General features: G+C 44.6%; 1 protein-coding gene across 1 annotated transcript; it reads left to right on the top strand.

Moving 5' to 3' along the window:
* Positions 1–6,191: 6,191 nt before the first annotated feature.
* SLC9A6 (solute carrier family 9 member A6) lies at positions 6,192–47,815 on the top strand. The gene is made up of 16 exons (XM_060270617.2): positions 6,192–6,506; positions 9,574–9,773; positions 11,510–11,587; positions 12,358–12,434; positions 14,173–14,285; positions 17,806–17,911; positions 18,578–18,719; positions 20,629–20,734; positions 25,160–25,248; positions 27,729–27,842; positions 29,004–29,115; positions 31,025–31,178; positions 39,485–39,515; positions 40,266–40,345; positions 43,424–43,529; positions 44,665–47,815. Exons 1-16 carry the CDS (start codon positions 6,239–6,241, stop codon positions 44,935–44,937), a joined length of 2,049 nt encoding a protein of 682 aa, XP_060126600.1. The 5' UTR covers positions 6,192–6,238; the 3' UTR covers positions 44,938–47,815.
* The last annotated feature ends 17,861 nt before the right edge of the window (positions 47,816–65,676 follow it).

The following is a 65,676-nucleotide window of genomic DNA, read 5'->3' as shown; positions in this document are numbered from 1 at the left end:
GAACAGCTCTGACTGTCAGGAAGGTCTTCCTCATCTTGAGGTGGAATCTTCTTTCATAGAATCCTAGAGTTGGAAGATACCACAAGGGCCATCCAGTCCAACCCCCTGCCAAGCAGGAAGCACCATCAAAGCATTCCTGACATATGCCTGTCAAGCCTCTGCTTAAAGACCTCCAAAGGAGGAGACTCACTCAGCCCCATTCCTTGGCAGCCAACCCCACTGCCGAACAGCTCTGACTGTCAGGAAATTATTCCCCATGTTGACGTGGAATCTTCTTTCTCGTAGCTTGGACCCATTGCTCTGAAAACAGAGGCCTGACGAGGAGCCCAAGATGGCAGACACAGCAAGAGCAAACCTTTCAACCAACTTCAAGCGGTGGTTCAGGGTGAGGGGAGAGGCTGTCTTTGTAAAAAGGGAACCTTGGGTCTTCCTGGGACCCACTAGAATGGAAGAATTGAAAAATGGCAGCTGCTCTTTCCTGCAAAGCCGACACAGTATTAATGACGTCCAGAAATTTTACCAAGCCAAGGTCTAATGTATTTATCATTAGTCATTTAATATTATGGATGGTCTGGGATCGTTATGATTTAACTTGTCATGATCAAGGTTGAAATCCCCATTGAACTCAATGGGTCCTTATATCTGAGTAGACATGCGTAGGATTGCATTGCAACACTCTCATATTCTTTCTTTCCTTCTTGCTTTATTAGAATCATCGAATCCTAGAGTTGGAAGATACCCCAAGGGCCATCCAGTCCAACCCCCTGCCAAGCAGAAAACACCATCAAAGCATTCTTGACATATGCCTGTCAAGCCTCTGCTTAAAAACCTCCAAAGAAGGAGACTCCGCCACACACCTTGGCAGCAAATCCCACTGCCGAACAGCTCTTACTGTCAAGAAGTTCTTCCTAATGTTGAGGTAGAAGCTTCTTGTCGTTTGAATCCATTGCTCTGTGTCCGCTTCTCTGGAGCAGCAGAAAACAACCTTTCACCCTCCTCTATATGACATCCTTTGATATATTTGAACATGGCTATCATATCATAGAATCATAGAATCACAGAGTTGGAAGAGACTCCAAGGGCCATCCAGTCCAACCCCCTGCCGAGCTGTCAAGCTTCTGCTTAAAGACCTCAAAAGAAGGAGACTCCGCCCCACTCCTTGGCAGCAAATTCCACTGCCGAACAGCTCTTACTGTCAGGAGGTTCTTCCTAATGTTTAGATGGAAGCTTCTTTCTTGTAGTGGTCGTTGTTTTCTTGGAAAAGCCCTGTACCTTCTGTACCCCAGATCTCTAACCCCTATAGATAAATTGTTCTTCCTGCTATTGGCTTGCAAAACACCTGGCTGGCAGTCCCGCTTTATGCTAAAGTCTGCAAAGCCACTGACCAGTTCTGAGCACATCCGATGCGGGGCAAGCCAGTGGGTGTCTCCTGGAACAGTTTTGCAGCCAGGTCACTTCTTTGCGGGTTGCTAAAAGAACAACCTCTCTTGCATTGCAGCCTGGGGTGGCAATATTTCGTTTCGACACGTTTTCATAGAAAACTGTTGAACAGCTCTTACTTTCAGGAAGTTCTTCCTAATGTTGAGGTGGAATCTTCTTTCTTGTAGTTTGAATCCATTGCTCCATGTCCGATTCTCTGGAGCAGCAGAAAACAACCTTTCTCCCTCCTCTATATGACATCCTTTGATATATGGCTCCTCTATATGACATCCTTTTATATATTTGAACATGGCTATCATATCACCCTGTTATAAGAATTTTGAGGTCATATATATATATATAATAATTGTTCATAAAACATGTACATGAATGTACAGAAACATGTCTGAAGCAGCACAGGAAAACAGGCCTGACTGACACCATTTTGACTCTCTCTGACCAGGTGTTCCTCTGCAAGGAAGAAGGGGGGTGGGGGGAACCTTCTCATTGTCTCAGGAATTAAAGTGATAATCCCTGGCATCCTGATACCTGACTGCCAGACAAAAGGGTGTGATTAACTTGGCTGGGAAACAGGGAAATGTAAATATCTCTCAATTTTGTTGATTAGGTTCTGGGGGCAGGGGGCAGGGTCCAGGGTGCTCAGATTACTGCCACCAGACCTCCCCGTTCATGATGTACCTATGATGAATCTAGGGAGGGGGGGTCTTGGGCTACACCCCTTCTGTGACATATGGATGATGCTTCTGGGGGGTGGGCTGAAACCAATTTCAAATCTCTTTTTAAGGGCAAGACATCTTTGTTTGGGGTTCCTTCCTTGTTCTCCTGTGTGAGAGGAAGGACCCTGTTGCAACAGCAAAAATAAAAGTGCCTTGCTTCGCACGTCCTGGTTTGGTCTCTGTTATTTGGTGGGCAGGAGACGCTTAAACTTTGTCTGCTTGCCAGGATACCTGGACTCTTCCTGGGTCAAGGATCCACTTAATTCTAGGGCCGTGTAGCTCTGCAAAATTTTTACAACAACCCCTTAACCTTCTCTTCTCCAGGCTAAACATACCCAGCTCCCTAAGCCGTTCCTCATAAGGCATCGTTTCCAGGCCTTTGACCATTTTGGTTGGCCTCTTCTGGACACGTTCCAGCTTGTCAGTATCCTTCTTGAACTGTGGTGCCCAGAACTGGACACAGTACTCCAGGTGAGCTCTGACCAGAGCAGAATACAGTTGCCCTATTAATTCCCTTGATCTAGACGCTATACTCTTCTTGATACAGCTCAGAATTGCATGGGCTTTTTGAGCTGCTGCATCAACTTGCTTTATTAACTTGCTTTATTTCTTGTTTGCTTTATTAATATATGATTAATAAACTTTTTTTAAAAAAAAGCTAGGGATGGGGTGTTAGACAATCTTCATGTAATCATTTTCAGATCACAGGTGTCCCCAATACTGATCAATGTTTGCATTTGATTTAGGCTTCCATCAAGGTATACAGCTTTTAATATTTTGAGATGTTTGGATTCATAAATGATGTTGTACACTGCCCTGGGCGCTCCCTTGTGGGAAAGGCAGAACAACAACAACAACAACAACAACAACAATGGAGCGGATATGGAGCAATGGATTCAAACTTCAAGAAAGAAGATTCCACCTAAACTGTAGGAATAACTTCCTGACAGTAAGAGCTGTTCGACAGTGGAATTTGCTGCCAAGGAGTGTGGTGGAATCTCCTTCTTTGGAGGTCTTTAAGCAGAGGCTTGACAGCCACATGTCAAGAATGCTTTGATGGTGTTTCCTGCTTGGCAGGGGGTTGGACTGGATGGCCCTTGTGGTCTCTTCCACCTCTAGGATTCTATGATTAACAACAAGATGCCCTTACCACAGAACTGTGGGACTTCTTAGTGAATGAATTTTCCATGCTAAGGACGAGGAAGCAGTTTTGTCATTTTGTTGTTGTTTTTTAAAGCCATTTATTCGATTTTCTAATTCTTTTTTTTTAATATATTTTTATTAATTTTCCAATTAAAACCAATTATACCACATTCATTATTTCAAATTATACACATATATATCAATCAAACCGAATGTTACGCCAAATCATCTAGAAAAATTTTTTGGGTTCCCATGCTTCAAGAAATTGGGGATTCCTCGCAACCGTCCACTGCCGTCTTTTTTCTAAAGTTCAAATCGTCTCTCCAAGTTCATAATAATCCAGATCTTTCCCTTACAGTCACATAGATGTTTTCCACTTTCAACCGATTGTTTCCCATTGAAACAAAAACAAACCACACATACAACCACAAACAAAACAACACGTAATAAATATCATAAACACAAAAATTTCTCTTCTTAACATCTTATCAATCCTTACCATTTTCTTTGCTCTGCCGAGCTTCGACTTCCCCCCTTCCCCCCATTCGGTTTTCTTATTCACTCCTATCACGCAGTTCCTTTATTTCATCTACTTAAAGTGAATTCGTAGGATTTATTTCAGTCCTGCAAGTGTCTTTAAACTTCTACAGTTCTTCTCCATATAATCCACAGTTCTTCTCCATATAATCCACAAATTTACTCCAGTCCTTTTGGTACCTTGCCTATCCCTGGTTTCGGATCCTGCTAATTCCGCATAGTCCATCATTTTTGTCTGCCACTCTTCAATCGTCGGTAACTCCTGAGTTTTTCCATTTTTGGGGTAGCAAAGTCCTAGCCGCGGTTGTCGGTTACATAAATAATACTTGATCTCCCTTCATTATCTCTTGTCCAATAATTCCTAATAAAAAAGCTTCCGTTTTTTTGGGAAAGGTATATTTAAAAATCTTTTTCGTTCCATTATATATCGTTTCCCCAAATCTTTTAATTTTGTCGCATGTCCACCACATATGATAAAATTCACCCTCCTTTTCTTTCCATTTCCAGCATGTTTTGCTACTCATCCTAAACATCTTAGGCAATTTTACTGGTGTTAAATACCATCTATACATCATCATAGAATCATAGAGTTGGATGAGACCCCGGAGCGGACACGGAGCAATGGATTCAAACTACAATAAAGAAGCTTCCACCTCAACATTAGGAAGAACTTCCTGACAATAAGAGCTGTTTGACAGTGGAATTTGCTGCCAAGGAGCGTGGTGGAGTCTCCTTCTTTGGGGGTCTTTAAGCAGAGGCTAGACAGGCATATGTCAGGAATGCTTTGATGGCGTTTCCTGCTTGGCAGGGGGGGTTGACTGGATGACCCTTGGGGACTCTTCCAACTCTGTGATTCTATGATTCTATGATATGATAGCCATGTTCAAATATATCAAAGGATGTCATATAGAGGAGGGTGAAGGCTTGTTTTCTGCTGCTCCAGAGAAGCGGACACGGAGCAATGGATTCCAAGGACAAGAAAGAAGCTTCCACCTCAACATTAGGAAGAACTTCCTGACAGTACGAGCTGTTCGGCAGTGGGACTTGCTGCCAAGGAGTGTGGGGGAGTGAGTCTCCTTCTTAGAAGGTCTTTAAGCAGAGTCAGGAATGCTTGGATGGTTTTTCCTGCTTGGCAGGGGGGGTTGGACTGGATGGCCCTTGTGGTCTCTTCCAACTCTATGATTCTATGATTCTTTAGCCTCTCTCCTCCTTATATATCCAGTTGTGACACAGGCAGCGGAAAGAATCCACAAAGCCAAAAGTGAAGCTGGATCTTAGCCGAGTAACAATCGCAGCTTTGAATGAAGGGACCCAGAAGGGCTCAGTCGGAAGACCTCTTAAGTCATAAACAACTTAAGATTCTCCTCCTTTTAGATGCCAACACATTCCCTATATTCCCCTTACAAAGGGGAAGCACACACTTTCAACTACAGTATTGTTGTGGAACTGTTGAAAATGAAATGGTTTTAAGTGTGTGTTTACCATATTCTTCCATGTACACACGACCCCTATTTTGGGGGGCACACATTTATGAAAATGGGGGGGGGGAGATGACCGCATGTATAAGACAACCCCCGTTTTTAAACATTATTTTAGGCAGTGGTGTGCAAGCTTTTTTCAAGGAGGGCCGGATTTGATGAAGCGAAGGGCCGTTGGGGGTGACCAAAGGGCCATCCAAACTTGTTGACCTTTTGAAGTTGTTCGGCTTTCTTGAGGATTTTACCCCAAAATCAATACCCCCCCTCCCCACGCTCACAATTCAAAGGCCATAGATTTGGGTGCCCAAACTTTTTTTAAAGTTGAGCTTCTTTTAGGGTTGAAGTTAAGTGTGGTGGAGTTCTCCTTCTTTGGAGGTCTTTAAGCAGAGGCTTGACAGCCATATGTCAAGAATGCTTTGATGGTGTTTCCTGCTTGGCAGGGGGTTGGACTGGATGGCCCTTGGGGTCTCTTCCAACTCTAGGATTCGATATATATGAAAGGATGTCATATGGAGGAGGGAGAAAGATTGTTTTCTGCTGCTCCAGAGAAGCGGACACGGAGCAATAGATTCAAGCTACAAGAAAGAAGCTTCCACCTCAACATTAGGAAGAACTTCCTGACAGTAAGAGCTGTTCGGCAGTGGAATTTGCTACCAAGGAATGTGGTGGAGTCTCCTTCTTTGGAGGTCTTGAAGCAGAGGCTTGACAGCCATATGTCAAGAATGCTTGGATGGCGTTTCCTGCTTTGCAGGGGGGTTGGACTGGATGGCCTTTGGGGGTCCCTCCCAACTCTGTGATTCTCGGATTCTTCCACGCTGGGATCGGTTGCTCCTCTCGCGCCCCTGCCGGCCTGCTTGCAGCGTTGCTTCCTGCTCCCGGCAGGGAAGAAGCGGATCGGGAAGCGGAGGAGGAGGAGGAGGAGCCATGGCCGCCCTGGCCCAGCTGCCGCGCAGGCTGGGAGACGACCCTGGCCGGCTGCTGCTGCTGCTGGGCCTGATCCTGGCTCGGCCGGCCTCCGGAGCGCTGGAGGAAGAGATCGTGTCGGAGGCGGCGGCTGAAGCCAGCCACCGGCAGGACAGCGCTAACCTGCTGATCTTCATCCTCCTCCTCACCCTCACCATCCTCACCATTTGGCTCTTTAAGCACCGCCGGGCGCGATTCCTCCACGAGACCGGCTTGGCCATGATCTACGGTCGGTGTCTAACTCTTAGGAGCTGGGTGTCTAGGAGAAGCCATCGCTTAGAGCCCCCCCACCAAACGGAAAGGGGGGGGCAATCCTGGATCCGCATGGGGATCAAAACTAGGGGGGAGGGTAGGCAAACAAACGATGACGTGATCCACCTCAACTTCCTGACAGTAAGAGCTGTTCGGCAGTGGGATTTGCTGCCAAGGAGTATGGTGGAGTGAGTTGTGAAAGGTTGTGTTTCTTAGCCCTCTGGGTATCATGAGACCATTTGTTTTTCCATGTGCAGATGTGCTCCGTGAGCATAAACAACAGGTAAGATTACAGGTGTTGGTCTGAGTCGAAACAAAATGAAAAAAATTCTTTCTGTAGCACCTTAAAGACCAACGAAGTTTTTATTTTGGTATGAGCTTTCGTGTGCATGCGCCTTGCACCTTTTTCTGCCTTGCACACCCTTTCGCAGACACAAAAACGCACGCCTGTCTTTGTACGTAGCTGCCGTTCTGCTCACAGTGCAGAATCCATCCACCTGCCACGCTCTCGCTCTGGACCTGCCCCCCTGTGGGCAGTTTGGGCAGCAAGTTTGGGCTGGCCTTTGGGCAGCAAGGTTAATAAACAAATCCATGCTTGAGGGCATCCTGAGCAAGTTTGCAGATACCACCAAATTGGGAGGGGTGGCTAATACCCCAGAGGACAGGATCACACTTCAAAATGACCTTAACAGATTAGACAACTGGGCCAAAGCAAACAAGATGAATTTTAACAAGGAGAAATGTAAAGTACTACACTTGGGCAAAAAAAGGGAAAGGCACAAATTCAGGATGGGAGACACCTGGCTTGAGAGCAGTACATGTGAAAAGGACCTAGGAGTCCTGGTAGACCACAGACTTGACATGAGTCAACAGTGTGATGCAGCAGCTCAAAAAGCCAATGCAATTCTGGGCTGCATCAATAGGAGTATAGCGTCTAGATCAAGGGAAGTAACCATCAGCTCTGGAAGTTATATGTGTACAAGCATTACCGGCCCTGCCAAAGTTAAGGGATTCCTATGTTTGAAACAGAAAACTTGTTAGCAGTCCGGATCAAATACTAGATTTGGGGAACTCTCAGTTCAAATGCCTGTTTGGCCGCAAACTGACTAGATAGCCTTCGGAAGGTCCAAATCTCTCACCCTCACGTGTAAACAGGCTGGATAAAAATCAATGATTTTTTTAAAAAATGAAAAAATAGGGTTTTTTTAATTTAAATAGGATTCTTTTGATTTAAATTGGATTTTTAAAATTTTGGGAGGAAAAATCTTTTATTTAAGTTACATTCTAGTCCAAAGGCTATTCATTAGGAAATAAGGGTTCGTTTTAAGTTTTTCATGTGTGCTAAAACTCAGTCTAAGGGTTTTGTTTTTTTAAAAAAATGTTTAACTACATCAGTTAACAAACATGGATACATATGCTATAATGTTATTGTTTTTGTTAAATAAATTGTTTAAATAGTTATTAAGGAAATGATTATTTTTCTCCTTCCAATCAAGTACAGCAGAAAAGTTGTCCAAATATAAACAGTTAACTTTTTACACCCCAGCATAATTTCATAATTATCTGTCTATGCATTTCCAAATCAGTAATTTCTACAGAACTGTCAAAATGACTCTGAAAATTTAATATTCTAAAAATGAAACCTTCATCTGGTTGTAAATATTAAGATTTTACCAGCAAGAATGAGTCTTTCTGTTTTTTTTAAAAAAAGATTTAAATCAAGTCTTACTGACTTGAGTCAACAGTGTGATGCAGCAGCTCAAAAAGCCAATGCAATCCTGGGCTGCATCAATAGGAGTATAGCGTCTAGATCTAGGGAAGTAATAGTACCACTGTATTCTGCTCTGGTCAGACCTCACCTGGAGTACTGTGTCCAGTTCTGGGCACCACAGTTCAAGAAGGATACTGACAAGCTGGAACGTGTCCAGAAGAGGGCAACCAAAATGGTCAAAGGCCTGGAAACGATGCCTTATGAGGAACGGCTTAGGGAGCTGGGTATGTTTAGCCTGGAGAAGAGAAGGTTAAGGGGTGATATGATAGCCATGTTCAAATATATGAAAGGATGTCATATGGAGGAGGGAGAAAGATTGTTTTCTGCTGCTCCAGAGAAGCAGACACGGAGCAATGGATTCAAACTTCAAGAAAGAAGATTCCACCTAAACATTAGGAAGAACTTCCTGACAGTAAGAGCTGTTCGGCAGTGGAATTTGCTACCAAGGCGTGTGGTGGAGTCTCCTTCTTTGGAGGTCTTTAAGCAGAGGCATATGTCAAGAATGCTTTGATGGTGTTTCCTGCTTGGCAGGGGGTTGGACTGGATGGCCCTTGGGGTCTCTTCCAACTCTATGATTCTATGATTCTATGAGTTTGGGACTCCTGAGGACCCCACTATAGCTGTGAGATGGCGATTTGGTTGCCTCACTCTGACCGCATCTTATAGACGGATTCATAGTCACAACGTTTTTTATAATCTGCTCCTGTTAAGAGCTGACATTGGGGGGGGGAGTCCCGCTGGGATCACAAAGTGCCGCTTCCCTAGTATTCATGCGCAGGATTACAGCCCAGAAACATAAGAAGAGCCTGCTGGATCAGACCAAAGGCCACAAGGGATTTATCATGGCAAGAGTTTTGTTTGGGGTTTTTGCTCCGATTCTAGGGCGGATGGCGGTGGCCATCCAAAATATCGGGCGGGTTTGATCTCGAAACGGTTTGATCTCATAGAATCATCATAGAATCATCATAGAATCATCATAGAATCCTAGAGTTGGAAGAGACTCCAAGGGCCATCCAGTCCAACCCCCTGCCAAGCAGGAAACACCATCAAAACATTCTTGACATATGCCTGTCAAGCCTCTTGATGCTTAAAGACCTCCAAAGAAGGAGACTCCACCACACTCCTTGGCAGCAAATCCCACTGCCGAACAGCTCTTACTGTAAGGAAGTTCTTCAGCGTTCCCTTCATCTCAAACCAAGCGCAACCGCACAACAGCAGAGCAAAACCATGCATAGAAGGCAACCTGAAAGAGCCCCGAATTTCCTCTCCGCAGGTGTCCTGGCCGGTGCCGTCCTTCGCTACGGCATCCACATCCCCAGCGATATCAACAACGTGACCTTAAGCTGCCCAGTGCAAACCAGTCCGGCGACTCTGTTGGTCAACCTCAGCGGGAAGTTCTACGAATATACCCTGAAAGGGGAAATCAGTTCGCACGAGCCTAATAATGTCCAGGACAACGAGATGCTCAGAAAGGTAAGCCGGCTTCCTGTTTTATCCCTTCTCTTCTTTGACCCTCCGCTCTAGAAAGGGTTTGCCAGTTCCAACTCTGGGATCTCATGATTCCATGATTATGTACTAAGATTTCATGAAATCAGCATGATTTCATGGATATATGGAATCACGATATCACAAATCACAAAATCATGATATCTTGTTCTCACGCTGCTTTCAGGAAATCAGCGTGAAAACAAGATATCATGATTTTATGATTTGTGATATCATGATTCCATGATTGTGAGAGATATCATGACATCCTGGAGCAATAATCTTTATTTAGTTTACAAATTTACTACCAAATATTTACAAATTTACTACCAAATATTCAAACTACAAGAAAGAAGATTCCACCTCAACATGAGGAAGAACTTCCTGACAGTAACAGCTTTTCGGCAGTGGAATTTGCTGCCAAGGAGTATGGTGGAGTCTCCTTCTTTGGAGGTCTTGAAGCAGAGGCTTGACAGCCATATGTCAGGAATGCTTTGATGGTATTTCCTGCTTGGCAGGGGGTTGGACTGGATGGCCCTTGGGGTCTCTTCCAACTCTATGATTCTACGTCATTTCACTTACCTCAAATTTACTTCCACTTTTTTCATACGAGCAGGAGCTCCAAAAGAAAAGGTAATAAAAAGAATAAAGAAGAAAAAGGTAAAACAAAAAAGCAAAAGAGACTACAGTAAACGTTGAACTAATATTAATACAAATATTGAAATATGACTTCCCCTCTACCTTCAATTGCCTTTTTAAAGACTGTCTTTAAATTGGCGCAGATTGTCATTCTTTATGTTTAAGGTCATAGATCCACGGTTGTCAATTTCTTCATAATTGTACAGAATTTCCTTATCATGCTTATGTCATTCCAACTGATATGCTTCGTATACTTGTCCAATGGTCTTGTAAGACATTGTATTTGTTATTTCTATCTGAATTGCCAATAAAGAAGTTTAAGCCATAGTTATGAGATTACGATCATTTTGCTGGTTCTGTTTACAGCGCTAACACCCTATCCATATATTTCACAAATTTTCCCCATTCTCTTGCATACGTTTCGTTATCTTGCTGTCTTATTTTTCATAGAATCATAGATTCTATGATATGATAGCCATGTTCAAATATATAAAAGGATGTCATATAGAGGAGGGAGAAAGATTGTTTTCTGTTGCTCCAGAGAAGCGGACATGGAGCAATGGATTCAAACTACAAGAAAGAAGATTCCACCTCAACATGAGGAAGAACTTCCTGACAGTAAGAGCTGTTCGGCAGTGGGATTTGCTGCCAAGGAGTGTGGCAGAGTCTCCTTCTTTGGAGGTCTTTAAGCAGAGGCTTGACAGGCATATGTCAAGAATGCTTTGATGGTGTTTCCTGCTTGGCAGGGGGTTGGACTGGATGGCCCTTGTGGTCTCTTCCAACTCTAGGATTCTATGATTCTATGAAATCACATTTCTGCATTACCTAAAAATTTCCACTTCCAGGTATGGCGAAGAAGGGTGTTCCTGTTTCGATGAATGGGAGCTTTTTCTTGTGAAATTAGACCTTGTTCCCAGGTTGTAAAAGCAAAACATTTGACTCCCTGAAGCGGTTGTGTTTGGTAATGTTCTTAATCTTGATTTAAAGTGCACTTAATTAAGCTTTATATACAGCCTTATGTAAAACTTTCCTTACCTCGATTTTTATTCCTTCTTCTTCTTCTTCTTCTTTTAAAACCTCTACAGGTGACATTCGATCCAGAAGTATTCTTCAACATTTTGCTCCCTCCAATTATATTTTATGCAGGATACAGCCTGAAAAGGGTATGTCCTTCCTCGTTGAAACCGATGCTTTAAGATGTTGAAATAAATTCTACTGCCTTGACAGATGCATAGGCGTCAACTTCTGGATTCCGGAAAAGAAGGGAAAATAATGGATCAGCGGTGGTGCGGCACCGGAAGTCGCTTCAGACAGTAGCCGTCCGTGTCTGCATGTCTGGGCACCCGAAATCACTTCCCAAGCCCATAGCTGCCAAGTACCCCGTTTTCCCCGGGAAACCCCCGTTTTCCCTTACCTTTTCCTGGGGGTCCCCCGTATCACTTCGTCTCCCATTTTTCTCCGTTATTTTCTCCTGTCGGCGGCCGTTTTTTTCCTTTCCGATTTGCCCTTCTATGGGCACCAAAAATGGCCGCCGCCGGCTTCAAAAGTCGCATCCACGCATGTCCGGAAGTGCATAGACGCGACTTCCGGTGTCAGCAGCGGCCATTTTTGGTGCCCATAGATGGGCGGAGCGACACCGGAAGTTGCGTTGACACACTTCCTGACATGCGTAGAAGCGACTCAAAGCCGCCGGCGGCCATTTTGGGTGCCCATAGAAGGGCAAAGCAAGACCGGAAGTTACGTCGACGCAACTTCCGGTGTCACACGGCTGCCGGTCCCGGATCCTGCAGTCCGGGACTTGGAAGGTAAGCCTGAGCTGAGGGAGAAATTGCGCATTTTGGAGCAAGTAATCAGGAATCCACCTGGAGCAGTATCTGACCATGGGCTCTGAAGCCATTGAATTTAATAGAAGACTCTCTCTCTTGCCTCGTAGCGGCATTTCTTTCGAAACCTGGGATCGATCCTGGCTTATGCTTTCCTCGGAACGGCCATTTCCTGCTTGGTGATAGGGTGAGTGTTTGTCCCTCTGGACGTCTTGAAAATGGAAGGGGAGTGGATCAGGATGAGTGCAGGAATCCTGAAGGGGGTGAGCAGCTGTTTAGTATCCACCAGATGTAGAAAGCCTTCTTCTTTCTCTGTGATTCTTTTTGTTTTTAAGCTTCGGAATCGGAAGGTGCTAAATGTTGTTTAAAACCAGTGTTCTCGTACAGTGTTGCCTCGCTAGACGAATTTAATTCGTTCCACGGGTCTTTTCTTATAACGAAAAATTAATCTAGCGAATCCCATAGGAGTGCTTTGAATTTATTTATTTTTGCCCATAGGAACGCGTTAATTGAATTTCAACGCATCCCTACGGGAAACCGCGATACGTTAGACGGATTTTTCATAAAACGAATTCGTCTAGCGAGGCAACCTCTGCTAGAAAAATCCTTTCGTTAAGCGGGAATTTCGTTAAGCAGGGCATTCGTTACGCGAGGCAGCACTGTACTTGAGATTATCACATTAATATTCAGTGCCCTGGACCAGCACTGAACAAAACGCTGAGTTAGTGCATTTTGCAATGTTACAAGCTATGTGACTTTGCTGCTACCCTGTTTCTCCGAAAATAAGACACCGTCTTATATTCATTTTTCCTCAAAACAACAACAACGGTGGCTTATTTCCAGGGGATGTCTTATTTTTCAATTACGTGTCCAGCCTCGCCTCTTCCTTGGCGCCCTCCAGAACTGTGCCTATCACTATGTCTTATTTTCGGGGTATGGCTTATATTGCGCAAATGCTTAGAAATCCTGCTATGGCTTCAGATTCCACCTCAACATTAGGGAGAACTTCCGGACAGTAAGAGGTGTTCGGCAGTGGGATTTGCTGCCAAGGAGTGGGGTGGAGTCTCCTTCTTTGGAGGTCTTTAAGCAGAGGCTTGACAGGCATATGTCAAGAATGCTTTGATGGTGTTTCCTGCTTGGCAGGGGGTTGGACTGGATGGCCCTTGGGGTCTCTTCCAACTCTAGGATTCTATGATTCCATGATAGCCATGTTCAAATATATGAAAGTATGTCATATAGAGGAGGGAGAAAGGTTGCTTTCTGCTGCTCCAGAGAAGCGGACACGGAGCAATGGATTCAAACTACAAGAAAGAAGATTCTACCTCAACGTTAGGAAGAACTTCCTGACAGTAAGAGCTGTTCGACAGTGGAATTTGCTGCCAAGGAGTGTGGCGGAGTTCTCCTTCTTTGGAGGTCTTTAAGCAGAGGCTTGACAGGCATATGTCAAGAATGCTTTGATGGTCTTTCCTGCTTGGCAGGGGGTTGGACTGGATGGCCCTTGTGGTCTCTTCCAACTCTAGGATTCTAGGATTCTATTTTATGGGTATGTCTTTATTTTTGGAGAAACAGGGTAGTTTTTTTAAAGGGCTGTGGTATTTTTTTTATTGTGACTTTTGCTGTTCTAATCATTAATCATAGTCTAGTAATGAGTTGCAATGGTTGGGAAGGATTTTCTGTGCAATTACAATGTTGAGAGTTGTTTTTATCCTGTAATATCAGAAGCAAAATGTTGACTATTACCTTACTTTATTTAAGTTTATTTTAATAGCCATCTTTTTTTTGTTGAAACTTAATTGTCATGGACCGTATTGATTTAGTAGGATGTGTGGCCTTTAGGCTGCCTAGCGATATTGTAAGGCAGTAGACAAATTAAATGAGAAATGAGAAAATGTGATTACCTGTCCACGTTCCTGTTGAATCAACAGGTCAATCATGTATGGCTGTGTTGCTCTGATGAAGGCGATGGGACAACTCGGAGGAGATTTCTACTTTACCGACTGCCTCTTGTTCGGCGCCATTGCCTCCGCTACGGATCCAGGTGTGTTGCAGAGTTGGGCCAGATGTTCCACGGAAGATCTTCCTTGCATCCCGGCTGTTCTTGGGTTTTTCTGTCTTGCTACTGTAGCCCCCCCTATATTAGGGATATGGGGGGCTAAGCCATACAATCAGAATTATACTACAGGATCAGATTTAGCTCAATAACACAATTGGCAAACCTCTGCCTTCACTACAAGAGTGGAGATCACTTTTTGTTTTGTTTTGTTTTGTTTAATGATTTCTATTGAAAGATCGATCTTTTTTAAAAAACATAATTACAACTAACTAGATAAACACCAAATAAACGATCGATTAACCCCCTCCCCACGACTTCCCCCCAACTTCCCTTCCTGGTTTCTTACACATTCATTTCTCCTGCTTATTATATATTTTTTGTTTTTTTGTTTTTTTAAAAAACAGACATTTTATTAAATTTCCCAATTAAACACATTCAAACAATAACAAAACAAACAACAACAAACATAATTTATTTTGTTCTGTTTTTTTTTAAAAAGAGACATTTTATTAAATTTCCCAATTAAACACATTCAAACAATAACAGAACAAACAACAACAAACATCACATAAACATAACAAACACAGAATTTCTCTTCTAACCATCTTATCAATTATAGAATCATAGAATCCTAGAGTTGGAAGAGACCCCAAGGGCCATCCAGTCCAACCCCCTGCCGAGCAGGAAACACCATCAAAGCATTCTTGACATATGCCTGTCAAGCCTCTGTTTAAAAGACCTCCAAAGAAGGAGACTCCACCACACTCCTTGGCAGCAAATCCCACTGTCATAGAGCTCTTACTGTCAGGAAGTTCTTCCTAATGTTTAGGTGGTTATACTATTAGAATGATAGAATCATAGTTGGAAGAGACCACAAGGGCCATCCAGACCAACACCCTGCCAAACAGGAAACACCATCAAAGCATTCTTGACATATGCCTGTCAAGCCTCTGCTTAAATACCTCCAAAGAAGGAGACTCCACCACACTCCTTGGCAGCAAATCCCACTGCCAAACAGCTCTTACTGTCAGGAAGTTCTTCCTAATGTTGAGGTGGAATCTTCTTTCTTGAAGGGAATCTTCTTTCTTGAAAATTATTTCAATTTTCTTTGCTCTGCCGAGCTTTTACTTCCCTCCCTCCCCCCAGACGGTTTTTTACTGTCCATTCCTGTCTCGCAGTTCCTGTATTCCTTCAATTTAAAGTCAATTCGTAGGATTTATTTCAGTCCCGCTAGTGACTTTAAACTTCTACAGTTCTTCTCAATATAGTCCACAAATTTATTCCAGTCCTTTTGGATCCTGGTTTCGGATCCTGCTAGTCAGTCTCGCTAATTCCGCATAGTCCATCATTTTTGTCTGCCACTCTTCAATCGTCGGTAACTCCTGAGTTTTTCCATTTTGGGGCTAGCAAAGTCCTAGCCGCGGTTTTCACGTACATAAATAGTACTTGATCTTCTTTCACAATCTCCTGACCTATAAGTCCTACTAAAAAAGCTTCAGGTTTTTTGGGAAATATGTATTTAAACATCTTTTTCAGTTCATTGTATATCATTTTCCAAAATCTTTTAACTTTTTCGCATGTCCGCAACATGAGATAAAACTCGCCCTCCTTCTCTTTACATTTCCAGCATGTTTTACATCCTATACATCTTAGCTAATTTTACTGGTGTTAAGTACCATCTATACATCATCTTCAACACATTCTCTTTCAGGGCAGTACATGCAGTAAGTTTCAATGTTTGATTCCACAATTTCAACCACGCATCATATTCAAAATCTCAAAATCTTTTGCCCACTTTATCATCACATCTTTTGTCAATTCATCCTTCATGTACCATTCTAACAATAAATCATACATTTTTGATAATAATAATATTATTATTATTTATTTTGTTCTTAACGTTTTAACCTCATTTTTATATTTTTGCTTTTTGCTTTGCTAATTTTACAATTACACTTGCGTGTTTAATCAAACCCTGTAAGTGAATGTAGAATGTAGAATCCATTGCTCCGTGTCTGCTTCTCTGGAGCAGCAGAAAACAACCTTTCATCCTCCTCTATATAACATCCTTTGATATATTTGAACATGGCTATCATATCACCCCTTAACCTTCTCTTCTCCAGGCTAAACATACCCAGCTCCCTAAGCCGTTCCTCATAAGGCATCGTTTCCAGGCCTTTTACCATTTTGGTTGCCCTCCTCTGGACACGTTCCAGTTTGTCAGTATCCTTCTTGAACTGTGGTGCCCAGAACTGGACACAGTACTCCAGGTGAGGTCTGACCAGAGCAGAATACAGTGGTACTATTACTTCCCTTGATCTAGATGCTATACTCCTATTGATGCAGCCCAGAATTGCATTGGCTTTTTGAGCTGCTGCATCACACTGCTGACATAAACCTCCACATCTACAACACGGTCAAAACAATCCTGGCATCTCTACACTGAAGGGTTGCTGTCAATGTGTCTGAGAGAATTCTTACAAAGAGCTATGAGTACTTAGCCAGGTGATGATAGCTGTTTGACTGTGGAATTTGCTGCCAATGAGTGTGGTGGAGTCTCCTTCTTTGGAGGTCTTTAAGCAGAGGCTTGATAGGCATATGTCAAGAATGCTTTGATGGTGTTTCCTGCTTGGCAGGGGGTTGGACTGGATGGCCCTTGTGGTCTCTTCCAACTCTAGGATTCTATGATTCTAAGAAACCCTTATGAAACTTAGAATGATTGCCTCAAGGTGCTGGTAATGGTCAAGGGACCCCTGACCGTTAGGTCCAGTCGTGACCGACTCTGGGGTTGCGGTGCTCATCTCACGTTCTTGGCCGAGGAAGCCAGCGTACAGCTTCCAGTTCATGTGGCCAGCATGACAAAGCCGCTTCTGGCGAAGCAGCGCAGCGCACCGAAACGCCGTTTACCTTCCCGCCGCAGCGGTACCTATTTATCTACTTGCACTGGTGTGCTTTCAAACTGCTAGGTTGGCAGGCAGAGCAAAGGGAGCTCACTGTTGGGATCCACAGAATGCTGTGTGAAATAGTAAGTCTGTAGGCCTGAGTGTACTAGTAAAGTGAAACTGGCTGATGCAATACTTTCTGTAGAAGTGCTGGGTCAGAATGACTCAGCAGTAATGTGCTGTCAGTGGTTTAAAAGGAAAACCTTTCCTGCAATGATGGTGGTGGTGTTGTAGAAGGGTGTGGTCAGTGAGAGGTTTAGAGAGTGTATGAACTGCTTGTGTATGAACTGCCTGTAGATATTTGTATATAGCTCACAATAAATATACTGCACAAAAGAAACTGGAACTCTTAACATCTCTGCTAAAGCGCCGTGAAGGAATTCGCGACACTCACCCCGTCGCAGGGATTCGAACCGCCGACCTTCCGACCGGCAAGCCCTAGGCTCTGTGGTTTAACCCACAGCGCCCCCCGCTGTATCGCTGGTAACAATACAAAATTCTAGCAAGAGCCTGTTGGTCTGAATTTCATTTTCAAACGTTCCTTTCCCTTTTTTCTTGGACAGTGACGGTACTTGCCATTTTCCACGAGCTTCAGGTGGATGTCGAACTGTACGCCCTTCTGTTTGGCGAAAGTGTCCTCAATGATGCAGTTGCCATCGTCCTGTCTTCGTAAGTCCTCTGTCATCTTTTTCAAAGTTCAAGTAAGCGACATTTCGCAGGAGCCATTAAAGATGTCATCTGGGAAGCCTCCATGCCATAGCTGTCAAGTCTCCCGTTTTCCCCGGGAAATCCCCGTTTTTTCCAGCTGTTCCTAGCTGAAAAAAACAGATTTTTTTGTTCTCCCCCCCCCCGGTTTATTCTGGCGCGGCGGCCATTTTGGAACTGGGCAGAGCATGCTCGGAAGCGGCTTTCGACGCTGCTCTGCCCAGTTCCAAAATGGCTGCAGTGCTACTTCCGGCCTGCTATTTCCGGCCTGGTCCCTTATTTCTCTGACAGCAGCTTGGCAGGTATGGACTAGATGGGCAATTGGTCTGGTCTAGCAGGTGCTTCTTGTCTTCTTATGACCTCAGGGTTCCATATTCCTGTCCAAACTAGACACCCAAATTCCCCATTCTCACCTGCACCCCTTTGATCGGCAAGGCAAGCAAGCATTCCCGTGCACCTGTGCTTAGGATAAAGACTTTCCTCGCTTGTCAATATTGAAGATGCTGCTCTCTGTTGCGGGGCTGCCTCAGTTGCCCTGATGTTGAGCAGGGCTTTCCTGTCGCACCCAGTTGCCCTGCAATGTACCGGAAGGTACGCTAATAAGAAACATTTGTGTCTGTTTGCATCCAGCTCGATCGTCGCCTACCAACCAGCAGGAGACAACAGCCACACTTTTGATTTGACAGCGATGTTCAAGTCCATTGGGATTTTCCTGGGGATCTTCAGCGGATCGTTCGCCATGGGAGCGGCTACCGGAGTGGTGACGGCGTTGATATCCTTTCAGTTTAAGGCGTCAGACTTGCTTTCTAACCTTGCCTTCCAAGTCCTGGACTGCAGAATCCGCGACTGGCAGCCGTGTGACACCGGAAGTTACGTCGACGTAACTTCCGGTGTCGCTTTGTCCTTCTATCGGCACCAAAAATGGCCGCCGCCGGCTTCGAGAGTCGCTTGTACGCATGTCAGGGAGTGCGTCGGCGCAACTTCCGGTGTCGCCCCGCCCATCTATGGGCACAAAAAAATGGCCGCCGCCGACACTGGAAGTCGCGTCCACGCACTTCCGGTCATGTGTAGGTGCGACTTTTGAAGCCGCCGGCGGCCATTTTTGGTGCCCATAGCAGGGCAAATCGGAAAGGAAAAAAATGGCCGCCGGTAGAAGAAAATAACGGAGGGAAAACGGGAGACGAAGTGATACGGGGGGCCACCGGGAAAAGGTAAGTAAAAACGGGGGTTTCCCGGGGACAACGGGGTACTTGGCAGCTAAGCTTCTAACTGCTTCATGTCTCTGCAAATTCGAACCATTTTTCTTCAGCATAATACACAGGGGTGTAACTTTGGGAGGCGGCCAAGGTGTAGTTTTAAACGCTTGTTAACAGTTTGGCTGAAAGATGTAAAAAGGACTACGCAACCGGGGAGAGGAGAAGGTGGAAGAGGAATGGAAGAAATATAGAACTTACTCTAAAAAATATGGTAGAATTGATGTTTGAGCAGAATTAGAAGCGATTGTGATTCTAGGCACAAATACAGGATGGGAGACACCTGGCTTGAGAGCAGTATATGCGAAAAGGATCTACCGTAGGAGTCCTGGTAGACCACAAACTTGACATGAGTCAACAGTGTGATGCAGCAGCTCAAAAAGCCAATGCAATTCTGGGCTGCATCAATAGGAGTATAGCGTCTAGATCAAGGGAAGTAATAGTACCACTGTATTCTGCTCTGGTCAGACCTCACCTGGAGTACTGTGTCCAGTTCTGGGCACCACAGTTCAAGAATGATACTGACAAGCTGGAACGTGTCCAGAGGAGGGTCAAAGGCCTGGAAACAATGCCTTATGAGGAACGGCTTAGGGAACTGGGTATGTTTAGCCTGGGGAAGAGAAGGTTCAGGGGTTATATGATAGCCATGTTCAAATATATAAAAGGATGTCATATGGAGGAGGGAGAAAGATTGTTTTCTGCTGCTCCAGAGAAGCGGACACGGAGCAATGGATTCCAAGGACAAGAAAGAAGATTCCACCTCAACATGAGGAAAATGTCCTGACAGTAAGAGCTGTTCGGCAGTGGGATTTGCTGCCAAGGAGTGTGGCGGAGTCTCCTTCTTTGGAGGTCTTTAAGCAGAGGCTTGGCAGCCATCTGTCAGGAATGCTTTGATGGTGTTTCCTGCTTGGCAGGGGGTTGGACTGGATGGCCCTTGGGGTCTCTTCCAACTCTGTGATTCTATGATATGATAGCCATGTTCAAATATATTAAAGGATGCCATATAGAGGAGGGAGAAAGGTTGTTTTCTGCTGCTCCAGAGAAGCGGACACGGAGCAATGGATTCAAACTTCAAGAAAGAAGATTCCACCTCAACATTAGGAAGAACGTCCTGACAGTAAGAGCTGTTCGGCAGTGGGATTTGCTGCCAAGGAGTGTGGCGGAGTCTCCTTCTTTGGAGGTCTTTAAGCAGAGGCTTGACAGCCATCTGTCAGAAATGCTTTGATGGTGTTTCCTGCTCGGCAGGGGGTTGGACTGGATGGCCCTTGGGGTCTCTTCCAACTCTAGGATTCTATGATTTTATGGGTAAATAATAATTATGACTGTCTTTCAGGGCCTGAATAATCAAATTGGGAGATTCCTTGCTTCTTGCTCTATTTTTCCCTGCTGAATATTTTCATCTGTGTCTTTTCCTTAACCCTCTGTCACGTCACCAAATTCACCAAACTCCGCGAGTTCCAGCTGCTCGAAACAGGCCTGTTTTTCCTGATGTCTTGGAGTACCTTTCTCTTGGCCGAAGCTTGTGGGTTTACAGGTAAGCCATGGCCTGTTGTCTGCCTGTGTGTGTCGGATTGCTTGATGCGATGTGGACGATAACGGTTATTATACAGAGTCTTAGAATCGGAGCTGTGTAGAGTTGGAAGGTACCCCCAAGGGTCATCCAGTCCAACCCCCTGCAATGCAGGAATCTCAGCTAGATCATCGCCATCCTTCTGCTTTAAAACACCCAAGGAAGGAGAATTTGCCACCTTCCGCTGTTTAACAGATCGGATCGTACTATCAGAAAGGTCTTCCTGAGGTTGAGTCGGAATCTCTTTTCTCGTCATTTTAAGCCATTGAAATCCTAGAATCCTAGAGTTGGAAGAGACCACAAGGGCCATCCAGACCAACCCCCTGCCAAACAGGAAACACCATCAAAGCATTCTTGACAGATGGCTGTCAAGCCTCTGCTTAAAGGCCTCCAAAGAAGGAGACTCCACCACACTCCTTGGCAGCAAATCCCACTGGCGAACAGCTCTTACTGTCAGGAAGTTCTTCCTAATGTTGAGGTGGAATCTTCTTTCTTGTAGTTTGAATCCATGGCTCCATGTCTGCTTCTCTCGAGCAGCAGAAAACAACCTTTCACCCTCCTACATTTCCCCCCCTCTATCTCAAATGATTTTGATTTTATAGCACTTCAACATTTCAAAACATCGGCGGCGTCTGTCTCTCGAGACCCTCGGCACGTGTACGTTTTATTTTATTTTCTGCATAAAAAGGCATTTATAAAATCTTTTTAAAAAATTCCTTTTTAAAAAATTCCTTAAAGACCAACTAAGTTTTTATTTTGGTATGAGCTTTCATACCAAATACCAAAATAAAAACTTAGTTGGTCTTTAAGGTGCTACTGAAGGAATTTTTTTATTTTACTTCGACCCAGACCAACACGGCTACCTACCTGTAACCATAAAATCTTTTGAAATCCTACAATCCCAGAGTTGGAAGAGACCCCAAGGGCCATCCAGTCCAACCCCCTGCCAAGCAGGAAACACCATCAAAGCATTCTTGACATATGGCTGTCAAGCCTCTGCTTAAAGACCTCCAAAGAAGGAGACTCCTCCACACGCCTTGGTAGCAAATTCCACTCTCAAACAGCTCTTACTGTCAGGAAGTTCTTCCTAATGTTGAGGTGGAAGCTTCTTTCTTGTCCTTGGAATCCATTGCTCCGTGTCCGCTTCTCTGGAGCAGCAGAAAACAATCTTTCTCCCTCCTCCATATGACATCCTTTCATATATTTGAACATGGCTATCATATCACCCCTTAACCTTCTCTTCTCCAGGCTAAACATACCCAGCTCCCTAAGGAGACTCCACCACACTTCTTGGCAGCAAATCCCACTGCCGAACAGCTCTTACTGTCCTCATCCTCTTATTGAGCTCTTTGTCCAATTTCAAAGAGATCTGATAATTGGGTTATGGAGGAAAGAAACCTTGGAGTATGCTGGGATATGTAGTTCGGGGGGGGGGTCGCAAAAAAACCCACCAGGCACTTGGGGGGGGGGAAATGCAATTGCGCCGATCCAAGTGGCAATTGCAGAACCGTTCGCGGGCCGGATCCAGAGGGCAATTGGGCTGGATCCGGCCCATGGCCTGTGGTTTGCTGGCCCCTGACCTAAAGGAACCAAACGACAACCTCCATTCAGCGCTACACCAACATTTATTTGAGTCCTACCTTCTGGAACAGGAGAAAGCAAGCTTGCTCCATCTTCCATAGGACAGCCCTCAATATATTTGAAGGTGGCCTTCATATCTCTTCCGAGTCTCCTCCAGGCGAAACACGCCTAGCTCCCTCAACCGTTCCTCATCCGGCTTGGTTCCCAGACCCTTCCCCTTCTCTGCCAACCTTCCAGCTTCTCAATATTCTTCTCAAATAGTCAGGCAACGGAGGAATTTGTTGGGCCTTATATTCCTGGCAGAGTTTGAGTTCTATCAGATATTGGGGGAGTCGAAGTCTCCCATTACTACAGTGAAACCTCGGTTTACGAACACCTCGGTTTATGAATTTTCGGTTTACGAACGCCGCGGACCCGTCTGAAACGGATTAATTCACTTTCCATTACTTTCAATGGGAAAGTTCGCTTCAGTTTATGAACAAACTTCCGGAACCAATTACACCCATGCTTCGGGTTAAGTACGCTTCCGGTTCAGTACTCCGCGGACCCATCTGGAACGGATTAATCCACTTTCCATTACTTTCAATGGGAAAGTTCGCTTCAGTTTATGAACACTTCAGTTTATGAACAGACTTCCCGAACCAATTACACCATGCTTTGGGTTAAGTACGCTTCAGGTACGCGGACCCGCCTGGAATGGATTAATCCACTTTCCATTACAGTAGTACCTCTACTTATGAATAACTCTACTTACGAATATTCCAACTTACGAATGGAGCTCCGTCCGCCATCTTGGATGCGGTTTAGATAGGATTTATTCTACTTACGAATTTTTAGATAGGGTTGCTTCGACTTACGAATTTTTTCTCCTAGTGCATTCCTATGGGAATCGACTTACAATTTTTTTCAACTTACAAGTGTGCGTTCGGAACACATTCAATTCGTAAGTAGAGGTACCACTGTACTTTCAATGGGAAAGTTCGCTTCAGTTGATGAACAGACTTCCGGAACAAATTGTGTTCATAAACCGAGCTACCACTGTATAATATAATATAATATAATATAATATAATATAATATAATAATAATAAATTATTATTTATACCACGCCCATCTGGCTGGGTTTCCACAGCCACTCTGGGCGGCTTCCTAGAGAAAAATTAAATACAATAATGGATTAAACATTAAAAGCCTCTCTAAACAGGGCTGCCTTCAGATGTCTTCTAAAAGTCTGGTAGTTGTTTTCCTCTTTGACATCTGTTGGGAGGGCGTTCCACAGGGCGGGCGCCACCACCGAGAAGACCCTCTGCCTAGTTCCCTGCAACTTGGCTTCTCGCAACGAGGGAACCGCCAGAAGGCCCTTGGCACTGGACCACAGTCTCCGGGCAGAACGATGGGGGTGGAGACGCTCCTTCAGGTATACTGGGCCGAGGCCGTTTAGGGCTTTCAAGGTCAGCACCAACACTTTGAATTGTGCTCGGAAACGTACTGGGAACCAGTGTAGATCTCTCAGGACCGGTGTTATGTGGTCTCGGCGGCCGCTCCCAAACACCAGTCTAGCTGCCGCATTCTGAATTAGTTGTAGTTTCTGGGTCACCTTGAAAGGTAGCCCCACGTAGAGCACATTGCAGTAGTCCAAGTGAGAGATAACTAGAGCATTCACCACTCTGGAGAGACAGTCCGCGGGCAGGTAGGGTCTCAGCCTGCGTACCAGATGGAGCTGATAGACAGCTGCCCTGGATACAGAATTGACCTGCGCCTCCATGGACAGCTGTGAGTCCAAAATGACTCCCAGGCTGTGCACCTGGTCCTTCAGGGGCACAGTTACCCCATTCAGAACCAGGGAGTCCCCCGCACCTGCCCACCTCCTGTCCCCCACAAACAGTACTTCTGTCTTGTCGGGATTCAATCTCAATCTGTTAGCCGCCATCCATCCTCTGAATACGTTTTTCGAACGTATTTGGTGTGGCAAAGGAGCCTGCAGTGAAACAGGTATATCCTCCCCCATCCCCTTGAACCAGCAATCTGACTTGAAGTAAGACGGCCTCTCGAGTTCCTGTGGTTCCTGCCTAGTCGACTGTTTCTATGCCATTCTGTATGGGGAAATCAGCTCCGCCCGACAGAAAAGCCCATGTCTGCAGCACTGAATGAAACACATCTCAGTCCCATGTACTTTGTGCCAGTTTTATTTTATTTTTTTAAAATATTTTTATTGATTTAGGGAACCATATTCTTTTACTTTAACAATGTAATACCCCTTAACCAAATTTTGCTTCCCTATAATTCCTTTACACAATTGACTTCCTCCTTCCCCCCCTTCCACGTTTCTCTTCATAACAAATATAGCACTCTCTAATTCATTTCTTCATTCTTCATTCTAATCCACTCATTACATACACTATTCCAGTCCTATTTTGAAACACAGACATAAGATTCCACTTCAACATGAGGAAGAACTTCCTGGCAGTAAGTGCTGTTCGGCAGTGGGGTTTGCTGCCAAGGAGTGTGGTGGAGTCTCCTTCTTTGGAGGTCTTTAAGCAGAGGCTTGACAGCCATATGTCAAGAATGCTTTGATGGTGTTTCCTGCTCGGCAGGGGGTTGGACTGGATGGCCCTTGGGGTCTCTATGATTCTATGATTCTTAATAAAAGTGTTTTTCAGCACTTTTTTCAATTCATTCTAAATCTTTCCCCAGAAGTCATTAACTAATGGGCAACTCCACCACATGTGATAGAATGTTCCTTCCACCTTTCTACATTTCCCAGTCCCATGTACTTTGTGCCAGTTTTAATTGAATTCTCTGCCTCCAGGTGTTGTAGCTGTGCTGTTTTGCGGCATCACTCAGGCGCATTATACTTATAACAACTTGTCCGCTGAGTCCCAGGACAGAACTAAACAGGTGAGTCCTCTGTCCAGGTGGTGCCCCTTTCATTCTCCTTCAGATGTTTTACCCCTTCGTGGATCAATGTCGTGGCGAAGGGGCTGGAATAACTCGGAGAACTCCCAGAAGTGCAAGCTGGATTTCGAAGGGGCAGAGGAGCCAGAGACCAAATAGCAAACATGCGCTGGATTATGGAGAAAGCTAGAGAGTTCCAGAAAAACATCTACTTCTGCTTCATTGACTACGCAAAAGCCTTTGACTGTGTCGACCACAGCAAACTATGGCAAGTTCTTAAAGAAATGGGAGTGCCTGATCACCTCATCTGTCTCCTGAGAAATCTCTATGTGGGACAAGAAGCTACAGTTAGAACTGGATATGGAACAACTGAGTGGTTCAAAATTGGGAAAGGAGTACGACAAGGTTGTATATTGTCTCCCTGCTTATTTAACTTATATGCAGAATTCATCATGCGAAAAGATGGACTAGATGGATCCCAAGCCGGAATTAAGATTGCTGGAAGAAATATCAACAACCTCAGGTATGCAGATGACACAACCTTGATGGCAGAAAGTGAGGAGGAATTAAAGAACCCTTTAATGAGGGTGAAAGAGGAGAGCACAAAATATGGTCTGAAGCTCAACATCAAAAAAACCAAGATCATGGCCACTGGTCCCATCACCTCCTGGCAAATAGAAGGGGAAGAAATGGAGGCAGTGAGAGATTTTACTTTCTTGGGCTCCTTGATCACTGCAGATGGTGACAGCAGTCACAAAATTAAAAGACGCTTGCTTCTCGGGAGAAAAGCAATGACAAACCTAGACAGCATCTTAAAAAGCAGAGACATCACCTTGCCGACAAAGGTCCATATAGTTAAAGCTATGGTTTTCCCAGTAGTGATGTATGGAAGTGAGAGCTGGACCAGAAAGAAGGCTGATCGCCGAAGAATTGATGCTTTTGAATTCTGGTGCTGGAGGAGACTCTTGAGAGTCCCATGGACTGCAAGAAGATCAAACCTCTCCATTCTGAAGGAAATCAGCCCTGAGCGCTCACTGGAAGGACAGATCCTGAAGCTGAGGCTCCATTACTTTGGCCACCTCATGAGAAGAGAAGACTCCCTGGAAAAGACCCTGATGTTGGGAAAGATGGGGGGCACGAGGAAAGGGGACTCCCTGGAAAAGAGCCTGATGTTGAGGAAGATGGAGGGCAGAAGGAGAAGGCGACTCCCTGGAAAAGACCCTGATGCTGGGAAAGATGGAGGGCACAAGGAGAAGGGGACGACAGAGGACGAGATGGTTGGACAGTGTTCTCGAAGCTATGAACATGAGTCTGACCAAACTGCGGGAGGCAGTGGAAGACAGGAGTGCCTGGCGTGCTCTGGTCCATGGGGTCCCGAAGAGTCGGACACGACTAAGCAACTAAACAACGAAAAGAAACTGCTAAAGATGATTGCTGAACTCGAGGAAGTCGCCCCAAAATGTGGAGAAAAGATTAAGAATTGAGAAAGATCTATTATTTTGGTTTTCTGTGTTTATTGTTATGTATATGTTATATCACGGTTGTTTTATTGTGTTTTAAGTATAAAAAGAATAAAAATGATTTGAAAACAAAACAAAACAGTAGCATTAAAGCAGGCATAGATAGGCAAACTCGGCGCTCCAGACGTTTTGCTACTACAACTCCCATCATCCCTAACAGGACCATTGGTCAGGGATGATGGGTGTTGTAGTCCCAAAACCCCTGGAGAGCCAAGTTTGCCTGTGCCTGCATTAAAGGGTTAAAAAAACAACCCAACTTTTTTTGTCTCCGTTGTACTGTTCTAGCAACCACTAGAAGAGGCATAGGCAAACTCGGCCCTCCAGCTTTTTTGGGACTACAATTCCCATCATCCCTGACCCCTGGTCCTGTGAGCTAATGATGATGGGCGTTGTAATAATAATAATAATAATAATAATAATAATAATAATAATAATACCCCGCCCATCTGGCCGGCTTCCCCCAGCCACTCTGGGCGGCTTCCAACAGAATATTAAAATACAGAAATCCATCAAACATTAAAAGCTTCCCTAAACAGGGCTGCCTTGAGATGCCTTCTAAAGGTCTGGTCATTGTTATTCTCTTTGACCTCTGGTGGGAGGGCGTTCCACAGGGCGGGCGCCACCACCGAGAAGGCCCTCTGCCTGGTTCCCTGTAACTTGGCTTCTCATAGCGAGGGAACAGCCAGAAGGCCCTCAGCGCTGGACCTCAGTGTCCGGGCAGAACGATGGGGGAGGAGACGCTCCTTCAGGTATACTGGACCAAGGCTCCTTCAGGTATACTGGACCAAATTCTGCCAGTAATTATAAAATCATCTCTCTCTTTTTGGCAATGTGTGCCCAAATAAATTCCCTGCCCAGACATTTCACTTAGGGACATACTTGTTGTCTATACTATGTTGACATGTGTCACAGCTATAATTGATATTCCTTCTCTCTCCCTTTTTTTGTGTGTGTGTACTTTAGTTGTTTGAGCTCCTCAATTTCTTGGCTGAAAACTTCATCTTCTCCTACATGGGCCTTACGCTGTTCACCTTCCAGAATCATGTGTTCAATCCGACGTTTGTCGTGGGAGCTTTCGTATCCTTTTCTTCCAGAAGAGGGGAAGTTGCCTTTTGCCATCTCCCCAATAAGCAGATGTGGAATGGGGAGAAACCTCAGATATGACCTCAGATCTATATAACCTCAGATATATGCAACGTACACAATAGCGTACATTGCATAGGATAACAGAATGGAAAAGGGAACCATATCATAGCAGCCTGGGACCCTATCATTCCACCGTAAGCAAGAAATGATCGCTGTTTACAGCTGTTGAGCGCTGCAAATTTTTGCAGCAGTTCTTAGAGGTCATTCCATAGGCATATGTCACAAACCATAGCTGCCAAGTCTCCCCTTTTTCCCGGGAAACCCCCGTTTTTACTTACCTTTTCCCGGTGGTCCCCCGTATCACTTCGTCTCCCGTTTTTCTCCGTTATTTTCTCCTGCCGGCGGCCTTTCCCCCCCCTTTCCCTTTGCGTAGACTCGACTTCCGGTGTCGGCAGCGGCCATTTTGGGTGCCCATAGATGGGCGGGGCGACACCGGAAGTTGCGTCAACGCACTTCCAGTCTTGCGTAGAAGCGATTTTCGAAGCCGGCGGCGGCCATTTTGGGTGCCCATAGAAGGGCAAAGCGACACCGGAAGTTACGTCGACGCAACGTTCGGTATCACACGGCTGCCTGTCCCGGATTCTGCAGTCCGGGACTTGGAAGGTAAGGTCCCTGGTTCATTTCCTTGCGTCCCCAGGGAGGGCCGGAAGAAATCCAGGGCTGGGAGAAATCCAGGCAACAGCATTGCTAGGTTAGATAAGCTAATGGTCTGACGACATGGTTCCCATACTCAGAAGTGGTCCAATCAGTGTTAGGGATGGGATCTCTGAACAGATTGCTTCTCGGTAGTCGGGTTTTTTGTTTTTGCAGTTCTAAAATTGCTAGTTGGGGATTTGCAGGAGATACTCATGTTCTCCGAAGGCCACTGATTCTCCTTCTGAGCATGGCTATTTGTCATTTGTCATTGTTGGGATAAAAACGTCTTTCTTGTGCGGTGGGAACGGTAACCCACCATTTTTAGGGTTCGACGTCAACTTCAGTGTCGGCTATTGCATGATACATGCTGATTTTCGCAAGCCTGTCAGCAAGGGGGGAGGAAAAAATCCTTAATGTCCCTAAAAATCCTTAAAATCCTTAATTTCCCACATCTAGCTGGCTGTATTCCTAGGGAGAGCTGCAAACATCTACCCTCTCTCTTTCCTGCTGAATTTGGGGAGAAGAAACAAGATCGGGACAAACTTCCAACACATGATGATGTTTGCTGGTAAGTAAATCACCTGTTGGGGGGGGGTTTTCATCTCCATCCCTTCAGAGATTATTTTCATAAGGAATCGCTTTACCGCCTTGAGGACTTGTACAAAGTCTGCTTGTAGAAAGAGACAAAGGATGTCGTGACTAGTGGGGTGCCACAGGGTTCTGTCTTGGGTAAAATGCGGGCTAGACAATGCTCCCATTCAGTGGATTTGGAACTGGCTGTCTGATCTCCAAAGAAGGAGACTCCACCACACTCCTTGGCAGCAAATCCCACTGCTGAACAGCTCTTGCTGTCAGGAAGTTCTTCCTAATGTTGAGGTGGACCATGTCATCGCTTGCCTGCCCCCCCCCCTAGTTTTGATCCTCATGTGGATCCAGAAGCTGGTAAAATGCGGGCTAGGCAATGCTACCATTCAGCGGATTTGTAACTGGCTGGCTGACAGAACCCAAAGGGTGCTCATCAATGGCTCCTCCTCATCCTGGAGAGAAGTGACTAGTGGGGTGCCACAGGGCTCTGTCTTGGGCCCAGTCTTATCCAACATCTTTATCAATGACTTGGATGATGGGCTTGAGGGCATCCTGAGCAAGTTTGCAGATGACACCAAATTGGGAGCGGTGGCTAATACCCCAGAGGACAGGATCACACTTCAGAATGACCTTAACAGATTAGACAACTGGGCCAAAGTAAACAAGATGAATTTTAACAAGGAGAAATGTAAAGTACTACACTTGGGCAAAAAAAATGAAAGGCACAAATACAGGATGGGAGACACCTGGCTTGAGAGCAGTACATGTGAAAAGGATCTAGGAGTCTTGGTAGACCACAAATTTGACACGAGTCAACAGTGTGATGCAGCAGCTCAAAAAGCCAATGCAATACTGGGCTGCATCAATAGGAGTATAGCGTCTAGATCAAGGGAAGTAATAGTACCATTGTATTGTGCTCTGGTCAGACGCCACCTGGAGTACTGTGTCCAGTTCTGGGCACCACAGTTCAAGAAGGATACTGACAAGCTGGAACGTGTCCAGAGGAGGGCAACCAAAATGGTAAAAGGCCTGTAAACGATGCCTTATGAGGAACGGCTTAGGGAGCTGGGTATGTTTAGCCTGGAGAAGAGAAGGTTAAGGGGTGATATGATAGCCATGTTCAAATATATCAAAGGATGTCATATAGAGGAGGGAGAAAGGTTGTTTTCTGCTGCTCCAGAGAAGCGGACACGGAGCAATGGATTCAAACTTCAAGAAAGAAGCTTCCACCTCAACATTAGGAAGAACTTCCTGACAGTAAGAGCTGTTCGGCAGTGGAATTTGCTGCCAAGGAGTGTGGCGGAGTCTCCTTCTTTGGAGGTATTTAAGCAGAAGCTTGACAGCCATCTGTCAAGAATGCTTTGATGGTGTTTCCTGCTTGGCAGGGGGTTGGACTGGATGGCCCTTGTGGTCTCTTCCAACTCTAGGATTCCATGATTCTAAATCTGGTGCGCAGACAGTCCGGGAATCAGCGTGTTTTTGCATGAATAGAATGTGTCCTTTGATTGAAAATGCATCTCTGGGTTATTTGTGGGGCATAGGAATTCTTTCATATATTTTTTTCAAAATATAGTCCGGCCCCCCCACAAAGGTCTGAGGGACAGTGGCCCGGCCCCCTGCTGAAAAAGTTTGCCGACCCCTCTTTTTGCTGGAAGTTGCACTCCTCTCCTGCAACACCATGTGAGAAATGGAAGAGAGTTTCCTGGGGATAGTGGGGTGGGGTTTGCACCTGAAAGGTGAATAGTAGAACAGCTCATGTGTGCACATTCATGCACACACACACACACACACACACACACACACACACGTTCTCGCATGTACACACTGCATTCAGACTCTGGGATGTAAATGGAATAGGCTCTTAGGAGGTTTGACGAGCCTTTTCTTCCCAGGCCTCCGTGGAGCCATGGCTTTTGCGCTGGCCATTCGGGACACAGCCACCTACGCACGGCAGATGATGTTTAGCACAACGCTTCTCATCGTCTTCTTCACCGTCTGGGTCTTCGGCGGTGGCACAACTCCTATGCTGTCGTGCCTTCATATCAGGTGAGTGTCGGCGTGAGTCTTGTGCTGTTGCCTTAGCTAAGGAATCCTGCTGTCACTTACCTTCCAAGTCCCGGACTGCAAAATCCGGGACCAGCGGCCGTGTGACACCGGACGTTGCGTCGACGTAACTTCCGGTGTCGCTTTGCCCCCCTTTTTTTAATTATTAATATCTATTTATTTTCCACTCAAATAACAATATTATATACATTTTCCGTTTGACTAATAAGAATAAAGAATAAAAAAGAGACAAATCCCAATATCTGGGAGCTTAACATACAAAATTTAAGCTCATAATAATAGTTGTTCATCACAAAACGTTTATAAGCAATTAACTGAAAAGTGTGAAGAAAAAAAAGGGGGGGAGGGGAGAAATAAAAAAAACCCGGAAAGGAAAAGAAAAAAGAAAAAAAAAGGAAAAAAGAAACAATTCTGGACTTCCTGTTACCGCCAGCAGCTTAGTTTTTGTTCGTCCATTATCGAATGTATATACAATCAATACTGTTTCTACTTCCAATATGTTTTCACATTCTATTTCTTTAAGTTTCCACAAATCTAATAAATCAACCTATATCCTTGCCCGTTCACTCAAACGCTATCATAGTAATTTTATCTTCAGTGTATTTCCTAACATATTTCTTGTATCTATCCCATCCTTTAACAAATTCTTCCTTGGCTTTCCCTCTCAAACTATTTGTTAACTGTGCCATTTCGGCCATTTCCTGCAATTTTTTTGCCAGTCTATAATTTTTGGGACCTCTCTATCTTTCCAGTTTTTGGCAATAACCAAACGAGCCGCTGCTAGGGCATATAATATTTCTTTTGATTGTGATGGTATATCTTTTTGAAATGTTATACTTAATAGGAAAATCTCTGGTCTTTTTGGGATGTTTTTCCCCAGAATTTTTTATATCTCATCATGGATTTTATTCCAAAATTTCTTAATAATTTCACAAGTCCACCACATATGAAATAAGTTTCCATCGTTACCACCACACCTCCAGCAAACGTTTGCTATATTTTTATACATCTTTGATAATCTGGAAGGTGTCAGGTACCATCTGTTATTCATCTTTAACATGTTCTCCTTTATATTGCCGCTCAACGTAAATTTCATATTGGTTTTCCAAAGATTCTCCCATTCAAAACATGTAATTGGATAACCGCAATCCTGTGCCCGCTTAGTCCTTCTATGGGCACCCAAAATGGCTGCCGCCAGCTTTGAAAGTCGCTTCTATGCATGACCGGAAGTGCATCGGCGCAACATCCCGTGTCGCCCCGCCCATCTATGGGCACAAAAAATGGCCACTGCCAACACTGGAAGTCGCGTCCACGCACTTCCGGTCATGTGTAGATGCGACTTTTGAAGCCGGCGACGGCCATTTCTGGTGCCCATAGAAGGGCAAATCAGAAAGGGGAAAAAATGGCAGGAGAAAATAACGGAGAAAAACGGGAGACGCAGTGATACGGGGGACCACCGGGAAAAGGTAAGTAAAAACGGGGGGTTTCCCGGGGAAAACAGGGTACTTGGCAGCTATGCTGTCATCTGTACGATGAGGGGCAGGCGGGGCAGCTGCCCCCCTAGAAGCATAAATAAATAAATAAATACCAAGCACAGCATTTGGCGGCAGGCGGGTGGCAGCTGCGCTCTTGGGGCACACCGTGTGCCTCCTGTGCGCTCCTAGGGCAGCGCCCGCCTCGTCGCCAGCAGTCCCAACCGGCCCTCTCCGCAGCAGCAGCAGCCTCCACCTCCTCCGGCGCGCCTTGGCCCAGCCGAGGCGCCATGGGACCGGCCCGCCCCCCACTCTAGCCCTCCTCCTCCTGCTGCTGCCGGGGCCCGAACCTCCTCGGCACGAAGCGCCGCCGACTTCGGGACCACTTTTTCCCGAGGCAGCAGCGGGCGCCGCAATTGCCGCTGGCCTGGGCAGCCGCAAGGTGCCGCAACCTGGGAATCCGGGCGAGACTTCCCCGGGGAAGAGTTTGCAGTTTGGGGCGCCTGCGCGTTTTCAGCTCCTCGCAATGGAAGGGAAGGCGATTTCTTGCAACAGTCGTTTTTAATGGTTTTATTATTATTATTTTGTTAAAAAACCTTAACCCGATCGAGCTGCCCAGAACCCTAGCTGGAAGGCCAGTCGGCAGAGGTTACTTTCGGGGAAATGGGCTCCGGGCCGTCGTCAGCGTTTTGGCTTACTCTTGTGTCAACCCTGAAGTCTCAAAGCTATTTAAAACACACACACACACACACACACAATCAGGGCTATAAAGGGATGAAACGAAACAAAATTAGGTAGGGCGATGGCGAAGAATCATTTGTTTACCACACTGAAATGGTGTAAAAACCGAGAACTAGCGACTGGTAGAGGAATCTATGTCAGCGCTGGATAGGGAGGGAAAGAAGCGGGGCAGAGCGAACGGTCGAGGCGGCACACCCCTTCCCCGCCATGCGAGACGCCCACTTCGCCTCTACGTGTCCAATTCTCCCCAGTTGCTTTATTTCCGACCGCTGGTTTATTTTATCTCTGAACCTCTTTTCCCAAAAGGAAAGTTTGCCAGAGTTGCCTCCCCTATAATGATAAAATTTTGGTTTCCTTTGCCTTTTCCGTGCCGAAATGCCACGAGCTGAACGATCGTGGCTTGCCCCCACCCCCCCTAGTTTTGATCCTGGGTACGCCCCTGGTATCATGTATGGCGGGGATGTGATAAAATCGAAAAGTGTTGGAGTGATATTTACGAAGAATTAAAAAAATATGTTTAAAATAACTTTCGAGAAAAGGCCAGACGCGTTCCTTCTAGGTATAGTGACAAAAGACATCCCAAACGATAAGAAAGCGTACAGTAATACCTCGGGTTACGAACGCGATCCGTTCCGGATCGCAGTTCGTAACCCGAATAGTTCGCAAACCGAACGCGATGTGCGGCACCATTTTGCGCATGCGCAAATCGCGCGATCGCGCGCGCGCGGGGCGAAAACACTTCCGGGTTTGCGCAGTTCGTAACCCGAACTGTTCGCAAACCGAGGTGGTCGTAACCCGAGGTACGACTGTACTGGTATATTCCTATATGCGAAGGCTGCCACTAGAGATTAAGAACTTCCTTTGTTCAGAGTATATCGCTTCTATTCCCTTCAGGAAAGATCCTTCGATTTTCATCCGTTCCAGGTTCATCTTCATAAACTGCCAAGATATATTATCAAAAGCTTTCTCTGCATCAATAAACATTAATGCTGCAGGTTTATCTATTCTGGTCTCCAAATATTCTATCACATCTATAATATGTCTTACATTGTCTTTTAATTGTCGACCAAAGCGCTTGTAATCATTATTCAATAATGAAATTGGTCTGTAATTTTTCACATCTAAACCATCTGAACCTGGCTTCGGTATCAATGTTATGTATGCCTCTTTCCAAGTATTTGGGATCTTTCCTCCTCTAAATATATTGTTCATTACTTCTACTAAAATAGGTATTAGTTGTCCATTCAATACTTTATAATATTTTGCTGACAGTCCATCCGGGCCTGGTGCTTTTCCTTGCTTCATTTTCTTTATCGCATTCTGAACTTCTTGTACAGTTATTGAGGCATTTAATTTAATTCTCTCTTTTTCAGGAATTTGCTTCAATTTATATTTCTCTAGATATTCTTTTATCTTTCTAACATCTTCTTTCCCTTTGCTATATAAATTTTTGTAATATCTTTGAAAGGCTCTTCTGATTTCCTTTGGATCTTCCGTCAATTCTTCTTGGACTTTAATTTTATTTATTGTATTTTGATTTTGACGTTTTCTCAGTTGCCAAGCCAACAATTTCCCTGTTTTATTCGCCGATTCAAAATTCTTTTGTCTCATCTGCTTTATCTTCCATTCTATCTCCTGGTTCACCAACATGGAGAATTGTGTCTGCAACATCTTTATATTATTCTTAATTTGCTGATCATATGGTTTATCGATCAAATTCTTCTCATTCTCCATGAGGTGTCTCAGAATTTCTTCTTTTTCCTTTTCCTTTTTTTTCGTCAGGTAACTGTTCTTTTGTATCAGAAAGCCTCTCATTACTGCTTTACTTGCATCCCATACCATATCTAGTCCAGTTTCTTTATGTAAATTCCATTGGAAATAATCTTTCAAGATTTCTTTAGCCTTTTCAACAATTTCTTTGTTCTCCAGCAGTTATTCGTTCATTCTCCATCTGAAAGAATTCTGTTCTTTTCCTTTCAACTCCATGAATATTGAATTGTGATCCGACAATGTTCGTGGCGTTATCTCGCTCCGTAGTGTCCTGGGTACTAGTTCTTTAGATATCCACATATGATCAATTCTTCCCGAACTCTGATTTGGTTCTGAAAAAAATGTAAATTGTTTCACCGTCGGGTGTTTTATTCTCCAAATATCCACCAGTCCCAGATTATCTACAAGATCGAAAAAGGATTTAGGTAATTTTCCATCCTGTTTTCTCTTTCTTGTTCTAATTTCAGGTATCGCCACTCCATTGAAGTCTCCCATTAAGATAATCTTCTGATCCATATACTCTGTTAGTCTTTATTCCAACATCTTAAAAAATTCTGCCTTGTTTTCATTTGGTGCATAGATTCCAACCAAAATCAATTTTTCTCCGTGCAATGTTATCTGTACAGCGATCACTCTTCCTTCTTCGTCCCTTGAGATCAGTTTCGGGTCCAATTTCTCTTTTATATACAAAACCACTCCTCTCTTTTTGTTAGCAATTGAATTTATAAATTCTTTTCCCAATCCTTTATTGATCAAAATATGTTGTGTTTCTTTGCAACGTGAGTTTCTTGCAAACAAATTACATCCAATTTCTTTTTCTTTAATATATGTTCAATTTCATTTCTTTTCTTTTTGTCATTCAAACCATTCACGTTCCATGACAGCACCTTAAGTGCCATGTTTAAATCTACTTCGAAAATTTAATTTAGTCTTGGATAGGTGTTATAATACTATCTTTATCCTCTTCCTCTTCCTTTTCATCTCCCTTCTTCTCCTGATTCTTCCTCTTCCTTTTCTTCTTCCTCTTCCTCATCCTTCTTTTTTCCTTTTCTCCTCTTTGACTTAGTTTCTTCTTCTTCTGCGGTCTCTTCTGCTAAGATTGCTAGGCTTGGTTCCAGCGTTCCAAGGAATTTGGAAGTTGATAATAAATAATGTATTAACAGATTACTTCGAAATAACGAAAGGAACAAGACAAGGGTGTCCGTTATCATCGTTACTGTTCATCACGGTCCTGGAAGTATTATTGAACAGAATCGGAGAAATTCAAACAATCAAAGGAATCAAAGTAGGTGCAAAAGAATTCAAATTAAAAGCATTTGCGGATGATTTATTATTAACCTTGGAAAATCCCAAAGAAAGTGTTGCAGAAGCGATAGAGGTAATAGAAGAATTCAGACACTTGGCTGGATTTAAATTAAATAAACAAAAAACGAAGATGATGACAAAAAATCTAGAAAAAGAGGAGAAAGAAGAGTTGCAACAAAGACATGGTATTGCAATTGCAAAAAAGGTACAATATTTAGGAATATGGATGACAGCAAAAAACATAAATTTATTCAATGACAATTATGAACCGGTGTGGAAGGAGATAAAAAAGATCTAGAAGTATGGAATAGAATGAAGTTGTCGTTCCTTGGGAGCATAGCAGCAATAAAGATGAACGTATTACCCAAAATGTTATTCTTGTTTCAAACAATACCAATAATAAAAGGGACAGGACAATTCAAAGAATGGCAAAAAGAGCTGCAAAGATTTGTCTGGCAGGGGAAGAAACCAAGAATAAAATACAAAATTTTGGTTGATAGGAAAGAAAGAGCCGGATTCTCCATGCCGGACCTGAGAATATACTTCGAGGCGTTCTGTCTCTGCTGGATAAAAGATTGGATAACACTGGGAAATACAGACTTATTAGATTTGGAAGGATACGTCAATAGAGCCGGTTGGCATTCATATCTATGGTATGATAAGAAAAAAACACATAAAGGCTTTACGAACCACGTGATAAGATCTTTGTTTGAAGTATGGGAAAGAAACAAATTGCTGTTAGAGACTAAGACCCCATGGTGGATCTCACCAGTGGAGGTATTTACAGTAAAAAAGGTCAACATGGAAGGGGAGAGGCCGACATATGAGGAAATTTTAAGGAAATCTGAACAAGGATGGAAATTGAAACCTTATGAAGAAATTAAAGATTCCTTGACTAGTTGGTTGCAATACCACCAAATAAATGATATATTCTCAAAAGACAAAAAGATAGGGTTTGAGGACAAAAGGTCCAAATTTCAAACAGAGCTGCTAGAAGGCAGAGTAAAATTATTATCTAAAATGTATAATTTGCTGTTAGAATGGTATACAAAAGATGAATTGACAAAAGAGGTGATGATAAAATGGACAAAAGATTTTGGGCATAATATTGAATATGACGCGTGGTTGAAATTATGGAACCAAACATTAAAATTTACTGCATGTACCGCCTTGAAAGAGAATGTTTGGAAGATGATATATAGATGGTACTTAACCCCAGTAAAACTATCTAGAATGTATAGAATGAATAATAGAATGTGTTGGAAATGTAAGGAGAAGGAAGGAGATTTTTATCATATGTGGTGGAAATGTGAAAAGGTTAAAGAATTTTGGGAAATGATATATAATGAATTGAAGAAGATTTTTAAATATACTTTCCCCAAAAAACTCGAAGCATTCTTGTTAGGAATGATAGGTCAAGAGATTACTAAAGAGGATAATATATTATTTCTGTATGCGACAACCGCGGCTAGGACATTATTAGCCCAAAAATGGAAGACCCAGGACTTACCGACAATTGGAGAGTGGCAGACAAAAATGATGGACTATGCAGAATTAGCGAGACTGACTAGCAGGATCCGGAACCAAGGGGAGACAAGGTTTCTAAGAGACTGGAGTAAATTTGTGGATTATATGGAAAAGAACTGTAGAAGTTTAAAAACACTTGCAGGACTGAAATAAATCCTACGAATTGACTTTAAAGGGAAGATATAAAGGAACTGCGAGATAAGAACTGATTAGAAAACCTATTGAGGGGAGAGAGGGAAGTCAAGCTCGGCGGAGCATTGTCAATAGAAGATTGTGATAAGGGTTAAAAGAGGGATGTATGTATTGTGCTGTTTTGAATGTTTGTTTGTTTTTGTTTAATGTCTTTAAATGTGTTTTAATTGGAAAATTTAATAAATTGTTCTTTAAAAAAAGAGAGAGAGATTAATAACTTCCTGACAGTAAGAGCTGTTCGACTGTGGGACTTGCTGCCAAGGAGTGTGGTGGAGTCTCCTTCTTTGGAAGTCTTTAAGCAGAGGCTTGACAGGCATATGTCAATAATGCTTGGATGGTGTTTCCTGCTTGGCAGGGGGTTGGACTGGATGGCCCTTGGGGTCTCTTCCAACTCTACGATTCTATGAATGTCTCCTCTTGGCCACTGGGTGTCACAGGACTTAATGCGAAGGATAAAATCAGTGGCCAGATACAGTTGGATTCACATCAAAATCCAAGGCTGCGGTGCTTGATGTACGTAGCCTAGCGGGGAGGAAGTCCTGTGGAACTTAGTGGGGCTTCATTGACTAAGCTATTCTACGCCTCCCTCCTGTAATACATTAGGCTGGTCCACAGCAGCAGGAAAACCTTTAAACAGACTCTGGTACGACTGCAGGGCAGCTGTAATTTGTTATGGACATTTCATCATTGAATTGAAGTTTCTAAAACAGGAGTTTGGTTTTTGTGTGAGACAAAAAAGGTGGTTTCCCTCTCCCTCCCTCCCTCCCTCCCTCCTTTCCTCCTTCCCTCCTTCCTTCCTTCCTTCCTTCCTTCCTTCCTTCCCTCCCTCCCACCCTCCTTCCTTCCTTCCTTCCTTCCGCCCTCCCTCCCTCTCTCCCTCCTTCCCTCCTTCCTTCCTTCCTTCCTTCCTTCCTTCCCTCCCTCCCTCCCTCCCTAGAATCATAGAATCATGGAGTTGGAAGAGACCCCAAGGGCCATCCAGTCCAACCCCCTGCCAAGCAGGAAACACCATCAAAGCATTCTTGACATATGCCTGTCAAGCCTCTGCTTAAAGACCGACTTCCTTCCTTCCTTCCTTCCTTCCTTCATTCCCTCCTACCTTCCTACCTTCCTTCCCTCCCTCCCTCCTCCTTCCCTCCCTCCCTCCCTCCCTCCCTCCCTCCCTTTCTTTCTTTCTGTCTTCTACCACACACCATTACTGCCAAGGGCACGGGCTGTGGGCTTGTTTTTATAGCTTTTAAGCACGGGAGAACTTAAGTAATTCTTTCCTCTTCTCCGCAGGGTTGGTGTGGACGCTGATCAAGAGAACATGGTAGGTGACACTGCTCTTTTCCTCCCCCCCTTTTTTACAGAGAAATTGGCACCTTTTATTATTATTATTATTTACAATTCAACAGCCTTATGCGAATAGAGCGTGATAACATAGGAACTACTTTGCACATCGAGCCAATAGTAGAAGGAAATACCAAATTGTTATCTAAAAGGTATGAGTCCATTTTGGAGTGGAATGCAAAAGGCGAAGAAACAAAAGAGGTCATGATTCAATGGGCCATGGATTTTGGATATAACATTGAAATAAGATTTATGGTTGAAATGATGGAATCAATATATTAAGTTCACTGCATGCACGGTACTAAAGGAAAACTACACTTTTCCTACACTTTGCTATATAAAACGAATAAGAAATATTTGAGAACAAGGTTACGAATTGGGAGATAAGATGTAATTTTATGACGTTCAGCTAAGATCCTGAAATGGTAAGATTTAATTACTAACAAGGATTGTAAGAAGGGGAAGTGAAGTAGTTGGAAGAGATTAGATGGGATAATATTGTCATTCTTGTTTTTTTGTATTCTTGTATTTCTTTTTTTAAATTTTTCTTTTTCTCCTTTCCCCCCGTTATGTAAAATTCAATAAAAATTATTTTTTTTAAAAAAAAAAGCTTGCAAGCCGTTGACGCTAATGCTTTGCCAGGCTCTCTTTTCCTTGCCAGATGCCTTGTTTTGGAGTGTGATTATTGGGAACCAAAAGACTGAAATTGTGCCTCGTTGATTTGTTCCAGGGAGTGCCGGAAAATGAAAGGAGAAATACGAAAGCAGAGAGTGCTTGGCTATTCCGGCTGTGGTACAACTTTGACCATAAGTATCCTTAAGAGAAACAAAAACCGGTTCTCCCTTACGCATGACCGGAAGTGCGTCAACGCGACTTCTGGTGTCGGCAGCAGCCATTTTGGTGCCCATAGATTGGCGGGTCGACACCGGAAGTAGCTAAGGAATCCTGCTGTCACTTACCTTCCAAGTCCCGAACTGCAGAATCCAGGACCAGCAGCCGTGTGACACCGGAAGTTGCGTCGACGTAACTTCTGGTGTCGCTTTGCCCTTCTATGGGCACCCAAAATGGCCGCCGCCGGCTTCAAAAGTAGCTTCTGCGCATGACCGGAAGTGCATCGACGCAACATCCCGTGTCGCCCCGCCCATCTATGGGCACAAAAAATGACCGCCGCCGACAATGGAAGTCGTGTCCACGCACTTCCGGTCATGCATAGATGCGACTTTTGAAGCCGGCAGCGGCCATTTTTGGTGCCCATAGAAGGGCAAATCGGAAAGGAAAAAAATGGCTGCCGGCAGGAGAAAATAACGGAGAAAAACGGGAGACGAAGTGATACGGGGGACCACCGGGAAAAGGTAAGTAAGAACGGGGGGTTTCCCGGGAAAAACGGGGTACTTGGCAGCTATGGGTTCTCCTCCTCCTCTTACGCCTCTGTCCATGATGGGGGAAGAGAGCTTCTGCTCAGCTGTGGATCCTCGTCTTCCATAAAGCCTGGCAGTCAAGAGCCAGAGTGATAAATCTGTCAGATTTTCTGTTACTTAAAAGAATCAGCCAGCTATTTTAGCCTCTGGAGGTGTCTATGTTTTCCACAGGCTGCCCCCTAGAACAGTGGGTGGCGAAATAAATTGAGATTTGGATTAATTAATGAATTTTAGGTTGAGGATAGTTCATAGAATCATAGAATCCTAGAGTTGGAAGAGACCACAAGGGCCATCCAGTCCAACCCCCTGCCAAGCAGGAAACACCATCAAAGCATTCTTGACATATGCCTGTCAAGCCTCTGCTTAAAGACCTCAAAAGAAGGAGACTCCACCACACTCCTTGGCAGCAAATTCCACTGTCGAACAGCTCTTACTGTCAGGAAGTTCTTCCTAATGTTGAGGTGGAATCTTCTTTATTGAAGTTTGAATCCATTACTCCGTGTCCGCTAGTTGATTTTTTTGTTTTTGTTTTGTAGATTAGAATTGGTTGTGAGATAATGGGGAAATTGCGTTAGAACGATTTGAGATGATAAATGAAAATTGCTTCATTTAGATTTAAAAACGGACCCAGTGGGGGGGGGGGAATCAAGAAAGTCCACAATGTCAAGTTAATGTAAGAATTGATACGTTTTTTTCTTCCTTTTTCTCTTTTGTCTATGTTTTAGTTTTATTTTGCTTTTTGTTTTTTGCGAATTTTTGTATTTTGAAATGTTTGAAAATCAATAAATATTGTTCGTGGGGGGGAAATGAAAGCCCTGAATGGCCCCGGCCCAGTAGACCTTAAGGAGGGCCTCTACCCCGGAAGCCGGTGTCCCTTCTGGCGGTTCCCTCCCTGTGAGAAGCAAAGTTACAGGGAACCAGGCAGAGGGCCTTCTCGGTGGTGGCGCTCGCCCTGTGGAACACCCTCCCGTCAGATGTCCAAGAAATAAATAAAGAACTACAGTATTTTGAGAAGACACCTGAAGGCAGCCCCGTTTAGGGAAGTTTTTCATAACTGATGTTTTAATGTATTTTTATGCGGCGTGGGTGGCACTAGGGCTTGCCGATCAGAAGGTCGGTGGTTCGAATCCCCGCGACGGGGTGAGCTCCTGTCGCTCGGTCCCAGCTCCTGCCCACCTAGCAGTTCGGAATCACCTCAAAGTGCAAGTAGATAAATAGGGGAAGGCAAACGGCATTTCCGTGCGCTGCTCTGGTTCGCCAGTCATGCTGGCCACATGACCCAGAAGTTGTACGCCGGATCCCTCGGCCAGTAAAGTGAATGAGCGCCGCAACCCCAGAGTCGGACACGACTGGACCTGATGGTGAGGGGCCCCTTGACCTTGACCTTTAGATAAAGTCTATCGCTTTAACACAATATTAAAATAATATTAAATTAGCTGAATAATGCTAATGAGAGGGAAGTCACAGGGATACAACGGGGGGAAATGTACAGTGATACAGCGGAACCTCGTTTTGCGGCTGGAATCTGTTCCGGAGGCCCCACCACAATTTGAAAAGGACACACATTAAACTGCCACATGCGATTTGCTGTCACTGCCATTTGCTGCTTTTGACGCTTAGTTGATGCGTGCGAGCGGCAATGTCAGTCTGGCAGGTGAGTGATTTTTGTCATTCCCCAAAAAATCTGGGCCACCCCCCAAAAAAGCTCAAGAACTCTGGGCAACCCCCCCCCCAGTTTCTTAATTTTTTGTCCCCCCCCCCAAATACATGGGGGCATCTTATACACGGAAGAATAAGGCACAACAGAAGTCGTACGCCGGATCCCTCGGCCAGTAAAGTGAATGAGCGCCGCAACCCCAGAGTCGTTCACGACTGGACCTAATGGTCAGGGGTCCCTTGACCTTTAATGCATTTTTAATCTTTTGTTGGAAGCCATCCAGAGTGGCTGGGGAAACCCAGCCAGATGGACGGGGTATTCATTATTATTATTATTATTATTATTATTATTATTATTATTATTACCATCATCATCATTATCATTATTATCGTTATTAAAGGTAAAGGGGCCCCTGACCATCAGGTCCAGTCGTGTCCGACTCTGGGGTTGCGGCGCTCATCTCGCTCTATAGGCCGAGGGAGCCAGCGTTTGTCTGCAGACAGCTTCTGGGTCATGTGGCCAGCATGACGAACCAGAGCAGTGCACACAAACGCTGTTTACCTTCCCCTATTTATCTACTTGCACTTTTGACGTGCTTTCGAACTGCTAGGTGGGCAGGAGCTGAGACCGAGTGACGGGAGCTGACCCCGTCGCAGGGATTCGAACCGCCGACCTTCTGATCGGCAAGCCCTAGGCTCTGTAGTTTAACCCACAGCGCCACCTGGGTCCCCATTATCGTTATTATTATTATATAAAAAACCCATGAAGTGCTCTCCTTGAAGTGTTTTGTGCCTTAATAACGCCCCCCTTCAGTTACCTGAAGCCCCTCCTGACACACAGTGGTCCTCCTCTAACAGCGACGCTCCCAGGCTGCTGCGGACCCATTGCCAGGTGCCTGACCAGCCCCCAGGCTTATGAGGTACGTGCCGAACCTCCCGTAATGACCAAGGAATCCTTTCTGTGTGCGTTGTGTTTCCGCAGCTGCTGAGGTTGGGCTGTGCAAAACAGTTACCGTATTCTTGGAGCAGCTTTTTTCCCGCCAAGGGCTGCGATTGCTTTCCAGTTTCCAAATCAGACTACAGTGGTGCCTCGCTAGACGAAATTAATTCATTCCAATTCGAATCTTTCGTCTAGCGAGTCCCAGGTTTCCCCTAGGAATGCGTTGAAACTTAATCAATGCGTTCCTATGGGCTCCGGGGGACTGGCGGCGGGGAAGGCAGGCAGGGAGGTGGCAACAGCCCCGGAACTTCCCCATGAGAACTTGAGAAGCCCCCTACGATCCCCCGCTGCATCGGGCAGGATGGGGGGGGAAGCGCGGGATCTTTCCTGTCCCCGCTGTCAGCGCCTCTCAGCTGATCTTCCTTTGCCTTCTTCCCTTGCTACAGCTGGTTCCCCTTTTGCTAGACAAATGCCCCTTTCACTAGGTTTTGCGATCGGGGGTTCTTATGGCCGCGCTTCGCAAGACGAAGCGGCAGCCATAGAAAACCTCATCGTCTTGCGAGGCAACCTCCGATCGCAAAACCTATTCGTATAGCGGAAAATTAGTCTTACAGGGCATTCATCTAGCGAGGCACCACTGTACTGGCTTCTGTCTTTATCTGTTTATCGTATCCCCACTTTCTTACTCAAAATCCTGCTCAGAGCAGCTCCAAACAGCATCACAAAAGTGTGATGCCAAAAGGAGAGCTCAGCGCCCTCCCGCCCACGGAGGGGGCGCTGTGAGCTCCCGAGAGGCTGCAACGAGCAAGTGGCGGCAACGCCCGCAGCTGAAGCCTTCAGCTATGGGCGCTGCTGCTGCCGCCGCCACTCGCTCGCTCGCCGCCACCGCCGCTGAGGAGCTCAAAGCGTCCCCTCCACAGGCGGGAGGGTGCCGAGCTCCCCCCTTGGCCCGTGCTCCTCCTGCCAATGGAGGGTACGCAGGGGCATCAGCGGTGTGTGTGCGTGCATCATGACGCATGCGCCCGGGGGGCGCCAGAAGCTGTTTTTGCCCTGGGGATAGGTATCAATTCAGCATATTAGCCGCTTGGTCAAAGAGCTCTTTGTCTTTTACTCAGAATCAAGAGCAGCTGAAAGACGACGATTCGGACCTGATTCTGAACGACGGAGACATCAGTTTGACTTACGGGGATTCGACCATGAACACCGATTCTTTGACATCCGGCACATCTCGACGGGGGGCGGGAAACGGCTCCGAGGACCCGCTGGACCAGGAGCTCGGCTTTGGGGACCACGAACTTGGCATCAGGGGCACACGTCTCGTCCTCCCCATGGATGATTCGGAGCCCCCCTCCAATGTAGTCGACAATGCCCGACATGGCCCGGCATGAGATCGGCTGGTAACAAGGCGATCAATAATAATAATTTAAAAATCCACGTACGATCAGGAAGAAAAATGTACCTACGACAACAAAAAACTACTGCATGTCTCAGAATGTCGAAGCTGTATAAATATTACTTATTTATATGGTGTTAGGAAAATATAACTACTCATAGGAGACAAGTTGCGAAGAGCAACGTCTTAAGTTTCACAAGTTAAACACTGTGTCGCAGTGGAGCTGTTTTAGAACAAATTTCCGTCTTGGGGGTGGGGACTGCAGCCGAGATCTTCCCTCCCAACTTTGTGTCTTTTGCAATTCCCCATCGCTTACCCGAGAGTAGGAAGGAGGGGTAGCGGCGGCGGCGGCGGCATCTCGAGTCGCGTTTTGCTGTGTCCGTTTCGCGTGGCGAGGAGGTGGTTTTGGCAGCTCTGGAGACTTGACATTTCCTCTCTGTAGCACTGCTCTAGGATCTGTTAGCACTGATTAAAACAACCCCCGTGTCGCAAATTAAAGTCAAAATGCCGAGAAAAGGAGGCAACACGTCAACCCATTCTTGGGCAAAATAGAACTCTTTTAATTAACCATCTGTAGTTACTTTAAAGTTTCATTAGCCTTGGTTGACTAGGTGGTGTTATTGTATATTAAGCTCTTTATTCCTTGCGCCTTGCGTATGAGTATGAATTATTATTATTTTAAAATTATTATTATTATTATTATTATTATTATTATTATTATTACCCCTGTTCCGCAGAGTACACGCAAGTCCTAGGCATGTTGCGTTTTTGTTCTATTGTTGCATCTTCCTGTATTTTTGCATTGTGGAAATAATATGGACTGTATCCATTCGTGTCCATGTCGGCTATTGACCTGAGTATAATGTATGATTTAATAGCATGCATTTCATGATTATTGACTTGTATTTATTTGATTTATTTTACTTATAAAACGGAAGCATGAACCGAAACAGGTGATTACCCTGGATCACTGTCTGGTTTATGGTTAACTACAGATTAAAACGGGACCCAGGTGGCACTGTGGTTAAACCACTGAGCCTAGGGCAGGCATCCCCAAACTGTGGCCCTCCAGATGTTTTGGCCTACAACTCCCATGATCCCTAGCTAACAGGACCAGTGGTCAGGGATGATGGGAACTGTAGTTCAAAACATCTGGAGGGCCAAAGTTTGGGGATGCCTGGCCTAGGGCTTGCTGACCAGAAGGTCGGCGGTTCGAATCCCCATGACGGGGTGAGTTCCCGTTGCTCGGTCCCAGCTCCTGCCAACCTAGCAGTTCGAAAGCACGTCAAAATGCAAGTAGATAAATAGGGACCGCTCCGGCGGGAAGGTAAACGGTGTTTCCATGTGCTGCTCTGGTTCGCCAGAAGCGGCTTTGTCATGCTGGTCACATGACCTAAAAGCTGTACGCCGGCTCCCTCGGCCAATAATGTGAGATGAGCGCGCAACCCCAGAGTCGGTCACGACTGGACCAAATGGTCAGGGGTCCCTTTACCTTTACCTTTACGACACGACAATTGACTTGTATTTATTTGATTTATTTTAGTTATTAAACTGAAGCAGCATGAACCGAAACAGATGATGACCCTGGATCACTGTCTGGTTCGTGGTTAACTACAGAGTAAAACAGTTCTATTTTGCCCAAAAACTGGTTGACGTGTTGCCTCCTTTTCTCAGCATAGGATTTGTTAGAACAGACCTCGATATAAGGAGGGCGCTGCGTGCGAAACCTGCCACCAACTGATAAGAAGCTGCGATGGGAATAGAGCACAAGTCGCAAATAGTGGCTTGTTGACCGGAGCCATTAAATCTCTCTTCCAGTTGTAAGGCTCCAGGTGATTCATAAAAGCAAGTTGTTTAGGATTTGCGCTTGGACCGAACGTTTTTCATGGAGCGGCCGTGCCTTTCAGCTATGTCCAAATTTCCTCCTTGGTGCATAGCTGCCAAGAAGACCAGTTGATGTGAAATAGTCTGGTCCAGCTCCGCGCCATATCGTGGAGTTCAGCTGTGTGAACAGGACATGCAGGGGTTTAAGACTCTTAGGTGTGGGTTTTCCAAAGAGGCAGTTTCGGTTACAGTGGTGCCTCGCTTAACGAATGCCCCGCTTAACGAAAGGTTTTTTTCGAGCGGAGGTTGCCTCGCCAGACGAATCCGTTTTACGAAAAATTCGTCTGGCGAATCGCGGTTTCCCATAGGAATGCATTGAAATTCAATTAATGCATTCCTATGGGCAAAAATAATAATTCCGTGCATTCCTATGGGATTCGCCAGACGAATTTTTCGTTATAAGAAAAGACCCGTGGAACGAATTAAATTTGTCTAGCGAGGCACCACTGTATTAGGTAGTTCTGAAAGTCCATCCACCCTGTAGAGTTTCACTTTGGTTTGGTCCCGTCTTCACATGGTTATGTGACTATTAAAAAAACCCACCCCCTTTGGTTTTTGTTCTTGTGCCTCATTCGTTTTAAAGGAGAAATATATTTGTAAGGTGCCATAGATTCTTGATGTGTTTGTTTGTTTGTTTGTTGCCTGAGGAAGAGCACTGAACGACTCGCTGATATTGCACTTGGTGTATTCAGCCTCATCCTGCCATGATATTTTTTATTAAGCCTTTTGATTATTATTATTATTATTATTATTACTTGGTGCAGTGGGTGTTTTTGGGAAGCCGAGATTTCTGAGAAATCAGAGAAAAAGTTGCCGTATAAAACCTTTCAATGTACAGCTCTTATTCCTGCCCCTTTTCTCAGAGCGCTATAGGGAAGCTTTTAATGTTTGATTTCTGTATTTTAATGTTTTGTTGGAAGCCGCCCAGAGTGGCTGGGGGAACCTGGCCAGATGGGCGGGGTATAAATAAATTATTATTATTATTATTATTAGGCTGTACAAACTTAACATGTGCTCTGTTAACACAAAAGTGCGATCACCCTGGAAAAAAAGAACAGAATCCGGTTTTGATTTGTTGGAACATCATTCCATTTAACAAGAGGACAAAGAAGAGAGAGAGAAAGAAGCTGGAGAGAAGCAAAGCCAGCCCCTAAAGGCAGTAGATTCCCTGACTCGGTTGCAACAGGATGTTGGCAAAGGTGTGGGGAGTCAGGCCCTAGCTGCCAAGTACCCCGTTTCCCCCGGGAAACCCCCGTTTTTCCTTACCTTTCCCCAGTGGTCCCCCGTATCACTTCATCTCCCATTTTTCTCCGTTATTTTCTCCTGCCAGCGGCCATTTTTTTCCTTTCCGATTTGCCTTTCTATGGGCACCAAAATGGCCGCCGCCGGCTTCAAAAGCCGCATCTACGCATGTCTGGAAGTGCATAGACGCGACTTCCGGTGTCGTCGGCCAATTTTGGTGCCCATAGATGGGCGGAGCGACACCGGAAGTTGCGTCGACGCACTTCCCAACATGCGTACAAGCGACTTTCAAAGCCGGCGGCGACCATTTTGGGTGCCCATAGAAGGGCAAAGCGACACCGGAAGTTACGTCAACGCAACTTCCGGTGTCACACAGCATACTTATTTCTAACATTTCTGGAATAGCACTGAGCATCTCTGCTAAACTGAAATTCCTTAAAAACAAAACAAAAAACAATCTCTCTCTTTATATAGCTCCCCATCTTTGTTTCATACATTTAGCTACATTTTCCTACCGTTTCTCAATGGTCTCCCGTATAGGTTTTTATCCCGTTATTCTCCCTTAAATACGCTTCTGCCAGCGGCCATTTTTCCGGTGCTGCTTTGCCCTTCTATGGGCACTAGAAACTGGCGGCAGCAGCGCCGGAAGTTGCTTCTACGTGTGTCCGGAAACGCGTAGGCGCGACTTCCGGTAGCGCTTTGCCCTCTAGGGGCACCAGAAAATGGCAGCGCTGGTGCTGGAAGTCGCTTTTACGTGTTTCCGGCCATGCGTAGAAGCAACTCCCGGCGCTGACGCTGCCATTTCTGGTGCCCATAGAAGGGCAAAGCGCCACCAGAAGTTGCGTCGACGCAACTTCCTGTGTCGTGGGCTTCCAATCCCAGATTTTTCCGTCCAGGTATGTTGGCATGTTGATGTCAACAGACTGCTGTCAGTTCCAGATTTCTGATGCTGATTAGATGAATATTCCGTTTTCGTCACGGCAATGGTTTGGGTCCCAGATTTTATCGCGTGAGAACTTTTTAACAGAACTGATTAATGCCAAGTTGCTGTCAGAGAAATAAGGGAACGGGCCAGAAATAGCAGACCGGAAGTAGCGCTGCCGCCATTTTGGAACTGGGCGGAGCATGCTCAGAAGCGACTTTTGATGCTGCTTTGCCCAGTTCCAAAATGGCCGTCGCGCCAAAAGTCGCACTGCAGCCATTTTGGAACTGGGCAGAGCAGCATCAAAAGTCGCTTCTGAGCATGCTCCGCCCAGTTCCAAAATGGCTGCCGCGCCAGAATAAACCGGGGGGGGATCCGTTTTTTTCAGCTAGGAACAGCTGGAAAAACGGGGATTTCCCGGGGAAAACGGGAGACTTGGCAGCTATGGATTAATGACATATACTTAAATTGCCCAAGGTTCGCCCACGGTTTCCCAGAAATAACTCCTCATATTTTGTATCGGCTAATTTATTTGATGTTAATGTAGAACATTATTTGCGCTTAATATCTCCAGGGGGGTCTTTGGATTCTTCCCCCATCTTTATTGACCTCAAATACAGCTGTGGGAACTTAGGACCTCCCCAAGTCCAGGTACGGACCCTGATAGGCAGTGTCTGTTGATACAGGATTAAGAAACCCTGTCTTTTCCCTGAGCAGAATGGACCCATTTCTCTGCATCAAATGACACTGTAGGTCACGTTCAAGGTTTATTCTACTTACCGTTGAAAAAATTGTCTGTTGGAATTTCATGGTACTATTAACTGCTATAGTTGTGGTGTTCTTGTAATTATATCCGGAAGCAGAATTGCACCTTTTTTTGGTTTACGACGACTAAATCTTTGGTGGTTCCCTGCACTGTGAAAAGAAAAAAGAATCATGGGCCTTAAAAATAAAATAAAATTGGTTTTTTGGGGGGATTTTGTGTCTCTTTGTGTTCCTTGTAACAACTTGTCATTCCACACTTATTTTTTGCATATTTTGCAACTTTAAATCTTTGCTAGGGTTTTACCCTGTTTCTCCGAAAATAAGACGTAGCCATAAAATAAGCCATAGCAGGATTTTTAATCTTTCAAGGAATATAAGCCATACCCTGAAAATAAGACATAGAATCATAGAATCATAGAGTTGGAAGAGACCACAAGGGCCATCCAGTCCAACCCCCCCTGCCAAGCAGGAAACACCATCAAAGCATTCTTGACATATTCCTGTCAAGCCTCTGCTTAAAGACCTCCAAAGAAGGAGACTCTGCCACACTCCTTGGCAGCAAATCCACTATCGAATAGCTCTGACTGTCAGGAAGTTCTTCCTAATGTTGAGGTGGAATCTTCTTTCTTGTCGTTTGAATCCATTGCTCCGTGTCCGCTTCTCTGGAGCAGCAGAAAACAACCTTTCACCCTCCTCTATATGACATCCTTTTATATATATAGCAGGGGTGGCCAACTCCCAAGAGACTGTGATCTACTTTCAGAATTAAAATCTGTCGGTGATCTACCCCCATTTTGGGGGGTTCGGCTCTATGTTGTTGAGCTATTTTAGGGAGAAGGAAAGGGGGGTGACCAGATTTGGTAACCTTTTTGGGGGGAGCATTGCCCAAATACTTTTCTTTTTTTTCTTTTTTTTATATAGATATTTATTAATTTTCACAGTAGAAAAAGGGTTACAGAAAATTGGAAAGGGTGGGGAAAATACAAATTCAAAAAGCAAAAATACAAAAATCAGAAAAAACATAGAAGAAAAAAACACAAAATAAGAGAATAAAAAGAAACTGTATAACTTATCTTTATCACAGTGTATATTGGGACCTCCTCGGGTTCCCGTCCCTGTGTATCCCAAACACATTTCTAATTTAGCAAATTCTACCTCTAATTATTCACTTTTAATACTAAATTTCTTATTTTCTAATTTAAAATAACCTCTTCACTTAATCCACAGGTTTATTTACCACCTAATTTCTATTCTTAAAATATTACTTTAACATGATTTTTTAAATACAATTTAAAATCTTTCCACTCTTCTTCAATTGCTTGTTCTCCCTGGTTGCGGATTCGTCCGGTCATCTCTGCCAATTCCATAAATTCCATCATCTTCATCTGCCATTCATCAATCGTTGGTAACGTTTGCTGCTTCCAATATTTAGCAATCAAAAGTCTCGCTGCTGCAGTGGCATACATGAAAAAAGATACCTTTCTCTTGGGAATCTCCCTCCCTACAATGCCCACTAGGAATGCCTCTGGTTTCTTCACAAATGTGCCTTTTAGCACTTTCTTAAGTTCATTATAAATCTTATTCCAGAAGTCATTCACTAGTGGACATGTCCACCACATGTGGTAAAATGAACCTATTTCTTTCTTACATTTCCAACATTTGTTATCGTTGTTGTGGTAAATCTTTGCTAACTTTTCTGGTGTAAGGTACCATCTATACATCATTTTCATTATATTCTCCTTTAATAAGCTACACGCAGTAAACTTAATATTTTCCTTCCACAACTTCTCCCAATCCTCCATCATAATATTATGTCCCACATCCTTTGCCCACAAAATCATAGCATTTTTAGTTTGTTCATCTTTTGTATGCCATTCTAGCAGCAATTTATACATTCTCGAAAGTATTTTCATCTTAGGTTCTAACAATTCTGTTTCCACCTTTGACCTCTCAGTTTGAAAACCAATTTCTCTATCCATTTTAAACGCTTCATTTATCTGATGGTATTGGAGCCAATCATCCAATTTACCTTTCAACTCCTCATATGTTTTTAATTTAAATTGGTCTCCATCTTGAATCAATAAATCTCTATATTTCAGCCAACCGGTCTCCATATTTAACCTTTTTCGAACCTTGGCCTCCAGAGGCGAAAGCCAATTTGGCGTTTTTCTTTCTAATAAATCTTTATATCTGGACCAAACCTTGAACAATGAATTTCTGACAATGTGTCTTTTAAAGCTTCCATGGGCCTTAACCTTATCATACCACACATATGCATGCCAACCATGAACATTATCATAACCTTCTAAATCCAAAATATTAGCATTTTCCAATGTGAACCACTCTTTCAACCAGCAAAAGGCAGCTGCTTCATAATAGATTTTTAAATCAGGTAGAGAGAAGCCTCCTCTTTGTTTGTCATCAGTCAATATCTTATATTTAATTCTTGGCTTCTTCCCTTGCCATATAAACTTTGAAAGCACCTTTTGCCATTCCTTAAAACAACTCAACTTTTCAATTATTGGCAATGATTGAAATAAAAACAACATCTTTGGCAATACATTCATCTTAATCGTTGCTATACGGCCCAACAAGGACAGTTTCAGGTTGGTCCACGTTTCTAAATCCTTCTCAACTTCATTCCATAATTTCACATAATTATCTTTAAACAAGTTTAGGTTTTTTGCTGTCATATCAACACCAAGGTATCTTACTTTTTTAACAAAAGATAAACCAGTTATTTCTTGCAATTTCTCTCTCTCTTCCTTATTCAAATTTTTATCTAATACTTTAGTTTTTGATTTGTTCAATTTAAAATACTTTTCTTAGGGGGGGAAACAGAAACTTTTAGAGCTTTCTTGGGAGAGAGTTGCATAAAAGCACTCACAAAACTACGCCGCACAAACTACTTTACCCCCTCCATTAACCTACCTATCAAGATTTCTTAAAAAACACATGCCTTCATCCATTGTTAGTGTGACACCTGCATCACCATTTTGGTAACCAACTGGTTGATATCAGGCGAGTACTGTGTCAGGGCCAGCTTCAGGGAATCTTTAAGGTGCTCATCTGTCATGTTTGAACATTGCATACTCTTTGTCATTTTTAAATATGAAAATGCAGATTCACACAAATAAGTAGAACCAAAACATGAGTGTCAAATTTCACTGCATCTTCTCAAATTTGGAAATTTCTGTCTGGGCACAAACTTCCAAAACGATTCTTCTTCTGCACGGGCCCACAGAAAAATGTCATTTTTCAGAGTTAATATCTCATTTTCAAAGATATTTTCCACAGTGAGTAATTTGTACTGATAGTGACAGCAATTTTTAAAATGTCCAAATCAGATTTGAATGGAAATGACATGTACTCTACAATTCAGTTTTTTGGAAGTCGCCAAATCTTTTTTCTAACTCCAGAATAACAGAACCAATTTCAGCCACATACTTCTGTTTGAAAAACAAAAGCAGGATTTTTTCCCCCCAGATGGTCCTGCCTATTAAGAAAGTGATAAAAAAGTTTGACTGTAAGGTCAGCCATCATTAGCTTAAATTTTGTTTTGTAGGATGAAACTATTTTAATCATGTCGCCAATGCATTTACCTTTACCTTGTAGCTCAAGGTTCATGGTGTTGTGTATTGAGTCAGAGGATTTTATATCTGTATTATTATTGTCTGTATTTGCTTTAGGGCAAAGTAACTGCCTTTTGGTTCCAGAAGGTACAGCTACTATTGGTTCATTTAAGCTGCTGTATTTGGATCCTCTGTCTTATTTGTTGTTGTTTAGTCGTTTAGTCGTGTCTGACTCTTCGTGACCCCATGGACCATAGCACGCCAGGCACTCCTGTCTTGCACTGCCTCCCGCAGTTTGGTCAAACTCATGTTCGTAGCTTCGAGAACACTGTCCAACCATCTTGTCCTCTGTCGTCCCCTTCTCCTTGTGCCCTCAATCTTTCCCAGTATCAGGGTCTTTTCCAGGGAGTCTTCTCTTCTCATGAGGTGGCCAAAGTATTGGAGCCTCAGCTTCGCGATCTGTCCTTCCAGGGAGCACTCAGGGCTGATTTCCTTAAGAATGGATAGGTTTGATCTTCTTGCAGTCCATGGGACTCTCAAGAGTCTCCTCCAGCACCATAATTCAAAAGCATCAATTCTTCGGCGATCAGCCTTCTTGATGGTCCAGCTCTCACTTCCATACATCACTACTGGGACAACCATAGCTTTAACTATACGGACCTTTGTCGGCAAGGTGATGTCTCTGCTTTTTAAGATGCTGTCTAGGTTTGTCATTGCTTTTCTCCCAAGAAGCAGGCATCTTTTAATTTCGTGACTGCTGTCACCATCTGCAGTGATCAAGGAGCCCAAGAAGGTGAAATCTCTCACTGCCTCCATTTCTTCCCCTTCTATTTGCCAGGAGGTGATGGGACCAGTGGCCATGATCTTGGTTTTTTTGATGTTGAGCTTCAGACCATATTTTGCGCTCTCCTCTTTCACCCTCATTAAAAGGTTCTTTAATTCCTCCTCGCTTTCTGCCATCAAGGTTGTGTCATCTGCGTATCTGAGGTTGTTGATATTTCTTCTGGCAATCTTAATTCCGGCTAGGGATTCATCTAGTCCAGCCTTTCGCATGATGAATTCTGCATATAAGTTAAATAAGCAGGGAGACAATATACAACCTTGTCGTACTCCTTTCCCAATTTTGAACCACTCAGTTGTTCCATATCCAGTTCTAACTGTAGCTTCTTGTCCCACATAGAGATTTATCAGGAGACAGATGAGGTGATCAGGCACTCCCATTTCTTTAAGAACTTGCCATAGTTTGCTGTGGTCGACACAGTCAAAGGCTTTTGCATAGTCAATGAAGCAGAAGTAGACGTTTTTCTGGAACTCTCTAGCTTTCTCCATAATCCAGCGCATGTTTGCTATTTGGTCTCTGGTTCCTCTGCCCTTTCGAAATCCAGCTTGCACTTCTGGGAGTTCTCGGTCCACATACTGCTTAAGCCTGCCTTGTAGAATTTTAAGCATAACCTTGCTAGCGTGTGAAATGAGCGCAATTGTGCGGTAGTTGGAGCATTCTTTGGCACTGCCCTTCTTTGGAATTGGGATGTAGACTGATCTTCTCCATTCCTCTGGCCATTGCTGAGTTTTCCAAACTTGCTGGCATATTGGGTGTAGCACCTTAACAGCATCATCTTTTAAAATTTTAAATAGTTCAGCTGGAATATCATCACTTCCACGGGCCTTGTTATTAGCAGTGCTTTCTAAGGCCCATTTGACTTCACTCTCCAAGATGTCTGGCTCAAGGTCAGCAACCACACTACCTGGGGTGTACGAGACCTCCATATCTTTCTGGTATAATTCCTCTGTGTATTCTTGCCACCTCTTATTGATGTCTTCTGCTTCTGTTAGGTCCTTACCACTTTTGTCCTTGATTATGGTAATCTTTGTACGAAATGTTCCTTTCATGTCTCCAATTTTCTTGAACAGATCTCTGGTTTTCCCCATTCTATTGTTTTCCTCTATTTCTTTGCATTGCTCATTTAAGAAGACCCTCTTGTCTCTCCTTGCTGTTTTTTGGAAATCTGCATTCAGTTTCCTGTATCTTTCCCTTTCTCCCTTGCATTTTGCTTGCCTCCTCTCCTCCGCTATTTGTAAGGCCTCGTTGGACAGCCATTTTGCTTTCTTGCATTTCCTTTTCCTTGGGATGGTTTTCGTTGCTGCCTCCTGTATAATGTTACGAGCCTCCATCCATAGTTCTTCAGGCACTCTGTCCACCAAATCTAAATCCTTAAACCTGTTCCTCACTTCCACTGTGTATTCATAAGGGATTTGATTCAGATTGTATCTTACTGGCCCAGTGGTTTTTCCTACTTTCTTCAGTTTAAGCTGGAATTTTGCTATAAGAAGCTGATGATCTGAGTTACAGTCAGCTCCAGGTCTTGTTTTTGCTGACTGTATAGAGCTTCTCCATCTTTGGCTGCAGAGAATATAATCAATCTGATTTCTGTCTTATTGGTTTCCTCCAAAAGGCAGCACTGTGATTGCCTGATATTGTTCCCTCCAAAATGTATCCCTTTCTAGCTAGTTCCCTGTCCCTATAAATGTAGCCTTCCTGCCCTCAGAGTCAGTCTTGTTCACTTTAATAAAGAGCTGTTACTAGAGAACTGTCTCCAGCATGTTATGTCAAGAGAGCTGAAATCACAAACCCCACGTCACAACACATATCACTAAGTTTACCTGTGTAACCAGGAATGAAAGCCAGATAAAACAACCACTTGTCATCTTTTTTAAGGGGGGGAACCCCAAAGTTGTTGACTTTTAAAGGAAAGGTTCCCCAGAGTTGTTGACCTTTTTTTTAGGGAGCTGACACCACGCTTACACATTATCTCTGCTTGGGAAAAGAAAACCTCAATATTTGAGCTACATAGAAGGTAGTGATTTAAAAACGGAAAAAAAAACAGAAGACACAACATATACATGTAGTTTATTCTATCTCATTTTCTGAACTACTGCTATCATTTTCCATTTTCTCTTCCTCTTCCTTTTTGTCATTTTTCTCATGGACTTCTAAAAAAACTGCTTTGGAGGAAAATGGGGGGAAAACTGTTTTTCCTCCCATTTTTTTCCGGTTCTCTACCCCCCCCCCAGGCCCTCATATACGGTATGTTCTAAGAGCTGCATTTTATAGTACTCACGTTATAGTACTCACTTTAGTGTTTTAATCCCTAAATATAACTTAGGGCTCACGTAGCTGAAAGACCTCACAGGTGCAGAACCTCGCAGGTGTTGAGATCAGCAGAGGGGAAGCGCTTCGGAGTTTCACAGCCCTCAGAATTTTTTTTTGGGGGGGGAGGTGGCCCAGATTGTATTCTCTGTGCAACTAAAATACTAGGATTGGCATGAACATGTTCCCACCTATCCTGTTCAGCAAATTCAGCATTTTGTGAAATGATTACTCGGCCATGTCCCAAAGCAAAACGATAGCATCTGCTAGAATAGCCTTGATAGCTGGTGAAATGTAGTTTTCTGGTTTTAGGCTCACCTTTGCGTCTCAGAGACTTGGGGATATAAACAAAAGCCCAACTCCCCCAAATATGTAAACCTGCATAGTCTGGTTCCTTCCCAAAAAGCATTCTGTGTAGGGAATATCACCCGTGGCAGTAGTGAAAGTACGGTTCACTAAAAAATTTGCAGTCAGAAGAGCTTTTCCCCAAAGCTTGGCATTATTTTACAATCCAGCATCGGTTAACAAGCTGTCTTTTACGATTTGAATAATACCCACTCTTCTTTCTGAAACTCCATTTTGCCAGGGACTATTTTCACATGTGAGGCGACGCGTTATTCCATGGCGTTTAAGCCATGCCTGGAAATTATTACTTAAATATTCACCTCCTCGGTCACTTTGGAATTGAATGACTGGTCTTTGAAAACATTTTTCTGCCCATACCTTCCAGGACTTAAAAACATCAGCACATTCTGATTTGTTTCTCATTAAATATAGTCATGAATATATTGTTTTATCATCCACAATAATTAGAGCATATCGAGATCCTCCCTCACTCTCTGGAAAAGGACCAATTAAAACAGAATGAACAAGTTGCAAAACATGTAGAAATTCTATCACTCCTACCTGATATTGGCTGTAACTTTGATTTTGCTTGTTTGCAAATAGCACAATCAAGATAGGTGCTGCACTGGTTAAATTTTAAACCTTTACATATTTTTTGCATGTTCACCAGATATTTAAAACTTGCATGCCCCATTTTTATGTGTAGAACATGAATGCAGGTTTTATGCGGACAATTAGAATTTTGCTGACATAGATCAGTTACTAACACTTCTTTTCTTACAGTTTTAGGTCTCTCCGTGACGGAGTCACTAGGTGAAAAATGCTGTAAATAGCATCAGTTAACCATCCACCATTTTTGTAGAATTAATAACCTTGCCCTGTTTCTTAATAAACACTCATCAACCACAAAAATAAATGCAAAACCAACCTTTGTAAGACATGAAACTGACAATAAAGAATATTCTAATTTTTCAACAAACAATACATCGCTCAATTCAACATCTAGACATGGTAGATAAACCGTCTCTATACCTGAGATTGAGTAATGTCATCCACCAGCAAGACAAATGCTGTCCTTGCCTTTTGGTAATTTTCTGAGTGTTGTAAAATAGTCAGGGCTGTTCATTATGTTTCTGGCAGAACCAGAGGCCAAAATGTAGCTGTCTGGAAAAAAATTCTTTTCTTTTCTTGCGGCGGCTGAGACGAAATGCGTCTGCTTTTCTGTCTCATGTGAAACACTCGCTCTTGCTGGGATTTTCACACTACAATATTTATTCACGTGTTCAAATTTGTTACACGGGAAGCATTTCTTTGCCAACATGGCATGATCCGTGGAGCGTTCTTGGACCCATCTCCTCCTGAGGATCTAGGTCTCTGGTAGACAGAACGACTGGAATTCCCCCGGTCAGCCTTCTCACCCAGCTTTTCCATGCGCTTTTCAGATTCCTCCTGTAGATGGGTTGTTACATACGCCATCGATAAATCTTCTTGCCTCATGCTTTCAATAGAGGCTATCACAATACTGTATTAAAATTTGGTGGAAGACTGGATAGCAGGATATAGACTTGATCCAGGTCTGAAAATCTTTTATCTCTCCTTTACAACTGAAGGAATAACATGCGCAAAGTCTGGAGGTGTGTGGTTAAACATCCACCTTCAGGTAGCACAGTTCTGTACAGTCTCCTAGTTAGTCCAATTATTGAACCAGCACTGTCAGACAGGTGTATCTGGCGCAGATGATCCCAATATTGCTTGGCTGAGTCTAAATCTGCAATGTGTAGAACCTGTGGTTCCTCTAGAGCCAAAAAAATTTGCACTCTGGCTCTATCATCTACTTCACGATCTTCATCAGAGGGTTGTGCCCCCAAACCGGTTTCCACACAGTGCCAAAGTTTATCAAGTTTTAAAACTAATTCAAGCTTGAGAGCCCAAATCAAATAGTTTTTTATCATTTAGGCGTTCCATCTGGGCAGTGTTGCCAAGATTAATAAACTGCGCAGTTTGCTGAGCTGACATGGTTTCTGCTCTTTGCTGCACCGCACCTGTTTCCTCGGTATGCAGCCTCACCACTAGACTTTCAGTCCCTTCGCGGTCCTCACCGACAGCACCCTGATCCTCGAGCTTTAGCAATTCGCCATCCATAAAACTCTGCGGCACATAACCTGACGCACAGCGGTAATTAATTCAGCAGAGTTATTCATTTAAATAATGAAGACTTTATTAAATCATCGTTCTTCATAAAATATAGTTTCAGAAACACAGACTCAGTTACAGAACCACAGAGGCAAAGCGCCAGATTCAGAGACAGTCCAGCACCCCCACCGGACATCCCGAGGGACAGGGAGGCGCAGGAACTGAACGTAGCCACTGAAATCATAGACTCATGATGGGGGGGGGAGGGTTTGGAGTACCTCATGGCATGGGAGGACACTCCAGCTGCCAATAACGCCTGGGTGCCAGCTCACACGGTGCAGGAGGAATATCTAGTAGAGGAATTCCATGCACTGCTCCCGCACAGGCCCAAACCAAGGCGCTTCTGGAGGGAAGAGGCAGGGGCACCTGCATTGGGGGGAGGAGACACCTCATGGGAAGAAGAACAACCAGGGGAAGGGAGGGGATCTCTGTGGGACTGGGAGGCAGTGTTTCATGAACAGGGAGGGGAGGACCCGTTTGAAGCCCATTCCAGCGAGGAGACCCCGATATCGGGCTGGGAACAGGTGTTCACTCCCACAGGTTCAGACGAGACAGATTTCCTAGGCTTTCAGTCGTCGCCCCAAGTGCAATCCCAGGGTTCTGAATGGGAGCAAGTTTTCACCCCCACCAGCTCAGATGCCACGGAGTTTTTGGGTTTCCAATCCTCTCCTCAGCTACCTCAGGGAGCTCCTCAGCTACCTCAGGGAGCTCCTCAGCTACCTCAGGGAGGGGGGAGCCTGGGGGTGGATGTAAGAGGGAAAGCTTATAGGGAACAACCCCCCCCCCAAAAAAAAATCAGGTCAAGTTCCTTGCCAAGCAGTAAGTCAAGCACAGGATCAGATTACAAGAGCCAGGAAACAGAAAGGGAGAACCGAGGCTCTGACAGCATCAGAGAGCCCTTGCTCCAGGGGAGGGAGAGAGAGCAGTGGAAGAAGGGACCGGCAGACAGTCAGCAGGAAGGCCATTCCCTCCCATGCCGAAATTGAGGCGAACGGCTCCCCGTCGGAGCAGGGGGAGGCGCTTCGGAGTTCCCAGGCTGTTATGTTGGGAGCGAAACAGAAAGCAAACATTGTGAGATTCTGACTCAAACTGAGGCAGACATGTTTTATGGACACTTTGCACTGTAAATAATATGCACCAATAAAAACATCTGAAAGACAAGCAGATGTGGAGGGTCATTACTCAAGAGTAGCCACAACAACCTCTGACACCATGCCTCCAAGTGCGTTGCTGTGGGTTATCCCCCCCCCGGGCCTAGTGGCGCCTGGTGGCCTGGCAGGGGCCTACATAAAACAAAGGCCATGCTGCAGCCTGCTATCCGGGCGCTCTCCCTCTCCCCCTCTGGGCCTAGCAGCCTGGCAGGAGCCTAGGAGTCTGGTAATGGCCGCCTTGGTGGTTTCAGTTGCTTGGTTGATGATGTCATTATTTGGCTCCGCCCTTCAGAGCTTTTGCTGGTGACAGTGTGCAATCTGCCTTTCTATTGGATGCTGCTGGAGTCTTCAGAGTTTTGCTGGTGATGTCTAATTTGTGTGCCACTTTTTTGCATTTAATCACTATTTAAGGTATGAAAGCTGTGCTTTCTTGGATTTTTTTTATCCTAGACCCCTCACTGATGGGCAAGGTACGCTTTGTCCTAATTTGATGCAATTTGGTTCAGTGGTTACGGAGAAAGGCTGTGTCCAGGGGCGTAGGAAGATAGGGGCAGTGGGGGTGGTACGGCCCGAATGACGTGATCCCAGGGGCGCCATCGCCACTGCCCGCCTAAATTTTTATGTATATGTATATATTCAACAAAAGGGCATGCTAACAATGCTGGTTCAGAGTCCTGAAGGGGACAATATTGTGATATTGTGTCAAGCCAAAATGCTGTAGCTGCTAAGGAGTAGTAAAAAGGTGAAATGAGAAGAAGAGCAACAGAGCAACAGTGTAGGCAGCTAGACCTGCAGCAATTGCCTACTAGAAGACAAGGTCCAGCAACTTCAGGCCCGTGTATCTACGCTACAGATAATTAAAGAGAATTGAAATTATCTCAGCTGAACAACGTGGCCCAGGGAGAGAGGGAAAAATAGGGGAAGTGAACAACTGGCTTTGCAAATGGTGCAAGAAGGAACGGTTTGGATTCTTAGATCACGGTCTGCAGTTTCTTGAAGATGGACTTCTGGCAAGTGATGGCCAATGTGGCAGAATAGTGCCTGATGATGATTCCGGTTCATCACTCCCATGATAGGCAGGTGTTCCCTGGGAGGCGGAGCTAGAAGGCATTCTAAACGGAGGGGGAACAACCCTTGAAAGGCAGTTGGGGGTTGGCAGTGGGGAGTGGAGGGTTAGAGAGGGAGCAGGGGGTTAGGCTTGGGTGGATGGGAAGAAGAAAGGTTAAAACCATTATTATCAAGATGCAGGAGATGTATTAACAAGTCTGTATTACATGAAAAGAAGATATGCACTTTTAAGAACCAGAGAAATCCATGTTTTCAAGTTAAATAATAAAGTTAAATGTGCCTAAACGTTCGTAGACTCAGGCAGTGTCTCAGTACCTTCAGAGGTGTGACTAAGAGGCAAGAACAAAGCTTTCCTGTGGAAGAGGAAACTGTTTGCTTTTTCTCCTGTCATACAAAGGGCTGGTTAGTGAAGCCAAAAGAGCCACATAGTTGCCTAAGGGAGAGGCAAGTTTGTAGGGAAGCACAGGGAGAGCCTCTGTTGTTAAAGCAGTGAGGGGTGGGAAACTGGGAATCCCTCACAGCCTGCACCTCACAAGGGTTGGGAGGAATGTTTTTGCCATGAAACTCAAAAACCTCATCAGGAGGGCTTTAAACTGACTAATGTGGGGGAGGGAGACAGTGGTCCTGAAAGTATGAGTCTACCAAGTGCTGAAGATGATCATCCAAATGTCAAGGACCAAATGGAGCAAACAGCATGCAGGCTTAGTGGTGGGAGGAAAAAAATCCTTAAATAAGAGACATGGGGGAACGATCAGTGGTCTTCAATGTCTGTGTACTAATGCACAGAGCATGGGAAATAAACAAGATGAACTTGAGCTCTTGGTACAGCAAACTAAATATGACATAATAGGCATCACTGAAACCTGGTGGGATGAGTCTCATGATTGGAAGGTAGTAATAGAGGGATACAATCTATTTCAGATAAATAGACCAAACAGGAAAGGAGGAGGAGGAGTGGTGTTATACGTCAGGGATGTGTATACCTGTGAAGAGATCCAGGATTTAAAACTTCAAAGCCATATTGAGAGTATCTGGCTCAAAATTAAGGGAGAGAAAAATAGCAGTGATCTCATTGTGGGAGTTTACTATAGATCCCCAAGCCAAACTGAGGACACAGATGAAGCCTTCCTGGAACAGATGAACAAGCATTCAAAAGGAAGTGAGATAGTAGTAATGGGGAATTTCAACGAACCTGATATTTATTGGATGTCAAACTCAGCCAAGAGCATAAGGTCGAACAAATTCCTCACTGGCCTTGCAGACAACTTCATTGCCCAGAAAGTGGGAGAAGCAAAAGAGGATCAGCCATTTTAGATCTGATCCTAACCAATAGTGATGACCTGGTTAGCGGGGTAGAAGTGACAGGATCATTAGGTGGGAGTGACCATGCTCTTCTGGAGTTTATTATACAGCGGAAAGGAGCAACCAAGCATACTAAGACTCAAATTCTAGACTTTAAGAAAGCCGACTTCAGAAAACTTAGGGAAACGCTGGGTGAAATCCCATGGACAGAAATACTAAAAGGGAAGGGAGTTCATGATGGCTGGGAGTTTGTTAAAAGGGAGATATTAAAAGCTCAACTTCAGGCAATACCAATGAGACGGAAACACGGAAGGTGCCTAAAGAAGCCAGGGTGGCTATCTAAAGAACTTTTAACTGAGTTAATATTTAAAAGGGATATGTACAAAAAATGGAAAAAGGGGGAAACCACCAGAGAAGAATTCAAACAAATAGCCAGCACGTGTAGAGACAAAGTCAGAAAAGCTAAAGCACAAAATGAACTCAGGCTTGCTAGAGAAGTTAAAAACAACAAAAAGGGCTTTTATGGGTATGTCCATAGCAAAAGGAAGAACAAGGAAACACTGGGGTCACTTAGAAGAGATGGTGAAATGCAAACAGGGGACAGAGAAAGGGCAGAACTCCTCAATGCCTTCTTTGCCTCAGTCTTCTCCCAAAAAGGAAACAATGCCCGACCTGAAGAATATGGAGCAGATGATTCAGCAGGGGAAACACAGCCCAGAATAAGTAAGGAGGTAGTACAAGAATACTTGGCTAGTTTAGATGTATTCAAGTCTCCAGGGCCAGATGAACTACACCCAAGAGTATTAAAAGAACTGGCAGAGGTGTTTTCAGAACCACTGGCAGTAATCTTTCAGAATTCCTGGAGAACAGGCAAAGTCCCAGCAGACTGGAGGAGGGCAAATGTTGTCCCTATTTTCAAAAAGGGGAAAAGAGAGGACCCAAACAATTACCGCCCAGTCAGCCTGACATAAATAATGGGAAAGATTCTAGAAAAGATCGTCAAGCAAACGGTCTGTGAGCACCTAGAAAGGAACGCTGTGATCATTAAAAGTCAGCATGGGTTTCTGAAAAATAGGTCATGTCAGACTAATCTGATCTCATTTTTTGACAGAATTACAAGCCTGGTAGATGAAGGGAACACTGTGGATGTAGCCTATCTTGATTTTAGCAAGGCCTTTGACAAGGTGCCCCATGATATTCTTGTAAAGAAGCTGGTAAAATGTGGGCTAGAGAATGCTACCATTCAATGGATTTGTAAATGGCTGACTGACCAAACCCAAAGGGTGCTCATCAATGGCTCCTCTTCATCCTGGAGAGTAGTGACTAGTGGGGTGCCACAGGGTTCTGTCTTGGGCCCAGTCTTATTCAACATCTTTATCAATGACTTGGATGATGGGCTTGAGGGCATCCTGATCAAGTTTGCAGATGACACCAAATTGGGAGGGGTGGCTAATACCCCAGAGGACAGGATCACACTTCAAAATGACCTTAACAGATTAGACAACTGGGCCAAAGCAAACAATATGAATTTTAACAGGGAGAAATGTAAAGTACTACACTTGGGCAGAAAAAATGAAAGGCAGAAATACAGGATGGGAGACACCTGGCTTGAGAGCAGTACATGTGAAAAGGACCTAGGAGTCTTGGTAGACCACAGACTTGACATGAGTCAGCAGTGTGATGCAGCAGCTAAAAAAGCCAATGCAATTCTGGGCTGCATCAATAATAATAATAATAATAATAATAATAATAATAATAATAATAATTTATTATTTATACCCCGCCCATCTGGCCGGGTTCCCCCAGCCACTCTGGGCGGCTTCCAAAAAAAAACAGAGATTCTAAAATACAGAAATCCATCAAACATTAAAAGCTTCCCTAAACAGGGCTGCCTTGAGATGCCTTCTAAAGGTCTGGTAATTGTTCTCTTTGACCTCTAGTGGGAGGGCATTCCACAGGGTGGGTGCCACTACCGAGAAGGCCCTCTGCCTGGTTCCCTGTAACTTGGCTTCTCGTAATGAGGGAACCGCCAGAAGGCCCTCGGAGCTGGACCTCAGTGTCCGGGCAGAACGATGGGGGTGGAGACGCTCCTTCAGGTATAACGGACCGAGGCCGTTTAGGGCTTTAAAGGTCAACACCAACACTTTGAATTGTGCTCGGAAACGTACTGGGAGCCAATGTAGGTCTTTTAGGACCGGTGTTATGTGATCTCGGCGGCCGCTCCCAGTCACCAGTCTAGCTGCCGCATTCTGGATTAGTTGTAGTTTCCGGGTCACCTTCAAAGGTAGCCCCACGTAGAGCGCATTGCAGTAGTCCAAGCGAGAGATAACTAGAGCATGCACCACTCTGGAGAGACAGTCAGTGGGCAGGTAGGGACTCAGCCTGCGTACCAGATGGAGCTGATAAACAGCTGCCCTGGACACGGAGTTGACCTGTGCCTCCATGGACAGCTGTGAGTCTAAAATGACTCCCAGGCTGCGCACCTGGTCTTTCAGGGGCACAGTTACCCCATTCAGGACCAGGGAGTCCTCCACACCCGCCCGCCTCCTGTCCCCCACAAACAGTACTTCTGTCTTGTCAGGATTCAATCTCAATCAGTTAGCCGCCATCCATCCTCCAACCGCCTCCAAGCACTCACACAGGACCTTCACCGCCTTCACTGGTTCTGATTTAAAAGAGAGGTAGAGCTGGGTATCATCAGCATACTGATGGACACCCAGCCCAAACCCCCTGATGATCTCTCCCAGTGGCTGCATATAGATGTTAAAAAGCATGGGGGAGAGGACAGAACCCTGAGGCACCCCACAAGTGAGCGCCCAGGGGTCTGAACACTCATCCCCCACCACCACTTTCTGAACACGGCCCAGGAGGAAGGAGCGGAACCACTGCATGACAGTGCCCCCAGCTCCCAAGCCCTCTAGACGGTCCAGAAGGATGTTATGGTCGATGGTGTCAAAAGCCGCTGAGAGATCCAGCAGAACAAGGAAACAGCTCTTACCTTTGTCCCTAGCCCGCCGGAGATCATCGACCAGTGCGACCAAGGCAGTTTCAGTCCCATGATGAGGCCTGAATCCTGACTGGAAGGGATCCAAATGGTCCGCTTCTTCCAGGCGTGCCTGGAGTTGTTCCGCAACCACTCGCT

The sequence above is a fragment of the Zootoca vivipara genome, chromosome Z2 (assembly GCF_965207765.1).
Source record: "Zootoca vivipara chromosome Z2, rZooViv2.hap1.1, whole genome shotgun sequence".
Taxonomy (NCBI): domain Eukaryota; kingdom Metazoa; phylum Chordata; class Lepidosauria; order Squamata; family Lacertidae; genus Zootoca; species Zootoca vivipara.
Note: the sequence above shows the minus strand (reverse complement) of the source record. Positions and strands in the feature narration are given on the sequence as shown.

Excerpts from the sequence above, each read along its gene's own strand:
- SLC9A6 (XM_060270617.2), top strand. The coding sequence starts at position 6,239 with ATGGCCGCCCTGGCCCAGCTGCCGCGCAGGCTGGGAGACGACCCTGGC. Across the intron at positions 12,435-14,172 it reads ATTTCCTGCTTGGTGATAGG|GTCAATCATGTATGGCTGTG; the intron begins GTGAGTGTTTGT and ends TTGAATCAACAG. Across the intron at positions 31,179-39,484 it reads CTGTCGTGCCTTCATATCAG|GGTTGGTGTGGACGCTGATC; the intron begins GTGAGTGTCGGC and ends TCTTCTCCGCAG.